Here is a 72089-nt window from a genome sequence, read left to right as displayed (position 1 = left end):
CGGGGGGGGGGTGAACGGGTTGTCTTGGAGTTGGGATTATCCGGCGTAAGGCACTAACACTGGAGTACAAGGTGCCGCCTATCCACAACAATGCCTCTATTATTGTACCCGATATTCCTGCGCTCCTATGGACAGGTCCAGGCGACGGGGTGTGTGCTGGCCAGCAGCGTTCCGGCTGTACGTCAGCGCCGCTGCGTGTCCCCAACTTCAACTTTTAAACTGCAGGAGAGTGGAGAAAGTTTCGTCTTATAGTCCGGGAAATGCAGGAATCCTCATCTTAGGCACGAGGCCAGGTAAATCCCTCCACCTCCCCCCCACCCACCTTTCCATCGCCCCGAACAGTGGAACCAAACCGTGCCACGATTTCCCTATCACCGAATCTGGCACGCATCACCCCCCCCCCACCACCAATTCGATGTGCCTTCACCCATCACCATCACTACCTCCGCCCCGTACTCCGTACTCACCATCACCACCCAATGCATCCCACACCCCACCCCCCCACACTCATCCATCCATCACCAACAACAACAACCACCCATAACCAATCTACCCCCCCCCCATCACCAACCACCCCACAGCCACCACCACCACCCCTATAACTTGTACAGACTGTCGGGGCAAGTGCTGTTAGCGAGCGCCTATAAAGGCCGGCACGGCACACGAGGGGTGGGTGGCCAGCACCACGCCCGGCTGCCTTCGTCTGCTCCCAGTGGCGATGTTTACTACACATCGCACCAGCTGCTCATTTGGCGCTGAGTCGACCTAGGAGAGGCCCAGGATTGGTTCAGACAATCGTCACTGGTGCTGCTGGCCGTGAGCGGGAATCGTCGTGCAGCGCCATAATCGTGACACGACCGCTCCGCACCACAGCAAACACCACCACCATCAACAACAACAACCACCACCATCACCTCCACCGCGTAATCACCACCCGATCCATCCAACAACAACAACAACCACCACCATCCACAACCACTCTACCCCACCATCATCACACCCCCCCTCTCCCCATCACCATCCACCCCACAACCACCACCACCTCCACCCCGTACTCACCATCACCACCCAATCTATCCCACCACCCCCCACACTCATCCATCCAACAACAACAACGACCACCACCATCCACAACCACTCTACCCCCCCCTCCTCTCCCCATCACCATCCACCCCACAGCCACCACCACCACCACTGCCGCCCCCACTCTGGCTGGCAGAGTGCGGAGCACAGAGCGCCTATTCATAGCCCGCTAATGAAATGCTCTTCATCAACACCTCACGGAGGAGACCTCTGCTCCTCCACAGAAGAGTTCCCATAGCGCCGAAAGCGCACACGTTGCTATGCCCGTGCAGGCAAAAAACACCACCATCGGCATAATGAGCAGCAGAAGCATCATAAGCATTGTGATTATCAGCAGCATTAGCGTCATCATCATCATCGCTAGCAGCATAATGATTATCCGAAGCATCATTCGAAGCAGCATCAGGAACAGCATGAGCATCAGCAACATCATGATTATCAGAAGCAGCAGCATCAGCAACATCATGATTATCAGAAGCAGCAGCAACATCAACGCCATCAGCAACATCATGATTATCAGAAGCACCAGCATCAGCAACATCAGCAGCATCATGATTATCAGAAGCAGCAGCATCAGCAGCATCAGCAACATCATGATTATCAGAAGCAGCAGCAACATCAACGCCATCAGCAGCAGCATTCTCCCTTCCCCAAATCATCTCTCGCAAGCTAAGCCTGTCCGAGGCTGGGTTTGTATTTGGATGTAGACTGTCGAGGAATCCGAGGTGTATTTTGTTACATCTCGGGCTTCGAGGTGGCCATGTGGGCGGCAGTAGAGCAAGACGATTCTTAAATCCGTCTGTGTGGAGTTTGGAGTGTTATCCGCTCGCACACGTGCTGAACTAAACCAATTGATGATGATTGCTTGTGTTGCAGTCGAAACGTCGTGAGAATTGTATTATTTTATTGTTTCCCTTCTACGTGACTTTACCGAAAGAACCAAGACTATATAAACCAATTCTGCTTTATTACAGCCCCACTGAGCCGTGTAGCTCTTTTTCAGAAGCGACCTGGCCACACGTGACAAACCCCAACGAAGTGGACTTATCATCATCGCGTGGACATTAATAGCAGCCGAATACTCTATACGCGCGATGTTGATTCTAAATGTGGAGGGGGAAAACCCCCGGAGGGCCCAGAGAAAAATCCACGTGGCCACGGGGACAGAGACACGCAGATTCCAAATATACAGCAGCAGGCGTCAGGGTCGGGATCGAGCCCACGACCTCCTGTATGACAGGCGAAGTAGTTAACATCTCATAGTCGCCATAGTTTTCTCCGGTTTCCTGGCACACAAAGTCAAACTCTCACGAATTTAATTGACGGTCAAATATGTCAATGAGTCCCAAGACCCTCCTGCAGAAGGGTCTTGAGACTCATTGAGGCGTTCCTTGTTAAAGTAAATAAATCACTATCATGCTGAGCATTATTTATACTCTAACGAGTGTTGAGCCGTGCTCGTTGGAAATTCCACATTCCTGTGGCGGAACCGGTTTGTACACAGAACAAGCACCAACTGGTCAAACTTGATTCGCATTGAAGGCCCTCATTGTTACGAATAAAGACGAGTGGCGATGATGATGTCACCGGTGATGCTGCTACTGCTGACGCATCTACTGCCGATGCTGATGATGATCGTGATCTCACTAGCCCTGCCAATGCTGATGCTGATGCCAATGCTGATACTTCTATAGATGATGACCATGAGGATTGTGTGTATGTCACCCCTGCCGATGATAACACTGTGTAACAAACAAAAACATTTTGTTCCTGGTTAGTAAGTGTTATTTCCTCATTGCTTATGCCTCAAAAGTACAGAAAATTGCTATTATTCCCCACAAACTTTGCTTTTGTGACCAGTATAGTGATATTTTGAAAATGACCTATTTTCAATGAGAAAACGTGTGCATGTGTCATTCCTTCACATAGAGCCCTGGTCACAAAAGGAAAGTTTGTGGGGGGAAATAACCATTTTCAATACTTTTGAGGCATACGCGATTAGAAAATAACACTTACTACCCAGGAACAAAAATCGTGTTACATAGTGTAGTCAATACTGCTCTTCCCGCTGATGATAACGCCTTTGAAGACTAACAATAACCCGTGCTTGCTAATGCTCCTGCTGCGTGTATGTTGGACTTCTTTCGCACCGTACGTAGCCAACCACGCTAATCGGAGGTGCGCAAGAAAGGAGACAAAACTAAAGTTCTAGAGAAATGAATTTGTCGGTCGAGAAATGAGCTTTCAATCTAGGGCGACGACATTGATGATGTCAAATACGACGACAACGACGACGATTACACTCAGAGGGATCGTAATTGAAACTGATTGGCGTTGGTCAATGTTTGTTTGAAAATTTTCGCCGCCAGTACGAGTGGTTAGTGCAGACTCGATGCCTCGCCAAAAAGGTTTGAACATCTTGACACAACTTCCCCCCACTCATGTTTTATTGCCAGGAAAAGGATAAACCACCTTATCCTCATTTTATGTTTCCACCGTGATCATGATTACTTTCGAGCGAGACGCGCGCCGCTGAGATTCCCCAGCCGACAACGAGCACAAGGAAAGTTGGGTAATATAAGAAGAGGTTTGAACCCTTTCTAGCAATAAAAAAAAGTTGTGTCAAGATGTTAAAAAGCACCAAGCAGAAACCTTTTGCAAGGAATCACGTCTGCATTAACCACACATTGTACTTGTGGCGAACATGCAAACAAAAACAAGCTCCGGTACTGTATGCGTCATGATGATACTGGCAAGGCAGGCGTCATGATGATGATACTGGTACGGGAGGTCCCATGACGAAAGTTGGGGGGGAATCTGCTGAGCGACATTAAAGGGACACACCTCCCCCTGAAAACAAATCAGCGCCGGGACCACTGCGCCACCTCGCGGCGAGTTGCACCACCGCCGTGAGGCGGCAGAGAAAGTTCCGCCACGTTGACAGCAGCAGCAGCAAAGAGAGGAGAGCTGGCAACCCATCACGGTTTACCCCGCAGACTTGTGCAGGGAAGAATTAAAGCTTTCGTGACTGCATAAATTACCCATTGGTTTTTTTCGGTAAAGTCACGTATGTAGAAATACCATAAAATACCATAAAATTATATTTATTTTAATATAATTTTATGGTATTTGGACAGGGAAATTGAGCTTTCAGGTCCATACGGCGTACAGCCGTTTCAATACAGGCAAAAACAAATTGTCCATTTGTTTGTGTTTCTCCCTTGCGATGGGACTTTGTAGGATGAACGCTGAGATTCATAAGGGGCATGGGGTGATCAACAAGGTCTGAATTGGTCTGTAACAAGGTAGGGCGGCAGTGATAAGGGGTTGACAGCTGTGGGAGTGTGTGGAGGGGCTGACACGTTCCCTCCACCCCACAGCCCCCAGCGTCGCGAACTACCGCTCGCCACCACGAGGGGGCTTCAGAAGACACAGAGAGAGACACACAGATAGAGACACACAGAGAGAGAGACAGAAACACAGAGAGACACAGAGAGAGACACAGAGAGAGACACAGAGAGAGACACACACAGAGACAATGACAGAGACACACAGAGACACACACAGAGACACAGAGAGAGAGAGAGACAGAAACACAGAGAGAGACAGAGACACAGAGAGAGACACAGAGAGAGACACAGAGAGAGACACACACAGAGACAAAGACAGAGACAGAGACACACACACAGAGAGACAGAAACACACAGAGAGACAGAAACACACAGAGAGACAAAGACAGAGAGACAGAGACACAGAGAGAGGAACAGAGACACAGAGAGAGACAGAAACACAGAGAGAGACTTAGACATAGAGAGAGACATACAGGGGAGGCCCAGGACCGGTTCAGATAAATGTAATCGTCACCGGTGTTGGCCGTGAGCGGGAATCGAACCCGGGTGGCCAGGTTCGTAGCGCAGCGTAGCGCTAACCGCTGCGCCACCGCTCCCCGCAAGGCACATACAGACTCACAGCCATCCACGTGCACTGATGCATCTTGCTGCGATGATAGACACATCCACTCCCCACACCCATGTCCCCACCCCCTCGCCCCCCCCCCCCCCCCCATTTCATCGGATCTATTCTCGTGTTGAGAGCCCTTACGCATAGAAACATGCAACCGGCACTTCCAAGAACTCATCTCGTAATAATAATACTGCTGCTGCTACACGTTCCCATAGCCTCCACTCAACCACTCACGTACAAAACCACTCACAGACACAACCACTCAACCACACAACCACTTACATACACAACCACTCAAACAAAACAACCATTCAAATAAAACAACCACTCAAATGAACCAACCACACAATCACTCGCATGCAACAACAACAACCGCCATTCGCCACTAAGTGGCGGTGACGTCACCACGACGCTTGTGCCAGGCCATGTGCACCTTGAGGCCACGTGAAGTGTCGAACGCCCGCTGGCAGGAGGTCACGGGGCAGACCCAGGTGCCACGGGTCGACTGACTGAGATGACTGGCTGATGCACTACCTGTGCCCCCTACTGTGCCAACCTGCTGTGCTTTAGCCACCCGGCGCTCTAATCATTGTTGTGAGCGTCGCTCCTCCGCCCTCCGTTGTTGTTGGAGGATGACTGCCTCCAACTGCCCAGTAGCGTCCTTCACCAGCCTCCTCCACAGAGGCCGATCTTGACACCGCTGGTACCAGTTATCGGCAAGTCCACTCAGCTCCACGTCCTCCTGTACCACATCACTCCATCTCTTCTCTAGCCCGTGCCGCGCCCGTTTAGCCCCCTCGATGCGGCCGAACAAAAGCTGTTTCGGCATGCGGTGGCTGGGCATGCGGGCTACATGACCCAGCCAACGCAGCCTTGCCTGCCTGAGGAGCTCACCGATGGGACCCTGCCCAGATCTTTCAAGGATTTGTGAGCTCCTCACACAATCCAGCCTGGTTCATCCCAGGATGGATCGTAGGCAGGCCAGCCGAAATGTTTCTAACCGGCGAAGATGTTCCATTAGGGGGGTCCACGTTTCGCAAGCGTAGAGAAGGGAGGGAATGACCGTGGCTGAGAAGACCTGAAGCTTAGTGCGGAGCCACAGACCAGGTAGCTTCCACACAGCATTGCGCAACCGATGAAAAGATATTGCCGCTCGACTGATTCGGAGTGAGACCTCTGCTGTTAAACTGGAGCCGGTCATAAGCACACTGCCCAGGTATGGGAAACTCTCCACTCTCTCCACAACTGCTGCATCACCGATTGGGAGTTGTGGGGGTGGAGTGTCCGAAGGTACAAAATACCCAGGCAGGTGCTTAGTTTTGGTGGGGCTGATGGTAAGGCCCCATCTCTTAGTGGCACGCTCCAGTCTCAGCAGCAGCGTCTCCAACTCCTCCTCTGAATGAGCACCTATTACCAAATCATCGGCATACATAACGTGGTTGAGCAATAGGGAGCCATCCCTTGACCGCACCCGGGCATCGATCAGCCTCCCATTATATCTGTACCATATGGAGATTCCCCCGGTGCAGCTATTGAAGCCTTCACGAACTACGTGGTCAAAATAGATGTTAAATAATGTGGGAGCCAGAGGACATCCCTGTCGCACCCCAAGGTGTACAGGGAATGGCTCTGACTCCCGGCCACGTAGTTTTACCCGGGCCCGCTCACCATCATGAAGGTCCTTAATGATTGTGAGCAGAGAGTCAGGTACTTCAAAAGCACGAAGAACAACCCAGAGCCCAGGCCTACTGATGGTATCATAGGCCTTGACTAGGCCAATAGAGCAGAGATGTAGGTCTTGCTGAAATTCCCTACACCTCTGCTGTAGCAGACGGACAGAAAATATGGAATCTGTGCAGGACCGCCCTTTCCTGAAACCGCATTGGGGCTCCGCAAGCCTCTCCTCAGCGTGCCTGGCAAAGCGATGTTGAATAATCCTTGCCAGGATCTTTCCCGGCATACTGAGGAGTGAGATGACCCTGTAGTTGTTACAGTCTGTACGGTCCCCTTTCTTAAAGAGGGGGACCACCAGGGCATCCTTCCAATCCTGCGGAATCCGTCCAGTGGTCCAGACTGTTGTTATGATGTCATATAGGGCAGTCTGTGCACAAACGACACCCTCCCTCAGCATTTCGCTTGGGAGATCATCTCTGCCCGGTGCCTTTCCTGGTCTCAGACTCCAGATCGCCTTCAGTACTTCCTCAACAGATGGCACCTCAGCCAGCCACTCACAGGGGGTGACTTCTTCCAATATTTGAGGCACCGCAGCCTCAGCAGGGTCATCCTCACTCTGTGCCACTATGTTTTCCTGGCTGAGGGATTTTCCCTCCCCCATGACCTCACAGAAATGCTCAGCAAATCTGCAAACCTGTTCCTGGGGGTCGGAGATTGGATCACCGTTTTTTTTCCCTAATGATGGTAATAGATGTGGCGCTGCAGGTTACTTTTTTGATGGAGTTAAGTAGAGATTTGTGATTGCGGGCCACTGAGGCAGACTCCATCTCCTCAGCAACCCGTGACCACCACCCATCCTTGCAGTGCCTCACGGCTCTCCGAACCTCCGAGTGAAGGCTGCGGTAAGCCTCCTCATTCTCTGACGTGGGATTCTGTAGCCGATAACAGTGGGCCTGTCGCTTTTTCTCAACTATCCTGAACACCTCCTCTTTCAGCCAGGGTCTCTGGGGAGGTCTGGACCACGCACCCAAAGCAGCCAATGCAGCTGCATGAGTGACAGTCCTAAACCTCGCCCATTTACCCTCGACATCCGGAGGAGTGGGGGACGATGTCAACCCCAGCCGCAGGCAATGATGAAATTCTCGCTTGCAACTTTCATCAGATAACTGAGACCAGGCCACTTTGGATTTGAATGGGGTCCTGGATGTACACCCACCACCGGAGTGGAAGAATGGCAGGCGGATCTTACAGATGACAAGTCGATGGTCAGTGGGCAGATCAGCTCCATGGTAGGTCCTGGTGTCTAGGACATGGGCCCGCATCCGCTGTTCCATCACTATGTAGTCCAGCAGATGTTCTTGCTTGGACCCGGCATGCATCCATGATGTTGTGTGTATGCACCGATGCCGGAACAGCGTGTTGGTAATAACAAGCCCATGGGCTGCACAAAAATCTAGCAGCCTCCTACCGTTGTTATTGAGCTGATCTGGCCCATGCCCTCCAATCACTCCAGACCAGTTGCCAGCATCATGACCCACTCGGGCATTGAAGTCACCCAACAAGATGACTCTATCCCGAGGGGCCACTTTAGCCAGCACCTGTGACAGGAGGTCATAGAATGCATCTGACTCATCGGATTTGCCTGCATCCCTCCACGGATGTTCGTCTTCGGTGGGGGCATAAGTAAGCACGACCACCACTCCTCGCCTCCGATTGATGGGAAGGCGAGCCCAAAGTAGCCTGGGGCTTACAGCTTCCCACACTTCACCGCCACGCTCCCACGCCCACTTCATTCTTTTGTTCATAAGAAGAGCCACACCCTGTTGTTTTACAGTCTGCTGCCTCGAGTAGAGGACTGTCCACCCCTCATGATGGCAGGAGCCAGAACCGGTCCACCGGACCTCCTGAATGCCAAAGAGATCCAGGCGGTACCGGTCCAGCTCCTGACAGAGGAGTGGCAGCCTCTCCTCTGCAGTGAGCGTTCGAACATTCCAAGTGGCCACACGTAGTGGCTTTTCGTTGTTTCAGGAGGAGCCCCGAGGGTTGACATTCAATCACCTGGCTCTGCCAATTGGGGTTTGGCCAGAAGACGTCATAGACGCCTGTCCCCCCGGGGCCTCCGGCACAAGCGTATTAGCTAAATATTTTATACGTGGTTTAGTGGTAATGTTTTTAAGGTGGAGGGGTTACCAGCCCCTCGCACCCGTCCAGAGCCCCCATTTAGCCACTGTGGTGGTCACAGATGCCATGAGGGGAGGAGCCAATCGGAATTGGACCTCCCCCCACAGCACTGTCCACGACAGAGTTGCCCGTCCGGCACCGCGAGGAGGTAGGGGGTTGTTTTGCCTGACTATGCACAACCACTCACATATACAACCATTCACATACACAACCACTCGCATGCACAACCACTCACATACACAACCACTCAAATACACAACCACTCACATAGACAACCACTTACACACAACCACTCAACCACACACATACACAACCACCCACGTACACAACCACACAACCACTCACATAAACAACCACTCACTCAACCACTGAAACAAACCAATCACACAACCACTCACACAACCACTTACATACACAACCACTCAACCACACAACCACACACATACACAACCACTCACGTACACAACCACACAACCACTCAAATTCACAACCACTCACATAAACAACCACTCACTCAACCACTGAAACAAACCACACAACCACTCACATCCACAACCACTTACATACACAACCACTCAACCACACATCCACACACATACACAACCACCCACGTACACAACCACACATCCACACAACCACTCAAATACACAACCACTCACATAAACAACCACTCACTCAACCACTGAAACAAACCAATCACACAACCACTCACACAACCACTCACATAGATAACCACTCACTCAACCACTGAAACAAACCAACCACACAACCACTCAAATACACAACCACTTACATGCACAAACACTCAACCACTCAAATACACAACCACTCCCATCGACAACCACTCACTGAATCACTGAAACAAACCAACCACACGACTACTCAACAACTACCCAACCACATGACACGGCTGTCGCGCACTACTCTATAAATCTGAGTCTTACAAACCACTCGGGAGGCTTTTATCATTACCGGTAACCACATTAAAAAAAAACAATAAAACACCGCTTACCGGTTTGGAAAACATAGCAGTAATGTGTAACAATGCGGTAAGCGCTCGTTTAACGCGGCAGATGCGTTCCTAGAACCGTGCCACGTCAAGCGAAGACTCAACTACATGCTCGCCTAACTTTTTGTAACGATTGGTAGCATCAGTCAGAATCTGTATTTACACTGGAGGAATCCGATGAGCTGTGAAGCTCTTGGCAATCCAGATTGGGGCTCGCCCGTCCGATCCGATCTCTCGACACAATTGATGCGAGTCTCATTATTGCCCCTTTTTTAATCTATTACATTTACCCACGTGAATGTTAGTGTGCTCTATCTAAAGTGTTGTTTTGCGCGGCCCTGCCTGGCGTGTAGGTTCGCTCCGTGCCCAGATCCCATTGATGCTGCGTTTGAGCTCCGTTGTGGAGACTGTTGATGGGTCAGTTTGCATCTTCGACCCTACAGGGTGGCCGGGACGTCGTGGCGTCGTCAAGTCACCACATTGTCGGTGCGGGGAGGTGCGCCAATCGCTCAGGTAGCGGGGGGCCCGGCCCCCCCCCCCCACCAATATTGTGATTTTTCTCACACGGTCGCACCTGGAGGCATGTCGCGGCTCCTCTTTGCCCTCATCACTTCGCTGCATGCGTCTTGTTGTTCTTTGACGCTGTTGTTGAAAACAAATCTCATGGTGGCTGTCAAGGGACCCCCCACCCCCAACTTGTTGCTTTGGCCACCGGGGCGAGGCGGGAGGGGGGGGGGCAAGGCACCCCCTGCCCCACGCGCTCGTTACGCTCCTGGGTCCAGATGTCTTGTGACCCCCCCCCAATTAATTGACCTCTAACATTTCCCCCCCCCCCCCCCGTGTATATTCGTTTCTATTTTTAAATAAACGTTACCGGCAATCGGTGTGGGGCGCCAAATATTACATTTTAATTTGTCTCTTGCGGTGATTGTCCAGGGGGGCCCCAACTCGTAGCTTCGGCCACCAGGTGGAGGGGGAGGGAGGGAACGGAGGGGGGGGCACCCCCCTCGCTGCTAGCCACACCACTGATGACACCGCATCGATAGCATCATTTGCGATGGGGAATAATTTGTTTTTCCCCACCTCTGTGCCGCCCCATAAGCCGCCCAAGCCCATAGAGGACATTCCACTTGGGGCGGAGGAGAAGGAATTCCCCCCCTACCCCTTCCCCATTCATGCGCCGTGCGGGGTTTGCGGGCAGAGTTGTGGGGTTTTTTTTAGCGCCACGTGGCGGGAGCGTGGCCACGCGGTGGCGATGGAACTCTATCCGTCACAACAACACATTCCTCGGGGGGGGCAGGGGAGGGGGCTTTAAAGTCCCCAACGATACCCCCACTCCCCCCCTAGGCGTTCAACAAGTGCAGCGCACCCCCAACACACAGCTCGCCTAAATGCCATTGTCTGCGATTTAATTTGTCGTATTCTACTCTCTGGTTACAAGAGGCAACCTACCCACCACTCACGACCCCACCACGATTCCCATCCTCTTGTATTGTTTAAAGTAACATTTAGGGTATCTGAGTGGGACCCACTTTTTTCCGATGTCCATTTTTTTAAAACACAATAATAATAATAATAGGATTTACCCTTTCCGACAAGAATATAGGCGGTGTCAAGATGCTCAAACACCAAATAGACACCACACACGCACACCCACCTATATTGCAAGCCATCAAGAGGCTGCATTGAGTACACGTGCTTTGTAGAAAAACGTGCATACATACACGCGGTGCAAATATACACGGAACCGCAATGCACGCAATGCCTTCTTGAAACTGATTCTCAGGGGGGTGCGTCTTACAATCCAGGTAGGTGACCAGATGCGAAAAATTCGACTGACAAAAACGGGCATACATTTGGGGGGCGTCTTATAATCCGGAAAAATGCGGTCATTTCGGCCACATGTTGCCCGTGATTTGATCCAAAAGTCGACGCTTAAATACTCTTTGGTTCTTTCGGTAAAGTCACGTAGAAAAAAAGAAAAATATATCACGACCTTTCGATCGCCACAGAAGGAATCGTCCTTAGGTGGGAATCCCACCTGAGGACGATTGCTTTGAAGCTTTCCTGCAGTCACGAAAGCTTAAAATCAAGATCGACGCTCAACGTTTGTGCGGTTTCTCACCCGTCTCCCTCTGTATCGTTTTCCATTTTCGTCTACATTTTTGTTGTTGTTGTTGTGCGTCTCGTTGGCAACACCACATTTTTTTTGTTCGCTCGGATTAGCCTAGATGCATAATTGATGGCCATCGTTTCAATAGAATTCGCACAGCGCGACAAGTACCGCACGCACGCACCCACCTCCACCACGCGTCAGACCAGGGGGGAGCGGTGGTGCTGCTATTGGCACCCCGCGAGTTCTTTCGATCCCCAGCGGCACGGCTAACATCAGTGGGCGAGCGATATTCTGCACCGACCCCGACCAGCACTGCCCCATCATCGCTACCAATGCAAACACAACGAAAATAATTCGCATCGCAGTGGAGAATTTAAATAACAAAGTACGCCAATCAATCCCATAAGTGTCCCTCCACATAATAGTAGGTTTTTTTTGTACACATCCCATCAGCTCCCACGGCCTTCTGTGAGTCCATCGTTCAACAGCATTTGGTTTGTGCCCTCCCAGAAGGCAAATACGATGTGTAAAACATCGTAAAAATTGTTTTATATACGTGGCAAGACAAACACGTGTGCAGGAGGCGTCGTAGTACAATCTCTCTCATGTGTATTTAATCCCCCGCTGAACAAAGCGCAATCAAAATCACATTCTGGGGCCAACCGCGGCGGTAGGGCTTTTCTTATTTCCCCTTCAATCGGCAAAACTCTCGAATTGTGGGCCAAGTCATTAAACCGCCTTGGTAACTATCAGCGTTGGCGTCAGCCATCAAAGACTCCCCTTCTTCTCTGATGTCGGCGTCCTCTAACCGACAGCATCTCTCTCATGGAGTCTTGAGCCACGGGGCAGGGCGAAGAGGGTGTCTGGAGGGTGAGTTCTCAATCAGGGGGGGGTTCGCTACACCCCCTAAGGGGGTTACGAAGGCAGTGTCCCGGGGGGGTGGGGGGGGCGGTGGGGATACGTGAGGTGATTTATAAATGTGCGTGAAATGATATCGCACATGAGAATCACTCGTATGAATCTGCCAATGTCAAATAACTACGATACCACTGCCAAAAAAACAATCCATATGGTGACCCAGAACGATATGGAAGACTTTCGATTTAAAGCTTTCGTGACTGCAAGGATTCGTCTTCTTTGGTTCTTTCGGTGAAGTCACGTAGAATGAGAATAAAATAATAAAATAAAATAAGACAATAAAATTCTCACGACGTTTCGGCCACAACACAAGTAGCCTTCATCAGGTGAAAGAACAGAACTGTCGGGACGACAGTGCTCCATTAAGCGTTGTTGAGATTCGTAGCGTCTTTTTAAGCTCGGTGAGAGGCGTGAAACCTCTTGACAAAGGAGTTTAAGTATCAAAGCAGGAGAATTTAGCTTTGAAATAGCTGAGGGATTAGCTTGTGACAGAAATAGCTATGTTAAAGTCAGAGTTTACCTATCAACAGAGGCATTTAGTATATGGACGCTAAAGGCCTCCAACTACCCAACTTTCATACAGTAATCCGATGTGAAAAGAACTAAGTCTATATTACATCAGTATAATAAATGTACTTAATATATTCTTCAATAAGCTGGGCTATTAATCACAAAGCAACTGGGTATACAATACACTATATAATGAGTGTCTTTTAAGCTCGGTGAGAGGCATGAAACGTCTTGACAAAGGAGTTTACGTATCAAAGCAGGAGAATTTAGCATTGAAATAGTTGAGGGATTAGCTTGTGACAGAAATAGCTATGTTAGAGTCAAAGTTTACCTATCAACCGAGGCATTTAGTATATGGACGCTAAAGGCCTCCCACTACCCAACTATCATACAGTAAACCGATGTGAAAAAACTGGGTCTGTATTACATCAATATAATAAATGTACTTAATATATTCTTCAATAAGCTGAGCTATTAATCACAAAGCAAAATGGGTAAGGTAATAACAGCGAAAGAGCTGCGGTCTGACGGTCACCGTAAAATACAATTAATTAAGAACCGAAATGGTTTAAAACATCTTTCCAATGGTTACTAAGCCAGAATCCATCTTCTCTGTTGAAATTGTCTCTGTGCTTGTATATGTGGATGGCCTCATGAACGAATCTCTCATGGTAGCTGGTTGGCTTGCAAAGAACCTCCGTCTTGGAGAAGTCGATGTCATGTGAACCCACTGATTCATAACAGTTAACTGCAACAGCAGAAGAGTTCGTCCTACTGTGTTTCAAGTCTGCTTTATGTTCGCGGATGCGGTCCGAGATATGTCGTTTGGTTTCTCCAATGTAGTTGCTACCACAGAGTCACTTTAGTTTGTAAACGCCCGGGTACTGTATGGAACAGCATCTTTTACAGATGGAACCAAATCACGGATTTTATGTACTGTGTTGAATCGGACCTAGATCTTGTGTTTATTCAGGATTTTGGAGATCTTTTTAGTGACTGCTGCAATGTAGGGTAAGGTGATGGTTTTGAGTGGCTCCTCAAGAGGATCCTTCTTCATGACTGCAGTGATGGCTTTGCGGATTGTGTAGTCAGAGTAACCATTAGCCCTGAGAGCCTGGTGTACGTGCTTGAGTTCACTGGCAATGTGTTCCTGGTCGGAAATGCATTGGGCTCTATGGTATAGAGTCTTGATGAGGGAGTTCTTCTGGGATAGATGGTGGTGGGAATCCGGTTTCAAGTAAGCATCTGTATGGGGAGCTTTTCTGTAGACAGAGTGGCTCATTGAACCATCAGGTCTCCTTTTAATTAAGACATCCAAAAAGGGTAGATTGCCATCTTTTTCGACCTCCATGGTAAATCTGATGGCTGGGTGTATGGAATTGATGTGGTTGAGAAATTGGTCTAGAGCAGGCTGGCCATGTGGCCAGATGACAAAAGTGTCATCCACGTACCTCTTCCATAAGGTCGGGCGTAGAGTGACAGTCTGGATGGCGTCAGTTTCAAATTTTTCCATGAATACGTTGGCTACAACCGGGGATAGGGGGAGCCCATTGGGGTGCCCTCAATTTGTTTGTAGAAAGTTCCATTCCAGGTGAAGTATGTGTTGGTTAAGCAATGTCTCACCAGGGGGGTACATCAGTATGTAGTCCTTGATGAACCAAGTCTTCAATGATAGCGATGGTGTCAGGCACCAGAACTTTGTGAAAAAGGAAACCACATCAAAACTGACAAGCAGGTCGTCTGGGGACAAGGAAATGCCTTTGATTGTCGATACCAGGTGAGTAGAATTTAATATCGCAGAGGTGGTTTTTCTAGTGAAAGGTCGCAGTATATCAGCCACCATGAGAGATTCGTTCATGAGGCCATCCACATATACAAGCACAGAGACAATTTCAACCGAGAAGATGGATTCTGGCTTAGTAACCATTGGAAAAATGTTTCAAACCATTTCGGTTCTAAATTAATTGTATTTTACGGTGACCGTCAGACCGCAGCTCTTTCGCTGTTATTACCTTACCCAGTTGCTTTGTGATTAATAGCTCAGCTTATTTAAGAATATATTAAGTACATTTATTATATTGATGTAATACAGACCCAGTTTTTTCACATCGGTTTACTGTATGATAGTTGGGTAGTTGGAGGCGTTTAGCGTCCATATACTAATTGCCTCGGTTGATAGGTAAACTTTGACTCTAACATAGCTATTTCTGTCACAAGCTAATTCCTCAACTATTTCAATGCTCAATTCTCCTGCTTTAATACGTAAACTCCTTTGTCAAGACGTTTCATGCCTCTCACCGAGCTTAAAAGACACTCATTATATAGTGTATTGTATACCCAGTTGCTTTGTGATTAATAGCCCAGCTTATTGAAGAATATATTAAGTACATTTATTATATTGATGTAATATAGACTTAGTTCTTTTCACATCGGTTTACTGTATGATAGCTGGGTAGTTGGAGGCCTTTAGCATCCATATACTAAATGCCTCTGTTGATAGGTAAACATTGACTTTAACATAGCTATTTCTGTCACAAGCTAATCCCCCAGCTATTTCAATGCTAAATTCTCCTACTTTTATACTTAAACTCCTTTGTCAAGACGTTTCATGCCTCTCACCATAAAAAGACACTCATTATATAGTGTAGTGTATACCCAGTTGCTTTGTGATCAATAGCCCAGCTTATTGAAGAATATATTAAGTACATTTATTATATTATGTAATATGGACTTAGTTCTTTTCACATCGGTTTACTGTATGAAAGTTGGGTAGTTGGAGGCCTTTAGCGTCCATATACTAAATGCTTCTGTTGATAGGTAAACTCTGACTTTAACATAGCTATTTCTGTCACAAGCTAATCCCTCAGCTATTTCAAAGCTAAATTCTCCTGCTTTGATACTTAAACTCCTTTATCAAGAGGTTTCACGCCTCTCACCGAGCTTAAAAAGACGCTAAGAATCTTAACAACGCTCATTAGAGCACTGTTGTCCCGACAGTTCTGTTCTTTCACCTGATGAAGGCTACTTGTGTTGTGGCCGAAACGTCGTGAGAATTTTATCGTCTTATTTTATTTTATTATTTTATTCTCATTCTACGTGACTTTACCGAAAGAATAAAGACGATATGGAAGACCTTTCTAAACTCATCGTAGCCAGTGTGGGTTTCCAGGAGTAGTAAACAGAGAGTTGTATCCGCTTGCAGTTCCTGGGAAGCCAGTTAAGGGTTACCTCACAAAAATGGAACAATTGGTTACAATATTGACGTTCATTCTTTCGTATATTTATTTCTCAGGGATAAAGGGGATACTTGGGTTGAAACAACATTCAACGAGGGGGTTTAGACAGTCGGCAAGGACATTTTTTGAGAACCACTGCTCTAGAGTTACTGCCACACCTGCTCCAGGTTGTTTTTCCCCACCAGGTTTCCTCTTGGTTCAGGTGGGGTTCTGGGAAACGTGCCGAGTCTTCCCGTAACCTTAAAAGTACCGGATTTTGTCAGTTGCATAACAATAACAACATTGATGATAATCCACCGCTCAAGACAATGCGTGGCCATTTAGCGTTCCCCATCTTACGGTCATGCGAAATATTCCCACAGCTTCCCATCAACTAACCCGACCAACGGATTTCATTTGTTTTTATATATCAATGTCCCACGTTATGTAGTGTAGTCTCTAACGATTTGTATTTGTATTAAGCTTCTTTACGCAGAAAGGGCCTCGCTGAGTCTCAAGACAATTGTGCAAGAGGGTCCTGCCAAGTTTTTTCTTTGCAGGTGGGGCGATGTTGCTGATGCTACAGCGTGCAATCCCAATCGAGTAATTTGCAAGTATAAATAAACAATTTTATTTTTTATTTTACCAGGTAAGGCCCCACTAAGCTGCTATATACCTCTTTTTCAGAAGCGACCTGGCCACAAATTATAGCTCAACGAAGTGGCTTATCGTCATGTGGAGATTCATAGCAGCCAAATACTCTAAACGCTTGACGTTGATTCTAAATGTGGAGGGAAAAAACGGACGACCGGGAGAAAAATCTACGCGACCACCGGGAGGGAGACACGCAAACTCCAAATATACAGCAGCAGGCATCAAGGGTCGGGATTGAACCCACGACCTCCTGTATACCAAGCGAGGTAGTTAACAGCTTCCAGCCACCGTGAGTAATTTGCAGGTTCAGCATTTGGATGACTTGGCTGAAACCAGTTACGTTGCAGGTAATTTTTTTTAACCTCTGAATTGAAACTTGAAAACCACAGAGGAAATCCAATGGGCAACAGGAGGATAGCATGCAAACTCCACACAGAACGAACCCAAGTCGGGAATCAAATCCAGGGGCCTGAATCAATAATAATTCAAATGTGTAATACGCATTCTATCCTAGGATCACGATGCGCAATGCACGAAAATCAGGAAACAAAAACAGAACCAGGGGGCAACCGACCAAACGAAAGAGAGAAGGCCACTTTAAAGAGTTGGGCTTTCAAAGCAGACTTAAATATATCTGTATGAAAAAACAAGTATTAGGTTTTACCCTTTCTGGCCATAAACTAGGAATTAAGATGTTCAAACACCAAATATAAACCTTTTGCAAGGCATCAAGTTACTGCATTAAGCACACACCACGTGGTACTTGTGGTGAACATGCAAACAAACAGGGCTCTTATAACTCACTGTGTAACTATTTTTTTTGTTCCTGGGTAGTAAGTGTTATTGCCTAATTGCTTATGCCTCAAAAGTACAGAAAATGGCTGTTATTCCCCACAAACTTTCTGTGACCAGGACAGTGATATTTTGAAATTTACCTATTTTCCAGAACATTCCAGATAGATTCAGTGCTGAGTAAACTTCCAGTAACTTTTAAAACATTCTAGAACTTTCCAATATTATAAATAGGAGTATAAATACACAGGCCTTAAGCCCACCAGTTCAGTTTAGTTCCAGCTACCTAAGTGGATACATGTCTGCATTTTTCTGAGATGGCATCAAGAGGCTGCAAGCATCCGGCAGATGCATTTTGCTTTGTCTGCGGCCAATCTATCAAGACAAGAGCGAAAAAGTACTCTGTGGAAGCATCTGCTAAGATGTGTGAGGCCTACAACAAGGCATATTTCGGCACGCCTGTCGGGGATCAAGACAAACCCTGGGCACCTCATTTCACCTGCGAGCAATGCAAAAAAAACTCTCCCCACCCTCCCCTCCCCACCATCCCCTCCCCACCCAGCCCCTCCCCACCCTCCCCTCTCCATCCAGCCCCACCCCTCCCATTTTTGGATGCACGACGGACGGACAGACACATTAATCCCCTGTGGGCTGGTGTAACCAGGAGGTTCCTACCAGTATAAGGAGTCGCCAGCCTTCAAGTACCTTCAAGACTTCTTCTCTAAACTGTCTGAGGCAAAGGTCAAAGCCGGTGTCTTCGTCGGACCACAGATAAAGAAGATCCTGGAGTGCAATGAATTCCCCAAGAAGCTCACTAGTAAGGAGAAAGCGGCTTGGGACAGCTTTGTCGCAGTGATTCGTGGCTTCCTGGGCAACCACAAGGTCGAAAACTATGTGGAGCTGGTTGAGACTCTGGTGAAGAACTACAGCACAATGGGCTGTAGGATGTCCCTCTAAGTCCATATCCTTGATGCTTATCTTGATAAATTCAAGGAGAACATGGGAGCGTACTCGGAGGAGCAAGGAGAGCGCTTCCACCAGGATATACTGGACTTTGAACGCCGCTACCAAGGACAGTATAACGAGAACATGATGGGAGACTACATTTGGGGGCTGATTGGAGAAAGTAATTTTCGGTATAATCGTAAATCTCGAAAAACGACTCACTTCTAAATCTTTTGTAGTAATTTTTGTATAACTTTAGTATAAATACATGTTAATTTTGATACATTTAAAAACATCACTGTCCTGGTCACAAAATCAAAGTTTGTGGGGAATAGCCATTTTCTATACTTTTTCGGCATAAGCAATTAGGAAATAACACTTACTACCCAGGAACAAAAATTGTGTTACATAGTGTAATATATGATCCACTGTCTTTGAAACTGATTGGCCTACACCAGAGACAGCCTCCTTCCGGGCCTAGTCTCACCAGTGTCAGACCAAAGAATGCCAAAAGGTTTCTATTTGGTTTTTGAACATCTTAACACCTGTTTTATTGTCAGAAAAGGGTAAACCCTATTTTTATATATTCATACTTTGATACTGACAAAAAAAGGTGCCATTTAAATATATCTACCGACTCTCTTTGCCTGATTTCAGTTAGCACGGCGTTCCATAGCCTGGGGGTGCCACGCTAACAAAAGCCTGATCACCAAAAAGAGTTCCACCTAGACCTGGGAATGCTGAGCATTTGGAGCTGAGAAGATCTTCAGGACCTTGATGGAATATTTATTGTCATGAGCCAAGAGCGTTGACAGCACCGCCGCTTGACACCCATGCGCCCCATATTGTTTACCTCGTCTCTCTGAAGAAGGGTCATTTCCTCCAAACGTCACCTATTTTGTATATTTTTTTAAGGCCACTATTATTGACGAATGTGTTGCTCAGTTTCTGTGTTGGCTGTGCTTGGACACCACTGCCAACCTAGCAGCAGCATCATCACGAAATCATCTGATACCCCAGTTTAGCACGTAGGCTTGTTGCGGGTTTCACTCTCCAACACGTAACCGGTTAGTGCTGAAGTAGTAACTAATTGGCACGTTTCGTTTACGTGACAAACCTTACGAATTGGCCGTATCGTGTGGTGGCGGGTTTGACGACACATTTATATTTACGCGATCTTACCCAACAAAAAAACCTTCATTATGGATTCCAGGGTGATTCAGATGTTGTGGGGGGGTTTTCACCCCCAGAGCTGACCTAGAAGACGTAACTCAATAACCAGGCCTGTGCCTGGCTTGCGGAAGTAGACTTTAAGGACAATGGAGCTGTCTGAGTGGACGGGAGTCACAAACTCAAGAGACTTTGACTTTTGAAACCACTTTTATTGCTGCCAGCAGCAAAACAACTGCAGCCGATTTCGATACAAGTCACATCGAATGCAGCGCCACGTCACGAACTCAGAGAGAACTCGCCAGGGATTGAATGAAGTCAGCGGGAGATGGAATCGTGCATGGATAGTCGAAGATTATAAATATCCGCACTGGGCCTAGACCGGTGTACGTTTAAGCACAAATTGATACATTTGAACACGATCGTCAACAACATCGTCTTAAAGATGGAGGGAGGGGGGATAAATACGAGGCGACGTTCCGAGCAATTGCCCTTTTTCATGGTAGCATGCGACACGGTTGTGCCTTTAAACGGTGCGTAGTTAGCGGAGCCTCAACTTTTGTAATTCATAATCGCGGCTCTTGAGTCGAATATATAATTTCGATTTAAAGCTTTCGTGACTGCAAGGATTCATCTTCTTTGGTTCTTTCGGTAAAGTCACGTAGAATGAGAATAAAACAATAAATTGATAAAATAAAATAACAATAATATTCTCACGACGTTTCGGCCACAACACAAGCGGCCTTCATCAGGTGAAGGGAATATATAAATAAAGTTCAGCCTCAAAAGTCCATTAGTGAGATTCATATATAATGAGTTTCACAGCGCGGCTGGCTACAACAACATTATATTTCGGTTAAAAGGGTTTGAATAACTGTGGCAAGGTTAAGGTTGAGTGTTAGGTAGGGATGAGGGACAGTATTTGAGGTAGGGATAGGGATAGTGTTATGGGTAGGGATAGTGGTAGGGGTAGGGATAGTGTTAGGGTAGGGATAGTGTTAGGGTAGGGATAGTGTTATGGGTAGGGATAGTGGTAGGGATAGTGTTAGGGTAGGGATAGTGGTAGGGGTAGGGATAGTGTTAGGGTAGGGATAGTGGTAGGGGTAGGGATAGTGTTAGGGTAGGGATAGTGTTATGGGTAGGGATAGTGGTAGGGTAGGGATAGTGGTAGGGGTAGGGATAGTGTAGGGGTAGGGATAGTGTTATAGGTAGGGATAGTGTTATGGTAGGGATAGTGTAGAGGTAGGGATAGTGGTAGGGATAGTGTTAGGGTAGAGATAGTGGTAGGGGTAGGGATAGTGTTAGGGTAGGGATAGTGGTAGGGGTGGGATAGTGTTAGGGTAGGGATAGTGGTAGGGATAGTGTTAGGGTAGGGATAGTGTTATGGGTAGGGATAGTGGTAGGGATAATGTTAGGGTAGGGATAGTGGTAGGGATAGTGTTATGGGTAGGGATAGTGTAGGGGTAGGGATAGTGTTAGGGTAGGGATAGTGGTAGGGATAGTGTAGGGGTAGGGATAGTGTAGGGGTAGGGATAGTGTTATGGGTAGGGATAGTGGTAAGGGTAGAGATAGTGTTAGGGTAGGGATAGTGTTATGGGTAGGGATAGTGGTAGGGGTAGGGATAGTGTTAGGGCAGGGATAGTGGTAGGGGTAGGGATAGTGTTAGGGTAGGGATAGTGTTATGGGTAGGGATAGTGGTAGGGTAGGGATAATGTTAGGGTAGGGATAGTGGTAGGGATAGTGTTATGGGTAGGGATAGTGTAGGGGTAGGGATAGTGTTAGGGTAGGGATAGTGGTAGGGTAGGGGTAGTGGTAGGGATAGTGGTAGGGGTAGTGGTAGGGGTAGTTAGCAACGTGATTAGAGCTTTGTTGGACTGAACCCCAACATTGTTTTTTGTTCATGGTTAAACTCCAAAAGCAACATTTGATAAGAACTTCAAATATTTACAGGAAACTTATTCCGATTTAGATACAGTATAGATACGCCGGACGATCCATTTATAGACATCCCACTTAAATATATGCATACTGGATGATCCATTTATAGACGGCCCACTAAGGAGATACACAGGATGATTAATGTATAGATAACACACAAAACAGAAAGATATATACACACACAGGGTGAGCAATTTACAGATACCCCAATTAAGATATCTAAACATACAGGGCGATCCATTTTTAGATAGCACACTAAAGTGTGATAGGCATTAATGTATCGAAAGATAACAACATCTTCCTTCAAAGCGCTACGCGTCTCCCACCGGTCTCAAAATAGGCGTACAGGCAGTCCCCGATATACGAACACTCCACTTACGATACCCCGCACTTGTGAACGAACCGCCACAAGACGGTCGCTACTCGCGAACCGAGCCGCGGAGCGACTTTGTTCGCTCGATGCGCAACAACAGTGAACCGTTCGACTCAAGGTAAGTGAAAGTGCAACTTTTATTTCCTTCCAAGTCACTTTATTTCATGTTTTATTCGCTATACAGTTAGCAGTACGTGCAAACGCCCAGAATGTCTTGTCCACTTACGAGTTTAACAATGCTTGCCTTTTTTTTTGTTCAACCAGAACACAATTTGTAACGCCGAGCGTATGTCGAAGTCGGCGTTTTGTTTATGTATTTATCGTCGTGGCCAGCTATTTATTTATTACTATTATTACCGTTACATGCACCCAACCCCCGCCGTTCCTGGAACTGGTGGCGATTCCGACAACCGCAGATGATATCAATAGCGGACCGCGATGAAATCCAAGAACTTGGATGGCCCAGCAGCAACAGCAGCAACGAGAACCCTCCCCCCCCCCCTCAACCGGGACGATCGGGAGCCATGGAGCCGGAGATTCCCTCGAAATGTCCAAAAACTCAAACCGGACCTCCTCCATCCTTGCCAAGCGCACTCCGTGAAATCCCACGCACAATCACGACCAACACACACACACAAAAAAAAGAAACACAACAATCTGCAACCTATCAAGACGCGTGGTGCGTGACAATTGAATAAGGGCACAATTCTGGCAATTGCCCGACGATGCCGGTTGTTGTAGTCGCCAGCGAAACGTCGCGCGCGATCTCAAATTGTAAACGTTGTTGTGGGTTTTTTCTCTCCCCAACACACAACCGGTTGGCACGTTTCGTTCAAGGCGTCAGGAACCTTACTAACTGGCCGTGTTGGGTGGAGGTGAGATTTTACGACACATTCAACCGCATCGGAGCATTTCATGGGCCGCCGATGCGCAAATCTCCTTCCTAAATGAAAGCCACCAGAAGCGTTGCGTAGCGAGTGGCGGGCTAGTTTTGTCGTTTTGTTTTGCGTGGGTTTGTTTCATTGGGTATCTTTTAATTCGTATTGCTGGAAAGCGGTCGCAATCAAATTGATGCCACATGACGCAAAGCAGACACTGGCGACCCACAGCATGGCACCGCCACCCGCGTGTCTGTGCACGCACCGGGGGGTGGCGGACGCAGCCCCGTCCAAATTTTCGGAAAGGACCCCCCAGGTTGCTTCCACTGTTTTGAAGCAACAAAAAGAGGTCGCTCGTTTCGGGCGAGGACCCTTGATTGCTTAAACGTCGGTCGGTTGCGGCGATTCCTCCTTTTGACGCGCTCGCAGCAGACGCGTTCCCGAAGAGTGCCGCGTCGAGCGAAGAAAAATTCTCACCCACCGATGACGCCACGGTAAAGTTTGTCGAGATGCGACGCACAACCGCGGCACGCGCGCAGCGAGATGCCGGGGCAAAGAACCGAGTGTACACCGCCGCGTTGCGGAATCATTCCGCGCGCTGTATCGCTACGCGTAGCCGCGCAGCCCAAGAAAGTAGTTAATCGTCGACCGCTCCAAAAAAACCGCGTTATAACGGGCGCGTTCCGCGTTATAACGCGCGCGTTCCCCCCCCCACTACCCCACGTACCCCCTCCCCTCCGCCTCCCGCTCAGTGTCTTAATTAAGATGGGACTGCTTACGTGCAGTGCTCACTCGTCGAGTTTTCGTGCGAGTCTCGAGATAAGAAAGAAAAGGTCAGATTAGGTGCATGTGTCCCAGTTGTATCTGCCAGACACACACCCATCGTTTCGCACGCTGCGTCGGCCACAGGGCGGGTTCCTCTTCCCTCGCACCAGGGACCCGTTTAGGGCTGAGTCGACCTAGGGGACATTGCTCGCCAACTGATGGCAGTTATCCCTGGCCAGGGAATCGAATTCAGGTCGCCGGGTTCGTCACACAGTGTGTTGCAAGCCATTAACACCCCTAAACTCTATCCCTACACACACAGAAAAGTAGATACGCGCACGGGGTTGACAGCGAGCCAATGATTTACAGGGACTGTAGCGGTCACACACACACACTGCACTGCACTGCACATACAGACACACGCGTGTACACACGCACGCACTGCTGTCTGCGCGTGTTGAGCAATGAGCTGCAGCTGCGAATCTCAGAATAGACTCACGAACCACCCCCAACACACAAATATAGACAAACATGCCCCGTGTAGCCTACACGGACTGTCGGGGCAAGTGCTTGTTAACGAGCACCTCTGAAGGCCGGTACGGCACACGAGGGGGTGGGTGGCCAGCGCCCCGTGTCCGGCCGCCTTTGTCTCCCCAGTGGCGATGTTTACACACCGCACCAGGATACTCATTTGAGGCTGAGTCGACCTAGGGGAGGCCCAGGAGCGGGTCAGATAACTGGTGTTGGCCGTGAGCGGGAATCGAACTCGGGTGGCCAGGTTTCGTAGCGCAACGCGCTAAACGCTGCACCACCGCTCCCCCCAACTAACGCTGCACACACGCAGACACACACCACTGATACTTCCCGCAGCACGGTAGGCATACGGAACGGTGCGAAAGAAGTTCAACATACATGCATACACACATAGACTCAAACAGAGACCCGTAGACTCACACAGAGACACAGAGACTCACACAGAGACCCATAGACTCACTACAGAGACCCATCGACTCAAACAGAGACCCAGAGACTCACACAGAGACCCGTAGACTCACACAGAGACACAGAGACTCACACAGCCACCCATATACTCACTACAGAGACCCATCGACTCAAACAGAGACCCGGAGACTCACACAGAGACCCGTAGACTCACTACAGAGACCCATCGACTCAAACAGAGACCCAGAGACTCACAGAGACCCATCGTTTGAGTCCTTCCCCCAACACCTCCGATTACCACAGTTGGCTACGTACGGTGCGAAAGAAGTTCAATTAATGAAGGCTTTAATTGTATCGCACTAGTTCGTGCAAAGGATGCCAAAGTGCTGTACAGATTTAAAAAAATAATTGTTAATAGACGAAATCCCAAGAAGAATAAAAGCAGATTCCTTATTAAACAATTGCATTATAATCAATTACTATCGAAGGCATATAAAAATAACACAATAAAATAATATTGATTAAAAGCAAGTTTGAAAAGGTGAGTTTTCAGATTTAACTTAAGTTCAGCATACATATACACACACACGCACGTCCATCACGACACAACGCCAAGCGCCGACTCGCATCACACGCAACGTCACTCGTCATTACATCACACGAACAACACTCAGCACGATCCCCCACAGAGAAACCTCGTACACACCCCCCCCACACACACAGTCAGCTCGCCGTGTTGTCCTTGCCACCTCTGGGTATCAGATGACACCGCTGTGAGCCCCGACAGAAGGTCCCCTTTATTACGTGGGCGCCACACCAGATCCCGCCGGTGATCAGCGACATCACTCGCCATCGTCACCATGCACGTTCAGAATGTCTTACGTCCTCACAGCTCTTCGTCAGCCGACACGCCGCGTGTATGTACAGTACGCTGAACCTCTTTCGCACCGTACGGAGCCAAACCATGCTCATCGGATGTGCGGGGGAAGGACAACAAACGATGGGTCTCTGTGTGAGTCTATGGGTCACTATGTGAGTCTATGGGTCTCTGTGTGAGTCTATGGGTCACTATGTGAGTCTATGGGTCACTATGTTAGTCTATGGGTCTCTGTGTGAGTCTATGGGTCACTATGTTAGTCTATGGGCCTCTGTGTGAGTCTATGGGTCACTATGTGAGTCTATGGGTCCCTGTGTGAGTCTATGGGTCACTATGTGAGTCTATGGGTCACTATGTTAGTCTATGGGTCTCTGTGTGAGTCTATGGGTCACTATGTTAGTCTATGGGTCTCTGTGTGAGTCTATGGGTCATTATGTGAGTCTATGGGTCTCTGTGTGAGTCTATGGGTCACTATGTGAGTCTATGGGTCTCTGTGTGAGTCTATGGGTCACTGTGAGTCTATGGGTCTCTGTGTGAGTCTATGGGTCACTATGTTAGTCTATGGGTCTCTGTGTAAGTCTATGGGTCACTATGTTAGTCTATGGGTCTCTGTGTGAGTCTATGGGTCACTATGTTAGTCTGTGGGTCTCTGTGTGAGTCTATGGGTCCCTATGTGAGTCTATGGGTCTCTGTGTGAGTCTATGGGTCTCTGTGTGAGTCTATGGGTTTCTGTGTGAGTCTATGGGCCTCTAAGTCTATGGGTCCATATGTGAGTCTATGGGTCTCTGTGTGAGGGGGTGGGGTGGGCAGCACCACGCCCGACTGCCTTTGTCTCCCTAGTGGCGATGTTTACTACACACTGCACCAGGCACTCATTTGATGACCTAGGGGAGGCCCAAGACCGGTTCAGATAATGGTTCCCGGTGTTTTCCGTGAGCGGGAATTGAACTCGGTTCGTCGGACAACTGTGAACAAGAGCTTTATAGCTCATCGGATTCCTCTAGTATACATACATATTCTGATTGATATTCTGTAGCGCAGTGCACGAACCACTGCACGACCGCTCCCCATGCAGGTCACACCACTCACCCACCCACTCACCACACCGCAGGTCACACCACTCACCCACTGCTCACCCACCCACTCACCACATCGCAGGTAACGCCACTCAGCAACCCACTCACCACACCGCAAGGTCACACCACTCACCCACTACTCACCCACCCACTCACCACACCGCAGGTAACGCCACTCACCCACTACTCACCCACCCACTCACCACATCGCAGGTAACGCCACTCAGCCACCCACTCACCACACCGCAAGGTCAAACCACTCACCAACTTCTCACCCACCCACTCACCACACCGCAAGGTCACACCACTCACCCACTACTCACCCACCCACTCACCACATCGCAGGTAACGCCACCCACTCACCCACCCACTCACCACACTGCAAGGTCACATAACTCACCCACTACTCACCCACCCACTCACCACATCGCAGGTAACGCCACTCAGCAACCCACTCACCACACCGCAGGTCACACCACTCACCCACTACTCACCCACCCACTCACCACATCGCAGGTAACGCCACCCACTCACCCACCCACTCACCACACCGCAAGGTCACACCACTCACCCACTACTCACCCACCCACTCACCACATCGCAGGTCACACCAACTTCCCTTTCCACTCTTTCCCCTCGCACTCATCGAATTTTGGAATTCCCTACCAAATAAACAATATTCCTTGTCCCCAAGCTCTTGTGCAATACATATCCTTGCTCAACTCAAGAAACGAAACGTGGAAACCGGTCTTTGTTTTCTTAAATCTCGAAACACACATCTCTGACGGTGCTGTTTGTTGCTGGCAACTTGGCGTTTTTGTGGCCCATGGTTGGCAACGGACTTTTTTTCTTCTAAATATGTATATAAAACAAACTGTATTCCACATCCTCCCTCGCATTATACATCGCAACATCATCACGTTCTGCACGACATTACCTGGGACATCGACAATATCAGGCAACAATGGACTCGTCAGGGGGCTGGCGAGGAGGGATTTTATTTGCAGGATGGGGTGGAGGTTGGCCAGGTCATTGCCGTTCTGGGCTCAGGTATTTAAGACTGGTCTAAAGTTTGGGAATGGACCGCGTCCATGCACGTGCTGTATTCTTCCTTGTCTCTGAGCTTCGAGCCCAGATGCTCCAGTGCCGAAGGAATACAGACATCGACTATGGGAGTTGGGGGGGGGAGGTCCGTGATTATTCCACGTCCTCAATATGGTTTTGCTGGCAACGGTCTTTTTAAATTAAATGAAATTTAAAAAACAATCCCCAAACATTCGTTTTTGCCCTTTGCGTGTGGGATTCATTCTTCAGGCGCCGAGCCCATTTTTCTCCCCCCATGGAAAGACGAGACGCAAAACGACGTTGTGAGTTCGGCGATTGCAAAACATTGCTCGACTGCGCTGGCGTTATAATGGACAACGGTCAAAAAAAAACTCACCACTCCCCCTCTCCTGAACATCAAAACTACTATAACAAAAACAATCACGGACACTTACAACAAAAAGTGAATTTGGCCCAGACAACAAATAGCGCGTTGCTGGAACACAGGGGGGGGGGGGGGTGTACAGGTCATCATTCATCTTTTAAGAATTGCATCGAATGAGCCAAACAAGCTGAGGAACACAGGTGAGAGACCGCTTGGGAGACGCTTCCAGCCAAATATCCCGATGGTGGTGGTTGTAATAAACCAGCGAATCGTCAGCGCACTCCAATTGTAAACGTTGTGGATTTACTCTCCAACACACCGCTGGGCTGAAGTTGAAACTCATTGCCACTTTTTTGTTCACGTGACAAACCTCACCGGTTGGGCTGTGTCCGGTGGTGGCGGGTTAACGACACATTTATACCTACGCTAACTAAAAAACAAACCCGCTATTATGAATAAGATGTTTCCTGTTTAAACAGGGGTGGGGGGGGGGATTTCCCCCCTTTTAAATGCCTGTGTGTGTGGCGAGGTTGTTAATTATTTATTTTAAAACAATGTTCCAGTCAGCTGAGAATTGCTGATGTGGAGAAACATGCCCAGGCATGTCCCCGTGACATCGTCACCATTGCGCTTTTGGGATGCGTGTTTAGTTTCTGTGAAAGTGTCTCCAAAACGAAAGCAACTTTGGAGTTTCCCGTACTATTTTTTTTACCACGGGGAAGACTATAGTACTATGACATTAACTACTAGTTTATTTTACTAGCTAAGGCCCACCCCGAGCTATATGGCTTTTATCAGAAGCGGCCTGGCCACAAATTAATGCTGAGCGATGTGGCTCATGTGACAGAGCATAGCAGCTACATAATCTAATACTTTGTTGTTGAAACGTTCTTACCCGCCCCTACTGGACATCTGAAAAAGATCTTTATAGCTCATCGGATTCCTCCAGTGTAAATATTATAATTCCGACTGGCTCAACCCGAGCTATTAAAGCTTTGATATTTGCATTACCTTTGTGCTGTTCGTGCCCTTTGGCCATCGTTGGTCTAACACTGGAGCAGAGACGAGGACAGATCCGTCTCCGATGTAGGCCAATACGTTTTAAAGGCAATGCATTACATTATCAAAGCACGTTTGTTGGCATGTTTTACCACGAGGATGTGGTTAATGCACACTTGCAATAGGGGTGTCTGGTTTATTACACATCTTGACAGCTGTATTATTGCCGGAAAGGGTATAAAGCCTATTCGTGTTTTTACATATTTTATTTGAAAAGGAATGGGCCAGCCTGAAAAGCATTTCCATGGGTAAATTAAAAACAAATATCAACATTTAATATCTGTTCATGCACCCCAACACATGTTGTACAACGGAAAACTACAGGACAATCACACGAGGCGAGAATGTGTTATTGAACCTAACAGCTTTATTGAAAACACGAACCAGGCTCTTAATAAGCAAAGATGAAATTTCACAGTGTACGTCAAAAAAAAAAATCACACGGTTTTTTTTCCATATTTTTTAAAACTTATTTTCATTTTTCTCTTTAAACATTTAGGTCTACATAATAGGTACAAAATATAAACTTTTCGTTTGAACGATGTTAACACACACAAAGCCGTGATGCCACTACTGCTATAGCAAAAGAGTCAGCGCGCAGCCACAGTAAAACCCACACGGTACCTTTTATTATTATTCTTCTTCTTAACCGACGACGTTGAACTCAAAAAAACAAATCAGTCACGTTTTTTTTCCTCATAAATCGTATTGCAAAATCCTCCCCCCTCAAAGACGTCCGTACTGCTCTCACTTCCCACACATCACCCACCCCCCCCCTCCCCCCCCCAAAAAAAACACTTTCAGAATAGGGTTTACAACGTTTCAGTCGAGTCTTCACCGGCCAGCTGTCACAGTTAACGTGACAAAACGTCTCGAAGCAAACACCCGCGTGTTACGTGTGTCACGTGTGTTACAAACATACAAACAATGTTTGTAACACACAATGTTTGTAACACACAATGTTTGTAACAACACTTGGCTTTGTGCCGCTTCGCAAAAAAAATAAAATGAATGAAACAAAGACTGGCTTGGCTTCGTGTGTTTTTTTTGTGCAATCAGACACAGGGGGTTTGCAAGTTAAGGAAGGGGAAGTCTCCATCCACCTCTCCCTGCCAACTCACCCCGACGCACCAAACCAGGTATTGCGCCGCGCATCAAATATTTAGACGTTCCCAATGTCCATTAAACCGTGGCACCCATGTAAAAAGGGAACAAGAGTGTCCACAATGCTCCGCTTACCCCCGACACACACACAGAAAAAAAAGTGTCGGGTCCTGATGGCTCTGGCAATTGTCCCCGCACGGACGGAATAGGGCTGTGGGAACGTCCTAAAAAAAAAAGAAATATAACCATTGCCGTTAGCCAAAGACATCGCGTCCAGGATGCCGCGCGCAAGACCTGAGGGCGGGAGAGGTTGCACAAAAGGCACGCGCGCGAGCGATTTTATAACTGGGGCACTGGGCGAGGTGCTGCCCGCCGCTGTGCGTGGATTGCCTGGCCAAAAACATAAAGTGGATGTAAAGGGGGGGGGGATAGGAAAAAAAAGACAAATTTTGTCCCCCACCCCGTCCCCCAACTCTGAAACGCTTTTAATGTTTGGGTTCTAGTATGTACAGATTAGGGGAGGGGGGGGTGGAGCGGTGGAAGTTGTCATTTCGAGTGGTGCAGTCCGGATGGGGCAGCTCGAGGTCGTAACGAAAAACGGCACAAACGACGCGCGGTCACCCGGCCACAACCGTTTTGGAGGAGCTCCACAACACACACAAAACAAAAACTAAATAGCACCAAAATCTAAACTCTCCGTCCGGCTGGTTACACCCCGCGCACGCTGTGGGCAAGTGTCCAGCCTCGTCGGCCTGGGGAATCGCGTGCACAGTGTTTGGCTGGGCAAACTGTGGCCGGCACCGAAGAAGAGTTTCTATTGCATCCCCAGAATTGTCTCTTTCCTCCCCCCCCCCCCCCCCCAAGTTTAATGCAAATGTTTTTTTTTAAAAAGGGGGGAAATTGCAACCGAAGCCAGTGTTTGTTTGTAGTGTACAGTACTTAGAGCACCCATCGAAGACAATTGTACTAAGGGTGTACGCAAAAAAAAGTGCGTGTGGAAATGTGACCCCCAAAGTGAAATTCTCAAGGGACAACAAAAATTAATCTGGCCAAGTGAAAATGATTTCACACGTTTAAAAGTAGACAAAGGCGGTGCACGCATTATTTGCGACTGGATGTAGTAGTCGGAATGCAACGCGGCCGTACATATTTGATCTCATCCCTCCACGAGTCAAGACGACGGCAGGCGATTGTCGATTTAAATTAGTACGTGTAATTAATAATCGCGCGATCCCAAAGGACTTTTGGATGGGAAAACCGGCGGCGAATTAAAAAGTCAGCGATGCTCACTCGCACAACTAGAAATCAACAGGCATGCCGACTCCGTGCAACGCAAAGCGCAGCTTGCCTAAAACGACAAATGGTGGGAATTTGGGATCGCTGGATTTTTTTTATATGTCGCGTACGAAAAATGACTCGCCTCGCAGCAGCGATTTTTGTTTTACCCACCATCGCTTTTACCCGTGGCCACCTATTCCCAACCAAACAAGCCACCGTTGGATTTCGGCGACATTTTTGAATTACACGTAGGGAGTTGATGGCGGCTAACTTAATATCTAAAGGCAGAACCCCCACCAGGCTGCAAGCGCAGTGGTGGGGAGGGAGAGGGTTTTGAGGTGACACAGCTAGCCTCTGACCACGGGACTCTCCGAACAGAGTCCACCGCAATGGAAACCAACAGCGCACGGTTAGTCTTTTTTACGTTGCAGAGAGCTAGTGTTTGCTTAATAGGCCATGATCACGATATTTTCAACTTTTGAGGCTGCCTGCCCACCCCCACCACTGCCCCCCTTTTTCTCCCTTTCCCAGCACCGATGATTTAAGCCTACAGCTGTGGGGGTTTAAAGAAAGCTCTGCTCGACAATTTTTTTTGGAACATCCAGGTTTCCCTTCTGCAAGGCCAAGTCAGCTTTTGTGTGCACAGTTCGCGAGCCACAGGGCATCTTAAGCCTGCCACAAGAAAACAAAAAACTCGACGTGAAACCAAAAACCAAGGTTATCAACAATTTGGTCACACATCAGCCAGGTGAGAGTTGGAAAGCCATGGGTCCAGCATCATAATTGTGGGTCTCGGTAAACTTACTCGATGACAAAAAAAAGTCGTTAGTGACACGGAGGAGCGTGTGGTAATTATATAGCGGGCGTGCAAAGCTTCATGAACCCCATATTCTCAGAATGACTTCTCCAAAACTTGGTCTCAGAGATGCACGTATTATATAGGCTGTGCTACTGTGCAAACCGCAATTGCGGTAAGAATTTCGTGGGAATATTTGTACATGTAGTGAGGGAAAAAAGTATTTGATCCCCTGCTGATTTTGTACGTTTGCCCACTGACAAAGAAATGATCAGTCTATAATTTTAATGGTAGGTTTATTTGAACAGTGAGAGACAGAATAACAAAAAAATCCAGAAAAACGCATGTCAAAAATGTTATAAATTGATTTGCATTTTAATGAGGGAAATAAGTATTTGACCCCCTCTCAATCAATCAGATTCCAAACTCTCCACCATGACCAAGACCAAAGAGCTCTCCAAGGATGTCAGGGACAAAATTGTAGACCTACACAAGGCTGGAATGGGCTACAAGACCATTGCCAAGCAGCTTGGTGAGGTGACAAGTTGGTGCGATTATTCGCAAATGGAAGAAACACAAAAGAACTGTCAAACTCCCTCGGCCTGGGGCTCCATGCAAGATCTCACCTCGTGGAGTTGCAATGATCATGAGAACAGTGAGGAATCAGCCCAGAACTACACGGGAGGATCAATGATGTCAAGGCAGCTGGGACCATAGTCACCAAGAAAACAATTGGTAACACACTACGCCGTGAAGGACTGAAATCCTGAGCGCCTGCAAGGTCCCCCTGCTCAAGAAAGCACATATACATGCCTGTCTGAAGTTTGCCAATGAACATCTGAATGATTCAGAAGACAACTGGGTGAAAGTGCTGTGGTCAGATGAGACCAAAATGGAGCTCTTTGGCATTAACTCAACTCGCCGTGTTTGGAGGAGGAATGCTGCCTATGACCCCAAGAACACCATCAAACATGGAGGTGGAAACATTATGCTTTGGGGGTGTTTTTCTAAGGGGACAGGACAACTTCACCGCATCAAAAGGACGATGGACGGGGCCATGTACCGTCAAATCTTGGGTGAGAACCTCCTTCCCTCAGCCAGGGCATTGAAAATGGGTTGTGGATGGGTATTCCAGCATGACAATGACCCAAAACACGCGGCCAAGGCAACAAAGGAGTGGCTCAAGAAGAAGCACATTAAGGTCCTGGAGTGGCCTAGCCAGTCTCCAGACCTTAATCCCATAGAAAATATGTGGAGGAAGCTGAAGGGTCGAGTTGCTAAACGTCAGCCTCGAAACCTTAATGACTTGGAGAAGATCTGCAAAGAGTGGGACAAAATCCCTTCTTTAGATGTGTGCAAACCTGGTGGCCAACTACAAGAAACGTCTGACCTCTGTGATTGCCAACAAGGGTTTTGTCACCAAGTACCAAGTCATGTTTTGCAGAGGCGTCAAATACTAATTCCCTCATTAAAATGCAAATCAATTTATAACATTTTTGACATGCGTTTTTCTGGATTTTGTTGTTATTCTGTCTCTCACTGTTCAAATAAACCTACCATTAAAATTATAGACTGATCATCATTTCTTTGTCAGTGGGCAAACGTACAAAATCAGCAGGGGATCAAATACTTTTTTCCCCTCACTGTATATATTTTTTACGAGAATAACAAAGAAAAACCCCTTGAAAAGCATCTTGTTATCAACGCGCTACGAAACGTCTTTATGCATGTCCTACAGACGCGATACTTATTTTTTTTTACAAGGCAAAGTTATCATCCTACTTTTTAAGAAAAGCACAAAAATGTTTGCCCCAAAGCTGCCAAAATATGTTCCATGATGGTTCTAGTTAAATGTGCTTAAATATACATGTATTACATGTACACAAGCCCGTGTGAATAACAATATATTGTTCATAGTGCAAAGTTAATGCTAAACTTTTACACACATTGATTATTTTTTTGTATGTATTACAGAAGCTAGTTCAGCACACAGAAGCCTTTTTGGGGGGTGAGAAACACGGTGCGCGAGGCAGATGTGGCCCAACGGTTCATGCAAAACATGCCGGGTGGACTGATGACGTTACTACGTTGCTTTGCAACTTTGTCAAATCACATTGCCCTGCATCGTGTCATATAATTGCAAACGCAATTTAAACAAAGCCACCGCCTCCTCTCTCGTTCGCTCTCATAAGCACACCATTACGATGAGAAATCACACTACTACCAGCAATTTGCAGTTCTTTGGAAATTAAATAAACAGGGCGTTTAGACTCTAAACAAATAAAGAGAAACTATTTATACAATAGTGTACCTTTACTGGTAATACATTCGGCTGAAAAAAGTCCAGATGGTTATCATCTGGATGAAACAGTGCAATTTTCTTCATAGTACAGTATCTTAAAGTTGTAATCGTTCGGGCCCCCCCCCCCTGCACTCTTTGCCCCTGGTCTAAACCACTCGACAACTTCCGGCCAAAAATAACCATTCCGCTGCCAAATCACACACGATGGCTCAAACACCCAAATGTAACGACTACAACTACGCCTTACGAGAAGTCGATCTAACCTGTATGGCACTTTCTTAACTCTAACTGTTCCTTAAAGAGTCGAACACATCATATACAGTATTATATAATCGCGCGCGCACACGCGCACACGCACCCACACGCGAAACAAGCTATCAGTTTAAATGACATTTGGTGAGAAAGTCCAGTTTGCTGGCCTTAGGCTTTTGACGAGTAGCCACCACACACACACACAGAAAAAAACATCTGCTACGTTTGTACTACGCACGGCACTAGCCGTTTTAAAAGGCCTGCCCCGCCACAATTACACAGCCCATCAGCCACGACGAGGGCTCCTTCCCCGTTCCATCAACGCTCATCAACAACAGTCACTGGTCGTGTACGTTATGCATCTGGTGGCCAGCATAGCTCGAAAAATCATTGGGGAAAAAAACTAAAATGTGCAACATCACTTTACCAAGAAGCTTACAATATTCCTACCCCCCCCCCGCCCCCATCCATTGAAAATGAAACGTACACATTATTTGCCATGTAATACTTTAAATGTATGTTGCGTGTTGACCTTATATAATTCTAAACATTTCTACTAAAAACTGTCAATTTTGATCACAGCAATAAGCAAAATGTACAGTGTTGGCTTTTTTTGATTTTTGTTGTTGTCGTCAAAATGGAAAAAAAGTGTAAACTAGCACGGTAAACGTAGCGGATCACTACCTGCCTTAATGGCTGTCTCACATCCGGCTATGAGATGCAGGGGGAAAAAAAGCGCAGCAAGAATCATCGCGTAAACTCACGAAGCAACAGCTCGACTTTGGTCACCCACCCGCTTGCCCGCCTGCCCGCCTGCCCGCCCAGCCACCGCCCCCCTTGGGGCTGCTCACATTTTGAAAAAAGGAGGAGAGAGTTCAAGCTCCATCATCATCATCATCTCCGATGACGGTGGCAGCAGGGCTCTCTTGTGCTTAGGGGATAACGGCAAGAGTAAAAAAATGAAATGACAGTCGTGGGACTTTGCGTTAAATGCTCCAATCAACCAGCGCCCCTCCCCCCTCCTCTCTCTGCACTTTGTACCCTTCAATATTTTTTGCTTGCTTATACAAACTAAAAAGCGGAAAATAACATCTTCCCCAGCTTGTTGTCCAGACGTAAAGCTGCCTCACAAGCACCCCCCCCCCCCCAGCTAATCGGAGTCTTCAAAGACCTCCCCCCCCCCCCGCCTCCACCGCCCCCTTTCACCAACTGCAAAGGGCCCTCGGCAACATTTAGGCCAAATTTTATTTGGAAGGCTGTCCCCCAAACAAAAAAGCAACCGCCGAACCATTCGTAGAGATGTTAACGAAAAAAATTATGATGCCACGACGGACGGGCGTACGGTGTTAAGATAGGATGGTTTTGTTTGTTGTTGTTGTTGTCAGAATGACCGTATGAACCCAACTCGACGACGCGACAAGAGCAGCACGCGAGCGCACTGGCGACAAGGAAGCGGTTCTAAATCTGTACGGAATCGACATTCAAGAGATATTATAACACCATGGCCGCTCGAAGATCATAGTTAGTTAGCAGAGGTTGATATTTCTCCAAAGCGCCACCGCGGTACTGGATACGTTCATCGAATGCCCTCCATCCAATCCCGATGGAACTAAATAGATTAATGTGGCCACCGGATTAGGCTGACAGTTTTCACCATCCTGGAAATGTATTGAAGGTCTTCGTACAACGAACTGACGATATACTTACGCGTTTCCCTTGATGAGGGAATAAAGACGCCACGTGTTTCAGCACCTGTCTCATAAATAAACCTTCAATGCAGGCCATCAATGTCCTAGTAGCTTAGGTACTTCAAAACTTCTATATACGTTCCATACGGGACAATCACGTGTACGCGCAAATGCCCGTGGCACACACACACACGCTACACACAATGGGTCAAACCCTCCCTACTCTCTCACCCCCTCTTCAACCCGATCCCGCTCCCCCTGTTGCTGCCCTCAGCCCCTCGACGCGTTCTCTTACGCTTCCCAGTGACGAATAACACGGCACTGAAACCAGCCCTACGGGAGAATTATCGTGCTGGCACATTGGAAAGGAAAACATAATTTCCTACACTTCCTTAAGTGTCTCCATGAAGCCAATATGGCTTGGTTGACCTTTCCATTGCTTTTCTAACAACTCCTCTTTCTCCCCACCCCACACCCCCCACCCCCCACCTCTTTACCCCCCCCACCCACCCACAAGAAACACACATTGTCAGACATCCCACCCAAGGGCCCCCCCTCCCATTAACTAAAAGGGGGGCTGCCCCACACCTCCCAAAATGGATAACGACAGCTGTAACGCTATCTGTTGTCCGCCGGAGTCAGCTGCAGCATGGAAACCACGCTTTGGATATCCTCTTCTGGTACCTACACAGCACACACACAGAAAGGGGACGAGGCATTGCATTAAAGAATTATGACAAAAAAATAATGTATAGAGATTTATAAATCTAATCATTCTGATCGAAGGCCTCCCCTCATGGATGCATCTGTCGTTGGGGTTGTTTGAACCATACTTCACCACGCCGGACAGAGCGGATTGGGGAAAGGGGTCATCGTGCGTGGTTCAGATATCACTCTGCGCTGAAGTAAGCCTTGGCCGGGAATCCATAACTGGTTGCCGGGTTCACAGCGCATTGCACTCTGTACGTACGTTCAACTTCTTTCGCACCGTACGTAGCCAACTGTGCTAATCGGAGGTGCGGTGGGGTTAGGTGTACGAACCACTGCGCCACCGACCTGCACTGACCGCTGTGGTGAAGTATGGCCAAATAACCCTCATCTTTCCATATGGCATAGGGTGGCCCTCATCCAGCAGTGGGATTGACAAAAAATGGCTGTGCATGTACTTTGCCCGACCAAACACGGTTACAACGTCGCGTAAGCTTTACTTCGGCAATGATTTCCAATACGCAGCAACAATTATTTCAGATACCTCTTAAAAGACACGCTAGACAATTTCACGCATTCGTACGAACTTGTATAATTCTAAGGTTATCAAATGTCAACGTGAGCTAAAGTCGCCGTGCTATTGTTCGCTATCCTGAAGAGCTGTGCAAATATGAAAAATGTGGAGAAAGTGATATGCCTCATAAATCATGCACTGTTCGTACTTGAGTTAACACTTCATGCCTACAAATATATATATTACATCTATGGGATAGACCAAGTAGGTATCCATCCACTGTCCTGAAAAAAATATATTGCCTGCATTCTCCATTTATTTTTTTAGTGTACAGGAAAGAAAGCCACTGGATATGGAGAAAAAAATAGATCTCTAACACAGAGTAGAACTACACACCACGAACATTTGGTATGTATTAAATACTCAAATTGTTGGCAATCCATAAGCCTACGTGTTAAACTGTTGGCAATCGCTTATGTAAAACAAACACCGCTCGCAAGCTAGTGACAGGGAGATTATCAAGCTGTAAATGCAAAAGCGAAGACACAAAACTGCTGTTCATTGGAAGACTAAGTTACTTTCAGGTTCAAATTAACAAAACACGGCCGAGATTTGCAAAGCAACTTGGGCTGATCAACCCCCCTCCCGCCTCGTCCCCCCCCCCGCCTCGTTCCCCCCCCCCGCCTCGTTCCCCCCCCCCCGCCTCGTCCCCCCCCCCCCCGCCTCGTCACCCCCACCCCCCGCCTCGTCACCCCCCCCCCCCCCCCCCGCGTCTCCCCCACCCCCACCTCGTCCCCCCCCCCCGCCTCGTCCCCCCCCGCCTCGTCTCCCCCACCCCCCCCCCGCCTCGTCTCCCCCACCCCCCGCCTCGTCTCCCCCACCCCCCGCCTCGTCTCCCCCACCCCCCGCCTCGTCTCCCCCACCCCCCGCCTCGTCTCCCCCACCCCCCGCCTCGTCTCCCCCCCCCCGCCTCGTCTCCCCCCCCCGCCTCGTCTCCCCCCCCCCGCCTCGTCTCCCCCCCCCCGCCTCGTCTCCCCCCCCCCGCCTCGTCTCCCCCCCCCGCCTCGTCTCCCCCCCCCGCCTCGTCTCCCCCCCCCGCCTCGTCTCCCCCCCCCGCCTCGTCTCCCCCCCCCCGCCTCGTCTCCCCCCCCCGCCTCGTCTCCCCCCCCCGTCTCCCCCCCCCCCCCGCCTCCCCACCCCCCCCCCCACCTCGCCCCCCCGCATCGCCCCCCAACCCCACTCCCCCGCCTCGCCCCCCCCCCCTGCTTGTTACAACAACAAAAAAACTTGGTAGGCATCCAACGCCAACACACCACGGGGCCCACGGCTCCTGCTGCTGCTGCTGCTGCGTTAACGCGACCGGACATCTCCTCCGTGATTGGTTCACATGCCCAGGGCCCGGCCACAGTGCGGTACAGTGAGCAGCCGCGTGAAGCTGCACCACCACCACCACCAACAACAACAACGTGCTTTTCTATTTGTATTGAGTTTTTTTAATACTTTTTACACAATTCTGTAAATATTGCCCAATGAAGTTGGATGTTGTAATCACCAGCAAATACGTCGTACTCAAAATTTAGTCTCCAAGACACAACCGGTGTGCTGAAGTTGTAACCAATTGGTACGGTTAGTTTACGTGACAAACCTTACTAACTTAGCTGCGTCGGGTTGGTGGCGACGGGTTTAACGACAGTTATATTTTACGCGATACAAAAAAAAAACCTTTATTATTAATAGTTTTGCTGTCCATTGTAAACGGCGAAACATGGGTTTTAGTTGTGTTGATGACCTGCGATCCAACTAAAAAAATTCTAGTCACTGGAGCTTGTACGTATCCTTAAAAAGCGGAAAATTACAACTTTGTTCAACGTTTAGCTTGAACGCTAACCCAACAGAGCCACGTGCGATCGCAAAATTTTGCTGTCAATTTTTGTAAAAGCACTTTAACACTTTAAATTGTCTAATGATCTCGAAAAGCCAACCGGGAAAACTGGACAATGTCGCTTGCACCTATCCTCGAGATGTGGAAGACGCTTACGGTACTATACACAGTGGATTTCAAAATGAACCCTATACGAGCCATCCACGATAAAGAAGCAACAAATTAACTTTCACACAAGCTCAACAAAAAAAAAAACGTGAAATAAATAACCGAATGTGGATTTTTTTAAGTAAAAAAAAAGCCATTAGCTTTGTTCTAGCTGTTAACGTCATTATAATTTTTTTTTTCTTCAGGAAAAACCGGAGTCACGCGATAGCCGCTGTGAACCGAGGCGGCAGGAACTCCCTAACGGCACGGCCAGGAAGTCCAAGCCCTGAGCGCGAGCAGCACAAGCCACGGACGCACACACAGTGGGTTGGGCTGCTGAAATGGCAAAAATCCCGAGGCACGCACGGGACAAGCCCAGCCGACTTCATTGTCATCATCACCGCGTTGTGTCACCATCACCGCGTTGTGTCACCATCACGGCGTTGTGTCACCATCACGGCGTTGTGTCACCATCACCGCGTTGTCTCACCATCACCGCGTTGTGTCACCATCACGGCGTTGTGTCACCATCACCGCGTTGTGTCACCATCACAGCATTGTGTCACCATCACCGCGTTGTGTCACCATCACCGTGTTGTGTCACCATCACCGCGTTGTCACTATCACCGCGTTGTGTCACTATCACCGCGTTGTGTCACTATCACCGCGTTGTGTCACTATCACCGCGATGTGTCACTATCACCGCGTTGTGTCACTATCACGGCGTTGTGTCACTATCACAAAACAAGCTGGCACCCCGTTTAGGCCCACAAGTTTATGGACCGTAAAGCACTCTTCCGTTGTCTGGAACTTGAAACAAGTGTTGCTTTCATGATTTTCTATCCAAAATGGTAGAATCACTGGAGGTTGCATCATCATAATCATCGATGTGGGATACGAATCTACGTTTAAAGGGTGGGGATTGAGGAGGGGGGCAAAAAAATGATACAGCAGGGAAGTTTTTTTTTTCTCCTTTGAAAAAATGAACTAATTTGTTCTAAAGGTTATCGAAGCGTCCGACTGGAAAAATGAGACAGGCTCTCTCACGCGCACGCGTGTCTACCCATCGTTGGCGAATGCAGTGCACGCCCGACGAACCTGGCTTCAAAGGGCTGTCATGGAACTGCTGCATAGTGCTGACCATGCATAAACCAGGAGCGGTGGGGGAGCTTTAAACCATCAGAACGTAAAATTGACACAGTCAGCTTTCCACCTAATGGATCCTGCTTAATTAACCGCATGATGTACTTTAATTTGTAAAGGTTCAAATGGTAATGTGGCGCGCCCCCCCCCATCCCCCCACTACCCCCTCCCGACCCCCGCAATCGGCTACAGGTCTGGACGCAAGAAATGCAGAAGTCATGGTGTGAGCAACAAGCACCAAAGGCTCTACTTTGCGACGTTATACAACATTGTTGGAGATTAGGTTCGCACTCGCCCCACCCGTTTGCTCACCTCCGATTTACTTTTAAGATGCGCAATTGCGAAAGACTAAAACAACACGAAGTTTGTATTTTGAGGAGAGGCGTAGAGACATAAATGGAAAGGTTTGGAGCCACTGGGCGGCACTACGCACAACATACATCACGCTAAAGCTTCCTTGGGTAGGCGCATACGTTTGCCCACTGACAAAGAAATAATCAGTCTATAATTTTAATGGTAGGTTTCTATGGGATTAAGGTCTGGCGACTGGCTAGGCCACTCCAGGACCTTAATGTGCTTCTTCTTGAGCCACTACTTTGTTGCCTTGGCCGTACAAAATCAGCAGGTGATCAAATATTTTTTTCCCTCACTCTACTTGTTTTTTTTTTAAATGGGTTCCACTATATGAAGGACAGGTCAAGGAAAATAAAAAAAATCAGTTCCTCAACTTAAGTTTAAAAACAAAAACCTAAACCGGCCAAATGGTACATCAAGGTTACATTCTACTTAAAGTTCATTTAGTGTCACGGGTAGGCCACAACACTTGTCCGTTATAATATTTTTGAGAAAACTTGATAAACAAGATTATATTTTTCCTCATTTGCAACTCTTGCGGCAAAGAGTTTTCACTCAAAGGTGGTAACGTTTTGAAAACAACCACTGTGCGCAAAAAGGGCCCCTCTCTGTCCTTCCGAAATGCTCGTTTAAATTTGCACACTTTGAGCTTCGCAAAGCATAAACAGCTAAAACCGGTTGGGTGTTTTTTTTCCTCCCCTACACAAACCTCCGCGTATATTTTTTTGCAAATCGTTCAAAGAAAAAAATTCACTCGTGCAAGCTGCGCCCGTTAACAAGCAAGGCTAGAAAGTAAAGTTTCAGAAATTAAGTAGTTCATTTTTTTTACGACTTTCCTGCCAAAGCCTGCCTTCGTCAGCCAACACCGAGTACTGTGTGGTTCTAGCCAGAAACAAAGACAGCCTTCCAGCAGCATCTGCGCAACTGGGACAGCCCAAGTCAACGCCAGGTCAATTTCCCACACATCAATTGTCCCCCCCACCCCGTCATAATGAAATAAATTAACCACAAAAACCTGCTGCTACGAAACCTGCAAAATTAGGACAAAGGGAAAAAAAAACTCAACCTTTTTGGTGATATCCTGAAGTTTATATTTGTTTTTACCTATAATGAGGAACCTTTGTTGCGTATTCAAACCTGTAATAGCAGCTGAATTGTAATTTACACTCTCGTGCCAAAATCACGAACGCAGCGCCAACATAATTTTTTTGTGGAGTGGATTTCAAACTCACCAGAGCATGATCAAACTTGAATGTGCTGATATAGTAGGCCGAGATGTCTGCGTTGGCGAGCGGTTCCGATATCTGGGCCACGATGCCACACTCGTCTGCAAAAGTAAAAAAAAAACGCACAAACATTCGTTTTTTTTTGCTGCCACGTGTGAATGTATAAAGCGGCAAACGTTCATTTGGCACCATAAAAAAATAGTTGGCGGAGCATCCTGTACGCGCGAGTTTGCCCGCGACAACAAGGCACACACGGTTACGCAGAATACCAACAGAGTTTCAACTCGGTCACATCCTGAAGCAAAAGCTTTTAATTGCCCAAGAGTCATCAAAGCCATTAAAAGAATGATGTAACTTGTTTCAGATTTTTTTTTTAAATGGGGGGGGGGGGGGAATTCAAAGTTCTGTTAAAAAAATAACAAAAAATCTCAATGACTGCTCGAGGATAGAATGTTCAGACGTGACACACGCTGGTATGATTAAAAAAAAAACAGTCATTTTCAACAGGACTAACTGTCCATTTGAACTATGTCCAGTTTTATAATCCGTTTAGACGGCATCATAAAAGCACTGAAAGATTTACTGGCACAACACACGTGTAGAATCGTATAACACAGTTGGGAGACAACGCGGCGTGATTTCCTACAAAGCTTTTACACGCCTACAAAATAAGCATCATCACCGTTAGCATGCAAATATGCCGACTCATCGGCCATTTAGACAGACGGAACAGCACGCGCGGTTAGTTTGCAGAAAACGCTCCAGATACAACATTTCCACTGCCCCCAGATGCAACCGAGGGCAATTGCACCCAATTACATGTGACCGGGTCGGGTGGAAAGCAATTTGTTCACTTGCGAAGGTGGATACATTTACACCCACCCCCCCCCCCCAACAGTCTCGGTGACCTGCCATTAAATGTTCGCAAAATAAAAACTAAAAACATGTTTTTTTGTGTTAGCCGGCGCTTGCAAGCTTGTAAGGAGAGCACAATTACGAGCTTGTTACCCACCCTGTGATGTGCAGAAACCCTTTTGCCTAATTCTAAACCCGTTAATGCAACCTTAATAGCTTGTTGACAAGACCATTTAATGAAGTGTTTTAAGAAGGGGGAGAGAAAAAATATTTGCAGACATTGCGGCAACAATACTTGAATGCCCCCCCCCACCCCCCACCGGCTAGACATTTAACTCTTGCAAACACAGTAAGTTGCAAAATGTGCCCTTTGAGCACAAGCAAACTACAAAGGGAAGGGGGGGGGATAGCAAACTTAATTCCACAAGGGGAACTGGAGAGAAGGTGTCACCTCGTGAGGCAGGCGCACGACAGCCATGGGGGGGGGGGGGTTGAAGCCACGAGAAAATAAAATTTGCCCGTCGAAGTTTTAAAAATTCATCCATCATCTTCCGTTAACTGTACAAGGCTCAAAATAAAATAATAGCAACATTTATCAAGACACTAATATGTTTGTAGCTTACAGTCAATTATGTAACGAGGTGCACGAGTGTCACTTGCTCGGCAAAATTCTTTAATATACGATGGCGCTTCCATAATTAAAAGTACGAGAGGCGGGTGCATGAAAAGTTGGATTACAATTAAGGAGTGGTTCGTTACACGAATTTATGTACGTACGTGTGTGTGTTGAACTTCTTTCGCATCGTACGTAGCCAACCGTGCTAATCGAAGGTGCGGGAAAGTGCACGAAGTTTGGAGTTTGGCAGACGACGCTCAAACTTACCGAAACCCAGAGGCTGCCCGCCTATTCTCACCATCCGCCACACTTCCCCCGAGGCACTTGTGAACAGCAGGTTATTCGGAAACCTACAGATTTTTTCACCAAAACAGGCACGAGTCAAATTAATGCGTCAAAACCGAGCTCGCAGCATAATTTTGTCACTGCACATGGCATCAGGAGAAATTTCCTGGCAATAACAAAGGGCTTGCCATGACTTTTAAAATCAACATTTAAAAAATGCTTCAAACTACGGCAAGACCTTAAAAACACAAGGATTTCCGCGAAATAACTACATCAACATAGCGTGGTCGCTGGTACTACCGTTCGCTACAACCACCGCCTAAATTAGAAAATCTATCACCTTTGGAGCGTGCGGGTATCCATGACCAGGGAGATGTAGCCCTCGATCAAGGAGAATGAGAAAAACTTGATGAGTTCTCGATCTGCGCTGTCAGCCGTGGAGTCCTTGCCGCTGCAAAAAGGAACACGACAACCCTGTAAACAGCTTACTCCGATTGTCGTCAGAGGGAGCCAGGGCGTGGGGGTGTAGAAAAAGTAGGCCTTAAGAAGATGAGTGGGAATTTAAAAAAACAAGTTCTGTAGCACACCCACCCTAGAGTCAACACAGACGCCGGGTTTTACACAGGGAGTACGGGAACAAGTACAGCGCCGGTACAGCAGTCACAGGGGCGCCGCAGTGGCGAGATGTTAACTACCTTGCCTGGTATACAGGAGGTCGTGGTTTCAATCCTATCCCTGACGCCTGCTATATACATTTGGAGTTTGCATGTTCTCCCCGTGGTCGCGTGGATTTTTCTCCAGGTCCTCCGGTTTTTCACTCCACATTTAGAATCAACGTGCGTTTAGAGTATTTGGCTGCTGCTGTAAATTTCCACGTGATAAGCCACTTCGTTGAGAATTAATTTGTGGCCAGGTCGCTTCTGAAAAAGAGCTATATAGCTCGGTGGGCCTTCCTTGGTAAAATAAAAAAAAAGTTTAGTTCCAAAAAATTGCTTAGTTTACAGGAGCTGAACACAATTTAACTAAATTCTTTTGCACATTTTATGTCACTTCGCACTAACGACTCAAGTTCGTAAAAAAATTTTTTTATCGCAGGTGGCGACACCGGGCAACATTACCAGACCAAAAATCAGTTCTTAAAAAAATTCGATTTCAATTGAGAACTACATTTTTTTAGAACCGAATTTTAGTTTGTTGTTCATCCCCCCCGGTACCTCTGATGAGCATAGTTGGCTACGTACAGTGCAAAAACGGGGTTCAATCTGAAGCAAAAACAGCCGGGCCTCATTCGCGTCCTGCAACGTACCTTCCCGAGTAGAACATGATGTCCATGAGAAGAGTTGTGATGAGTGGCAGAGTGGTGGGGTCGAGGCTCGTCACGCAGAACTGGTTAACGGGGCACGTCAGTGGGTGGATGACCGGCCTGCTCACTGCATGTCGGACGCACGGCAGGAGGGGGAAAAAAAAGCGAGAGGCTTGTACGAATGGAAAACGTTGGGCGTACGTAAATGATTCATGAAAAAACGTTACTTGCAAATTATCGAGAAAAATACGTAGACAACCCACCGCTTTTAGGTTTCACGAAGCCGTTGACAATGACGGTGTCATCCAAGGCCACCACCTCGCCGTCAATCTCACGGAAAATGGCGAATTCCGTGGAGAGGGCATGCATCACGACCGGGAGGTCTCGTTCACGCACCTGCGTTCCATACAAAAAAATATACCGATTAACATCCATCGTATACGTGTGCTGTGCATTACAATTATGACTCGGAGGGGGGGGGTGGAAAGAGGAGAAATGGTTTTCAGGACAAGGCCATGCTGCTATTGCAGCCACTCGCACAGATTAAAGTGTTTGCTTAAAATTATTCATTAAGGACTCAACAACATTTTACGGGTCTCCATTTGATACTTCACGCTTATTTCTTTTAGCGTAAACAACCGATCCCTTCAGTCACTTGATTGTGATCGCTTGATTGTGATCGACTGTTAAATCGGGCACATTCCGAATGTCATTCTGATTTGGGAGTGTTGAAGAAAATCGGCAGTCCTTTAAGTTTTCCAAAGAAGATGCCAAAGCCATAGAGCAAATTGGGACACTGCCCTGACATGTGCAAAACTTCAGCGAAAATTGAATTTGGCACAAACACAGCGGTGAAAACTCACACTAACTTACCTTTTGACACAAGCACACTAAACATAAAAGGGAGCGAGCTGTTTTTTTTACTTGTTTTTACAAAAGTCGTGCCTCATACGCAAGACCTTTAAAACATTGCCTATGTATATTTTACAATATTGACATAAATGCAAGGACAGTGAAATGTTTATAAACAAAACATAACAATTCTGAGTCGGCCTTTTTAAGGTTACAACACTTACCATAAAAATAAAGCCAAAACGTATTGATAGCCCTTATGAAAAGGTCACACTAAATCGGTGTCATTCATACTTAAAAACCAAAGCATTTTTCAATTAATCTGCTAAGAATGTCTCAAAAAGATATATTAAAAAAAATGTATATTAGGCAAGACAACATGTAAACCAAGACGAAATTATTTTGTTCAGTTGTCAGGGAGCTGGTCAAAATCCAAGGGCCGTTTCCAGAACGAGAAAATGTGGCCAACACACATTTCCATTTCTTCAATTACACACATTCGGGAATACACCAACGTGTGGAGGAGACAATGACCCAGTTGCGGAGCCAGACGACCGCAAACCTCGACTAATCCACCGACCCGTTTCACTTCGCGCAAGCCCAAGCAGGCGGGTGAGGCGACTCCGCGTGTACGCATGTTGAACTTCTGTCGCAACGTACGTAAGCCAACCCTGCCAAATCGGAGGTGCGGTACAGGGGGAGGACAGCAAACTACGGGACAAAGACTCGGCACTCTTGCTCGCTTGCTCGCACACGCGCGCACGCACGCACGCCCAGCAATCTCACCAAGATGAAGTCAGTCTGGTACGTGGAGTACATGAACACGGAGACGTTGTGGTCGGCAAGCGGAGCGATGACGGACTTTGCGATCTTGGTGACGCCCACGGCCGGCGAGTTGGGGCTGTGTCCTCCGCCCGACACCACGTTGAGCGCAAGCCACGTGGCGTCCTCCACGGTGAGCCGCTCCGACACCGGCAGCTCTGCGCGTTTCCACGAGAAAAAAAAAATGTTAAAAACCTGCGTTAAACAAAAAACGTATTATTATTTCGGATGAAGACGATGACGATGGTTGCTTGGTTGTAACCTTTTTGACGAGTTCTCGTATTACCTCCGATTAGCACGGTTGGCTACGCACGGTGCGAAAGAATTTCAACATACGTGCATACATCAAGACAGCTGGAGTTTATCGCAACAACAAAAATAGTAAACGCTCCAAAGCGCCGATCCGTTGGACTCTTAAAACTGGAAGGCATTCATCATTGGAAAAAACAAATTACAAAATCAAGTCAAAATTGGAATAAACTTGTTGTACAGATTTAGTTTATCACCTGGCTCAAAAATACCATTGAAAAGCTCAGCTGGCTTCACGCAATGTCCAGGTTCAAATATAAACTCCTGAATAAAAAAAGAATCACTCCAGTCCTGGGCCACCAACCCCCCCGCCCATCCCTATATCCAAACGTGAATAAACATGTAAGATTCTTGCCAAGACCAATATATATTCGTTCCCTTCTGAGATTAAATCTGCCATTTACAAGCAACAAAAGACATACAATGAAAACCATTCACCGATTATGCTCTACCAATTAACAAGTAAACATTGGGGTTCTGTTGCACGGGTTCAAGACACCGGGTCAGAATTTTTTTTTTATCCCTACAATCTATTGACAAAAACACATCACAAATACAAAAGGCAGTTGTTTTTGTTCAAACACCAAAAAGGTTTTAAGAAAGAAAAAAATAACAACCCCCTCTCGGCTACCATCTGCAGGGCATATTCTGCAACGACCTCTGAGGTGGCGGTGCCGGTGATGTGCGAGTGAGGAAAAGGCTGTGGGGGGGGGGGGGTGTGTGCAAAATAGCCGAGGAAAGAAAAAAATCATCCCTCCCGCTTTCTTTCTGCGCGGTAAAATGGAGATCCCCTGGGCGCGCAAGTGGCCACCAAAGTCTCTGCCCGGCAACAGCAGCGAGGCCACCAATTGACGAGCACGCAAAAAACCTCCCCCCAGCCCGTCTGAGCCAGCCAGAGTTGCCGCAACCAACAATTTAACAGTTCTTGGTGTCTCCGCCGGGACGTGTTTACTTCATTTTAATTAGCAGTGGCCGCGTTATAGCCATGCCAAGGGTAGAAATGAGCTCGCCTGTTAACCCCCACATGATGTATAGCCGGTGACTATTATAGGGAGCGGGTTCTGGCAAACACGATTGTATGTTTTGCTCGAATGCCGCACAGTGCTTAACGGAATGAAAATATAGAGTTTACAAAATGCAAGAATAAAATTAAAATGTAAGGCAAGCCAGGAGACGAAAGAACACACCATGACAGTGATAGTGATGTATGAAAAATGGGTAAAAATAATACCCAACGATTTCTTAACATTAGGGGAGAATAACAAAAAAAGGACTAATAACTAAAGGTGGAATTAATTACTTCGGCAGAAATTTGTAACGGTGCTTAAATAATAAATGGGCTCGGAGAGTGAATGCAACTGCGGTAATTAATACATTTGCTGAAATTAAAAAAATGTAATAATGCTAAAAGAATAATTGCATTGCCAATCAAAAGCCTTCATTACTTCGCGCAACATCACATTTGAGGTTTTTAAAAACGGCAACCCCCATTAAATATTCAAAACGGTGAAATCGGCTCCACTAATTTCACAAACCTTCCACTGCTTAACAATTCAATGTGGGTGGGGGGGGCACTCCAAGGATCTAAGCCACGATATAACATAACTGCCAGTTCTGCAAACTGCAGAACAAGCTGGTATTTATCCGAGATAAAAAAAAACATACTTATCGAGCTATTGCATAAGCACGCTACCACACAGCTAGCCCAACGTAATGTTGACTGTTCCAAAGCCTGGGCTAGCTTTAATAAACAGGAGCCGCTGGAGGCTACAACATAATGAAGAAAATAAAACAGGGATTTTTATAGTTACGCAAAACAAACAAAACCAACAACAAAAAGCCACTACCATCCAATCGGATCTGAAAGCCTAAGAAAAACTGCTGGCTCTGCAAATCCGAGAGTGGAAAGCCCTTGGAAACAAACCCAGCAGCACTCTCCTTGTCGACGCTCTATTGGTCCACGGCAGCCAATTGCAAGGCCCGCAACAGCGTGCCCCCACAGCGTGCCCCCACAGCCAATCAAATCAACGGGCTCGCATTACACTTTTATCAAGGGCTCATTTGGCTACAGTCAAGAACAAAAATTGCACAAAACAAAAAATATAATCGCATTCTATTAAGCATACGTCCTCCCCCGAGGCAGAGGTGGCAAGCTTCATTGGGAATATTCCACAAGCGTCGTTCGTTCAAATCAAATGGCCGGACCCCATATCACAGATCAGACAATTTACAACACAATCATAAAAAGCACACACTTAGCAAGTGTAATGCATGACAAGAGTGGTTACTTGCAAGGTACGTTTCCGTAGTTATAATTTATAGATCAAGGAAGTACGGAACAGAACGTACTATGACACGAACACAGGGTTGCCCTTTGCAACCCAAAGTCATCAAGGTCAACACAACATTCTTGGCACCGAGATGGCAATGTTAACTACCTCGCCTGGTATACAGGAGGTCGTGGGTTCGATCCCGACCCTGACGCCTGCTGCTGTATATTTGGAGTTCACATGTCTCTCATCATCATCACGGTGGCTAGGAGATGTTAACTACCTCGCCTGGTACACAGGAGGTCGTGGGTTCGATCCCGACCCTGATGCCTGCTGCTGTATATTTGGAGTTCACGTCTCTCATCATCATCACGGTGGCTAGGAGATGTTAACTACCTCGCCTGGTATACAGGAGGTCGTGGGTTCGATCCCGACCCTGACGCCTGTATATTTGGTATACAAGAGGTCGTGGGTTCGATCCTGACCCTGATGCCTGTATATTTGGTATACAGGAGGTCGTGGGTTCGATCCTGTCCCTGACGCCTGTATATTTGGTATACAGGAGGTCGTGGGTTTGATCCTGACCCTGATGCCTGTATATTTGGTATACAGGAGGTCGTGGGTTCGATCCCGACCCTGACGCCTGCTGTGTATTTGGAGTTTGCGGTGTCTCTCCTCGTGGATGCGTTGATTTTTCTCCGGGGCGTTCGGTTTTAACCCTCCACATTTACAATCAACATCACACATTTAGAGTAATTTGGCTGCTATAAATTTACACACGATAAGCCGCCACTTCCTTGAGCGATCATTTGTGGCGGCCAGGTCGCTTCTGAAAAAAGATCTATACAGCTCAGTGGGCCTTACCTGGAAAAATAAAACAATTGTTTAGTTTTAGTTTGGTAAAATTATATTTGTTCGGAAACAATTCACAAACCCAAGATACCATGGAGTCCATCAACAGCACTCTGCAGCGCTTACGTGCGACATTTAGCATTTTTAAAACGTGCCAAACGTTACTCTTTGGTTCTTTCGGTAAAGTCACGTAGGTAGAAATAAAACAAAATAAATCACGACGTTTCAATCGCAACACAAGCGACCGTCACCAGGCAGAACCGATACAGTGATTTATTTTATTTTATTTCTACCTACGTGACTTTACCAAAAGAACCAAAGAGTATGGATTCCTGCAGTCACTAATGCTTCAAATCAAGATTGTGCCAAACGTTATTTATGAGAACAGATATTTATTCTGAAATCACAAGGACTATGAAAGCCATCATCAAGACTCAAACGTTTGTTTTTTCTTTCCCACATGGAGATGAACAACTTCCAATTCCATCTTCCAATTGTTGAAAATAATTAATCAGAGCAAGACTCCTTGAGTGTGGGGGGGGGGGATGAAATGTTTTTCGCGTGTAGAAAGAAAAAAATACATCGTGCGACAACCGCTAACGTTTCGCTCGCAAAAAATAACTTTAAGCAGTTCCGTAACAGAGCAACGCAGCCAAACCTTTACCGATACGAGGGACGGACAGCAATTACCGATTTTTAAGAAAACATTTGTGCTTCCCAAGAAAGATATACACTCCATACATATGAAGACCTAAATAGCTGCCTCGGGTGTCTATCAGTGTTTGGGGAAATGCGAAACGAGCGGTTGGAAAAGCTGTCGAGAAACACTGCAAGCCGTGTATAACAAGGACATAAATAAACAGGTCTCCCTCGCGAAGCCAGCCCCGGGTGATGCAAAACACATCTTGAGGGTGGCGCTGAGCGTTTACCAACACACACAACACATAAATGAACAAGACCAGAACACCCATTGACGTTCAAATAATATTCTAATATAGCAACTGCTTTAACGTGAACCATCTTGAAGCTTGCTAGATGTAACTTTATTTGTAACTCGGTCACAGCCCAACGAGGCCAAGAATTCTTTCTCAAGAGAGACATCAAACTGTACTATAACCACCGCCCCCTTTATAAACACCAAGTAGCTAATCGCAAGGATTCGCACGTGCACTGCAACTTCACTCTATGTTGGTAGTTGTTGGTATGTTCATAGGCAAAAGGGGGTATATATATCAAGATGGGCTAAATATAGACTACATTCAAAAACTGTTAAGACTACAATTCAAATTCTTTAACTTTTTCTTCAGCAGAGCAAGCGTAGCAAACGACGTTGCACACAGCGTTTTAATAAGTTTTTTTTTCGCGTGGAATATTTGCTGGTTTATTCCAGGATGTTTCTGTTGCGCGTCGTCGCTTTGGGATGTTCTGTGTTCATATTTTGTTTGTTGCGGTTGCACCCGACTTCAGAGCCGCATGGCTCACAGGGCTATACCTAATAAATGAAACTTGAAAAACTGTACTAGGCTCCAAAATCTATGCTCCCCCACCTTCACCTCCCCGTGCTGGCGAGCGTGAAGTATGGTGAAGTATGGTCAAACAACATCACCCACGGTGAGGGAGGGGGGGGGCCCTCACCTCCAACAGCGATGTAAATGTGCAACAGATTATATGAAACGATGTGTATTTTATGTATTATTTGCATATACCCACCTACCCCCACCTTGCAGTTTTTTTATCGTAAATAAACAAACTAACGCGACAATTGATAATGAAAAGTGCATAGGATTTAGCCGCCGTCGTGTAAATTAATCAATGGCCTTCGAAAAGTTGCACGTCAATATGGACGTGCGCTTCTTTTGAGCGGGCCAACTGCAAGAGAGGAGCGCGTTGCTCCTTGCCAAGAGGAATGCTGTCGACCGAAGGGGAAAAAAAGAATCCCCTCCCTCCCTCCCTCGCCTGCTCGCTGTGCCACCCGTGTAATAACGTAGCAGTGGCTACGGGAGTGGGCCAGGGTCGGGTTGGGGAGAGAATTGATGGCACAAGCACATTCCGTGTAAAGCCCCGAAAACCCCCTCTCTCTTGCACTCTCCAACCCCAACCCACCCACCCCACCGACCCACCCACCCCAAACCCACCCCAACCCACCCCTCGGTTGCAGAGCAAGAATCTTCTCTCTACCCGGGCGCCGGGTAACAATCCTTAGAAGTGGAGAGGGCGGCTGATGCAACCAGAGCTGTGTATGTCACCCGTGTTAAGATATTATCGTCGTAGTAGTGACATCAGTGGCCGTTCCTTTTTAGGCTTTGATAATCACGGAGGAGGAGGAGTTCCCGTGTTCAACAAATTGTTCACGACACCAGGGGGAAAAAAAAAGACGGGACGCTTACCATTTGGTATCTTACGCTACGGTTATGATGTATACCCGCAGTGGGGGAGCGGGAGTGTGGGTTTAACTTGCCAAAAAAACAATTACATAAAGACGATTCCAAGAATAAAGGTGAAATGCAGACATTGAAAGAAAAGGCAAACATTTAGTTCAAACAAAATTGCGTTACAAGCTTGGCTTTGTAAAAAGAAATGGTTACCTTTAAATCCTTCTTCATCCACAATCAAGGTGAAGTCGTCTGGTGTTTCCGTCAAACTGAAAAACTTACACCTGAAAGACACACACAAACACACAAATGCCAACAACTCATTAACAAAAAACGTGCCACTTCAATTACTTAATGTGACATAAGCACCAACTTGAATTGCCGCGATAAATAAAACAACGACCGTAATTGACGGTCTGGACCTGAACCTACACAATGCATCACCACAAAGAACGCGTTTAAAAATGAGACGGAACAAGGGCCATTTAGGCGCACATCTTTTGTAAAGAACTTATCACAAACAGCTCGCCATGCGAGTTCAAAAACACTCCGATGAGCACAGCAAGCAAAATAACTTTTCCTCAATACCACCTTCAATAAAAGTAGGTTAAAAAAATCTGGATTATTCGAGTATCGAGTGCAAAAGATTTAGTAACCGAATGAAACTATCTAAAAAAATGATTTCTATAAAAGCACCATGCACCTACTTTGTGGAATTTTAGAAAAGAATGCTCCACACACAAAGCCCTTCTTATAGTAAAAAATTGCAGGAATGTATTCTGAACCAAAAAACCAAACACGCACTTTGTAAAACTTGGGAAACACGTACAGGTTATTACATCAGAAGTTGTATACTACCAGAAGGAAAAAAATAGCCTGCATAGCACCCCCCCCCCCCATCTAACTTTACAGCTATATATAGCTGCTCATTAGACTTCCTTATTAAAAACAACACAGCACCCACTCCACGTGTCTACCATTTTAAGCTTCTGTTGAATTTAAACCGCCACCTCTAATTTCTAACCGACCCCGGCATCAAACTTTTATTAAACTGCCAATCAAACGAACGGATCCATAATATTCCCGATGTAATGTTCAACTTCCCTGGGCTCACAGCACACAAAGCCATTGCCGGCGGATTTGACATACATAGAAAACGAAGGCAAAGTGCAAACATTTATTTCCACACTATAAAACTTTCAATGTGTTTATCACGTAACAGCCACACCCGCCGCCCGTCCTTCACATCACTGCAAGAATAAGAAAGGCACGTATCTCTTAAAGCTTCAACAACAACAAAAAACCCCAGGGCTCAACTGCTGAAAGATATCACAGCGACAATAAACCAACCTCTTCCAATTGAAACAATCGGCGTGTTAAAGGTGTTAGAGCAAAAAAAAAGTAAAACGAGGAAACAAAGCAAAGCCCTTCATTACCTGCGTTGGTCATTGTCCCTGTGTTCTCATTAATTGTGTTAAGATTACGTTAACATTTCAAGCATTGTTTTAAACCACCTCTACAAGGCTGCACATTTCATGAACCAACGTGGCAATGGATTTACCAAGTTGACCAACTCAATACTTTAGCATGCGAATGGGGTTTAAAACCGACAAACATTTCCACTCACGTTTGCCCTTGCAAGTCTGAGAACAAGAAACAAAACCTAAATTCGTTGAACGACAATGGAAAATCGAACCTACGATGAGCAGTCTGCAACTGGTCGGGAAATCTGGCTGCCAACTCAAAAACGGAAATCGCCATTTGAAAAGTTGGCAAATGCGTGGAGACTCCACCTTGCCGACTCAGCGGCGACAATAGCCAGCGGGGAGAGTCGTCACACAAGCATGCTTCCAAGATGCAAGTTAATGGGGGCGGGGAATAAAGCAGACCTTTAATTTTTCACTCAATTTGTTGGATTTTGTAAATGTGACGGATTAGCTTTTAACAAAAAAAGCTGAAATTAATCCACATCACATGACACGCTCTTGCTCGAAGGGACAGAAAAATAATATATATTTTAAAGTAAACCACGTACAGGGAAGATGATGAATGTAAGGGAATGTCTCTTAACGTCTTTTAATGTCAGCTGAAAGGTTGACTTTAATTTCCTGTCGTGGAACAATAATTTCTAAACGTATTTACTGCATACTGTATGTAAATTAATCTGCACTTAGCTGTTGGAAGGGAAAAAAAATCATAAAAATCAAACTGTTATCAACTCTTACTCGGTGCAACGAGTATTGGGTACTGTCATTGTCTACGTTGAGTTGCCGGCACGCAGAAATAAGCACTTTTTTACGCAGACATCTAAATTGAGATTAACTCGTAAAATACATATGGGCAGAAGTCACGCTACCCACAAACACGCCCACACTGCGCTCGATGCGGCTATTTATTTTTTTATTACTAAACATTGCTCATCTTGTGTGGGTTGTTGCTGGGGGAACATTTTTTCATGGTTCTATGTGCAATCTCCCTCGTCCGTTGTCTTGCCCTCAATACACACACCGACCTATAACTTGCAAAAATACATTAACCCCCCCCCCCCACGCGGTTAAAAGCCAGGTAAAGACGCTGGGGGCGGGGAAGACAGTGGCTGGATATGGGCCAGGAAGGCAACTAGGAAGAAGATTCGTTGCTTGCTGTCCGGTGGAATTGATGGAGTTGCCACACGTGTGCCCAGTGGACTCATGCCCTCTGACCAGTCACCGTACAGGTCAAAGCTGCACCCCACCGACACCACCACCACCACATTACGTTTTAATGCACCCCTTCTCTGCAAGCAATGCTTGGCACTGCCGCCCACTGGCATGCTGGGTTCAAAAGGCCAAGGCAGTGGGGGATTTAAAGCTGTGCCACTATTTCATGAATACTCTACACAGTACCTAACAACACAACAACCGTAGGCAGGAATAACAGCAGTTCTCATAACATGATTCGCTGGCATGTGAAATCTAAGGACCTGTGTTGGCAGGAGTACACAAGGGCAAATAACAAAAAAAAACATGTAATTAATATTACTCAATAATATGACGCTAGCATGTTATTGACGAATGTGGCATTTTTGTTTTACCAGATCATTCACATAGCATCTTGTTGCAGCAGCAGCAGCTGAGCAAGGGCTTTGGGTGGGTTGCTATTGAAGACCCTGGGGGCCCTGCTTGAGAGGGTGGCCAACACCTTAGCTCACATGATTCCCTCGAGCATAAATACATATTCCGATTCAATGGCGCAAGTCCGGCATGAATCAAATGGCCGCAATTAACACATTATGCTGTATACCATTGTGATGTTTGTCTTAGATAGAAAATTAGCATTTCACGGTGTTCCAAAGTTAATTATAGGACTCAACGCAAATATGGTACAGTACTAAAAGTTGGTTCTATGTCCCGGTGGGGAGGGGGGGGGTTAAGTTGATTCAAGACCATGGCTAACATCCATGGTAAGTGACATTTTAACTGATCCTGGAACCTTCCCTTCAAACCCACATTGACCAGCTAAGTTAAGTATGGTCAGATAACCATCAAGGCTTGTGTGTGTGTGGATTCATCCAGCAGCGGGCTGAAAATCACCTGTAGGGATTATTGCTCTTTATTGTTAAAAGGTATGGGGATTCTACATTACTATGCAACGCTTACAGGGTTACTACAAAACCAAACGTGACGTGGTTAATACGGGACGCAAACGCAGCCACGGAAATCAATTTCACTGGCACTAAACGAACGCGATTGTGACCGCGTAAACCCAATGGGGGTCGGTGTAACATTGTTGGGAAGTTAACCACGCAGACCCAATGCGGTTATAACGCTAGCAGCAGTGCACGTGAATGCAACCGACACCAACCCTACGCGGCTGTGACTAGTAAGAATGCGAATGACCGGGCGCTAAACAATTCGGGGTCGGTGTTGAGAGTCAGCGCGAGGTCAGGGCGGGGTGTGTAGGTGAAGAGTTCAGTAACAGGCCAGACGTTTGCTGGATATTTAAGAGTTCTGGGTGTAGGAAACGGTGGCCAAGCAGAGTGGTCGGAGTCAAGGGACCGGGCATGGCCTGTGGGGTCCATTTTCTGGGACTCTTAAAAGCTGTACCTGAGAAATCAGCCGCTCGAGTTCCATTCCCTGCTACGGCGAACAAAAAAAAATCACGCATTGACGAGCGTGGGGCGAAGTATGGTCAAACAAACCCTCTGGCCGACGACCCTGTGGAAGAAACCTTCAAGCAGCAGGTTATACCGTTAAGGCATTGACAAAAGGTCAGATGCGAATTATTGAGTTTTTTATGTTTTACTCATAAACGGGACAGGGGTTAGGGGGGTACAAAAAATTATTCTGTGCAGAGGTCGAGGCTTTGCCAACAGGGTTAGGTTCCCAGTTAAGCTTCTGGATGGTTCGGCATTAGTTAATGCAGGGGGTTAGGGGGGGTTCTAAGCTCGGATTAGCGCCGCGGTTTGAGATCGACACCGATAAACGTTGTGGGTTTTTATGTTTGAAGTCAATAGCAGTTTGCCCGGCCAGTAACAATGATTCCTGGTGTTTTTTTCGTGTGTGCTTGTTTGTTGGGTGACTCCGGTACTGAGAAACTGTACAACAATAAAAAAAATGGGTATAAAAAAATCATGATTAACATTGGTCGCGGTTTTGAAACACGCGCTAACGATTGCACTACCAGATTACTGGACACCTGTGCAAAAAAAGAGCTTAATAGCTCATCGGATTCCTCCAGTATCTATACACGTAAAATCCTATTCCGAGATTCGAAGGCACGAAATTATGTAGTTCTTATCGGATGCCGCGTGCTAATATGATCGCGAATCGATACAGCAGCAGGCGCAACGTGTAAGTGACTGTACCGCATTGCAAAAGGGGTACATTGCAAGTTCCAGTTAAGGTTCGAAGGCCCGGCACTAAGAAGTTCGCTCCAAGATACTGGGGTCGGAGACGGGTGAACAACGCGTTGCCAACGGGAGTTAAGGGTTTTCATGAGATAAGCACAGTTCCTGTAATTAATATTCACTGGGCATTTAACAAGTTCCGTTAAGGTTTTGGGGCCCGTATCCGGCGTACGTAAGCGTTGCATCACGGTGCAAGTGAAACGTCCAAGTTACTTTTAACGAATTCACGGAGTTTGCGTCACAGGTTGAATACGGTACCAAAAATGCAGACAGTTAAATGCCCGGGACTTGAAAGCAAGTTTTCCGGTATCCCCTTTGTCTCACCGGGGTCCCCATATTTCACCGGGGGCACGTGTACCCCCCCCAACCCCACCATGTCTCCCACCCGTGTCTCACCGGGTGCACGTGTAACGCCACCCCGTGTCCCACCGTGTCCCACCGGGTGCACGTGTAACGCCACCCCTTGTCCCAGTGTCTCACCGTGTCTCACCGGGAACCCGTGTCCCACCGTGTCCCACCGGGTGCACGTGTAACACCACCCCGTGTCCCAGTGTCCCACCGTGTCTCACCGGGAACCCGTGTCCCACCGTGTCTCACCGGGAACCCGTGTGGCCCGCCCACCGTGTCGCCTCCCACGTGTCTCACCGGGTACCCGTCTCAACGCTCCCCTGTGTTCTACCGGGTCCCCGTGTCCCACCGTGTCTCACCGGGTCCCACCGTGTCACCCCCCGTGTCTCACCGCTTTCCCCGTGTCTCACGGTGTCTCACGGTGTCTCACCGGGTGCGATCGGTGAGGAAGGCGAGCTTGACGAGCCCGTGAGTGAAGAGCGGGAGACTCTCCCGGGCGATGCTCGCGATCTTCAGACGATGTTCGAGAATGTGCAGCTCCATAACTAACGACGATGATGATGATGACGAGGAAGACCTAATGCGTGCCGACTGCAACACCCCCCCCCAAAAAAACACAAAAAAAACAACCCAGTGGGCATCACTAAACCGGCACCTACTGCACAAAATCACGATCTGGCATCACAAAAGAAACGCAATTCGTTAACAGCGTAAATCAAAATGTGCAATGTTTAACAAAGTGCAGTCATACCTCGCGGGGGAGAGGGGGGTGTGTAGAGACGGCAGCAGCTCCGCTAACAGCGCGATTCGGAGGCGTGAGGTACTCAAAAACAATGTTTGTATAATTTTATTATTTTAAACAAATTTCGCTTCGCAACGAACTACTACTAGGAAAAAAACAACCCGGCAATGACTTAAATCGCCCTACCACCTTCCCCTCCTCCTCGTCAAGCACTTGCTAGGTCCGTCGTTCGAATAGCTTTAGGAGGGGGGGGGAAGCGCTGTTTCGTCTTTGTTGGTTGTCTCTGCGTTGTTGTTGAGCTGCTGTTGCTGCTGTTGGTGTTGCTGCTGCCGCGACTGCCGATGAGCTCTGCCAAGAGCGCCGCTCCACTCTGCTGGAGGCTGCGAGCGGCGCGCCGAGAAAAACAAGTTGGGGGCGAGGGGCGGGGCCCGCTCAGAGTGAGGGGGGCGGAGCTTGGTGGTGAGGGGGCGGAGCTTGGCGGTGAGGGGCGGGGCGAGGAGGCGGGGCGTCCTTCATCAGGAGGCTTCGCCTAACAGCACTTGCCCCCCCGAGTCTGCTGAGGCTATACCGTGGTTGGTGGGTGGTTGGTGGGTGGGTGTGTGGGGGGGATCCTTTGTCTTTGTCGTGTTTGCGGGTTAGCGGCGCTGTGCCCACTAAAGCGGCCATCCCGAGTTCGATTCCCCAGCCCGACCGCCCGCCCCGGGCCGCTTACGGCCATCCAACACCGGTGACGACGATCTCTGAACCGGGCGTGCGCCCCCAACTAAGTCGACCCAGACTCAAATTAGTTACCTGGTGCGGTGTGTAAACATCACCCACTGTGGGGGGGGGATGGGGGAGGGGGAGACAAAGGCGGCCGGGAGTGGTGTTGGCCACCCACCCCCTCCCTCGTCGTTGTGCCGTTGCGGCCTTCATAGGTGTGCTACTCGCTAACAGCACTTGCCCCAACAGTCTGTCGAGGCTACAAGGGGGATCTTTGTCTTTGGTGGGGTGGGAGGAGGGTGGAGCGAGCCAGCTGCTGCGAGCGTCCGAAGGGGCGGAGCTTCACAAGAGGGGGTGGCGTGGTCTGCGTGGGGGCTAGCGGGGGGGGGCTAGCGGGGGGGGGATGGGGGGGGCGCGCCAACAGCAGCAGCTGCTGCTGTTGCTCTGCCGCTCCTGCCTTTTTGATTGGACCACACGGCGAGCTCGCCCGTACGTCATCATCGCGGTGACGTCACGTCCGCGGGTGTCGGAGGTGCGGTGGCGGTGAGGGGGTTGGGCTGGGGGGTGGGGTGAGGGGGCGGTGTTAAAATTTTGTTTTTTTGGAGGGGAGGGGGGGGAATAGTTTTGGGGGGGGGGAGAACGAGGGGTGGGGCTAGTGGGGTAATACGAGGGAGGACGTGGTCACTGTCGAGGAGGCGTGGTCACCAGCGCTGTGGGCGTGGCCACGCGCGAAGTGGGGAGGGGTGGGGGCTGCAAGGGCGCGCGGTCATTCGAGGTGAGACGCCCACAATGTGTTTTTGCTCTTCAGATTTTGCGCACTGTATTACTACACGGAGGTTGAGAGTTTTAGCAGAAAGTTGATAGAGAGAGAGAGCGTTGAAAAAAATGTACGACTGCAAATGTGGCTTTAAAAAAAACATGCTGCAGGGATTGAGCGAGGATGTTGTTTATTTTGAGGGTGAGTGGTTGGTTGAAGGAGGGGTTTGGAATTCAGCTGGTTTTTTTGGGATGGCAGATTTTTTTGGTTGTTGTCCTTTTAAACCAAAAAGATTCCCCCAACTTAGAATAGTAGCTTTTTTTTGTGTCACTTCACATACCAAGTGATGGCACGCCGCAGTTCGGTTACCTAATGGTGGGTGTAGCAGTTGTTTTGCTGTCAAGGATGTATCCGTCATCCCTATCTGATGCCTTGTTTGTGTGCTTTGCAGAAATAAACTTGTACCTTACCAACACCATACCCAGTGCTGGTATGTTCAGCACGGCCAAAGAATAGACGCTACATCACCCGTATTGCCCGACGCAATTGCACAGCCAACTCAAGCCACCACTGACTTAACCCGAGCAGAGCCTAAGTCTGGCTCTATGAGCCTCTTGAATTAACACTTTATCCTTTAATTGCATTAGTCTGGCTCTGTAAGTCACATATATTAACACAGAATACAGTTGGGGCGCCGTAGTGGCGAGATGTTAACTACCTCGCTGGTACACAGGAGGTCGTGGGTTTTATCCCGACTCTGACGCCTGCTGCTGTATATTTGGAGTTTGCGTGTCTCTCTCTCTCCCCGTGCACATCTAGAAACGTACATTTAGAGTATAGAATTTGGCTGCTCGATATTTACACGCGACGATAAGCCACTTCATTGGGCTATCATTTGTGGCCAGAAAAAAAAGCTATCATAGCTCAGTGGGTCTTACCTGGCCAAAAAAAGTATAGTTTTAGTATCGTAGTGTGGTTGGCATGGGCCCTGGTGCAAAGAATTCAATGCCCCCCCCACGCTAACCACCGACCCCACTCCCACCACCAATCCATCACCCCCCCGCCCTCCCTCTTTGTAGCTCAGCGCTTTCTCTCAGCGCTGACCCTATGAACTATATTCTGATTCTGACCACAAGTGGCAATCAACAAATAAACAAGCGGAGGCCCGACGCGATGGCACCGCCTGCACACTCGACAGCTGTGTCCGCTCAATGACGAGACAGCAGGTCCGGTGTCTTGCCGTTCCAAATGCAGTGTACGCGACTCTTATCTTCCCACGAGCTCTCATCTGCTCCCAATATAAATGACAGGCAGCGGTACGATCGTTCATACCGAGGAGGCTGCAAAAACAACGTGAGAAAAAAAACCTGGACGCAGTTTAAACCAACTTTACTTCTTCCATGACGTGCGCTTTTGTCACTTATAATTGGACGCACAAATAAGTCAACCTTGTACATTGTTGCATTGCTTTTGGTTTAACTTAAAAGTGCAACAGCTAGCATAATCTGCTGCGTGTTTACGGACGTTAACAGAGTACACGTAAGATAAAAAAACACAGCCAGCTTGTTTTTGAATGCTGTTTTTGAACCCACTTCAAACCGTAAATAAATATTTTCTATTTGCCAAGAAAAACAAGACATTTTCAAGGTTAAGGGCATTGGTACCCCCTCAAGCAATCGTGCCTTGCCCCCTACACAAACAGAAATGCCCTTTGACGACCCACCATTGCTTTCTAATAAATTAATCACTGCCCCCTTTCCCAGTCTAATCAATAATAACCCGGGCCTGCCGTCCTCCCGCACACCCTACCTTCACCAACCCGCACTGACAACCGTGGTGAAGTATGGTCAAAGTTGACCAAACATAGCGTGGGGCAGGACCTCGTCCATCGGTCGATCGAGAATGATTGCGTTGGTTACGACGAAATATTCCGACGTGAGTAATGCAACCACCAAATTAAGCAGTGTACTATTAAATCCGTCAAGGCCCTACACCGATCCTGCAGTGGCGTCTGTCAGCCCCGCATTCATCCCCACCCCACCGAATCCAAATACGAGCCGAGCTCTGCCCATGCCAAGTAATCATTAATGCCGCACCACCACCAATCTAAACCGGTACTTTACCTTTCACCGGTAATAGACTGCCCTTTGTCAATCCTGCAATCATCATCCTCATCATCAGCCATGGTCAATCCACTGCTGGATGAAGCCCCCCCCCTCTCCAAGCCGTCACCATCTCTCATGATCCTGCCCCTGTTGAAGCAGTAATAATAATATACACTGTCTGCAAATGTGCTGATTACATCCTGAAACGCCCGATAACAAGAATAATATTCAAGGCGATGAACCTTAACAATCCCCCCCTCCCCCCAATGACCCACTTATCCATACCCATTGCCGAACTTATCCAAACCAGCTAAAAACACCCTCCACGTCTTCTACATTGCCCCCGAATAATAAAGCAAGTGCCAATCCACCCCTCTACCCGCTATGACGGGCACACAGCAGCCAGCCAACTGTGCCCCCCAAACACACGGCGACACATCCACCCCAATGCACTAACCTCGCTCTCTCCAACCAACACAACAACACTGCACCACCACACACCACACAACAACACTGCACCTCCACACACCACACAACAACACTTCACCCCGACTCACCACACAACAACACTGCACCCGACTCACCACACAACAACACTACACCACCACACACCGACACTGCACCACCACACACCAACACTGCACCCCGACTCACCACACAACAACACTGCACCACCACACAACAACACTGCACCACCACACACTACACAACAACACTGCACCACCACACACCAACACTGCACCACCACACACTACACAACAACACTGCACCACCACACACCAACACTGCACCACCACACAACAACACTGCACCAACCACACACCACACAACAACACTGCACCACCACACACCAACACTGCACCACCACATACCACACAACAACACTGCACCACCACACAACAACACTGCACCACCACACACCACAACAACACTGCACCACCACACACCACACAACAACACTGCACCTCCACACACCACACAACAACACTGCACCAACCACACACCACACAACAACACTACACCACCACACACCGACACTGCACCACCACACACCAACACTGCACCCCGAATCACCACACAACAACACTGCACCACCACACAACAACACTGCACCATCACACACCAACACTGCATCACCACACACCACACAACAACACTGCACCACCACACACCACACAACAACACTGCACCACCACACACCACAACAACACTGCACCACCACACACCAACACTGCACCACCACACAACAACACTGCACCACCACACACCAACACTGCACCACCACACACCACACAACAACACTGCACCACCACACACCACACAACAACACTGCACCACCAACAAACCACACAACAACACTGCACTCCCACACACCACACAACAACACTGCACCACGACACACCACACAACAACACTACACCACCACACAACAACACTGCACCACCACACAACAACACTGCACCACCACACACTACACAACAACACTGCACCACCACACACCACACAACAACACTGCACCACCACACAACAACACTGCACCACCACACACCAACACTGCACCACCAACAAACCACACAACACTGCACCACCACACAACAACACTGCACCACCACACACCACACAACAACACTGCACCACCACACACCACACAACAACACTGCACCCCCACACACCACACAACAACACTGCACCACCACACAACAACACTGCACCCCCACACACCACACAACAACACTGCACCACCACACACCACACAACAACACTGCCCCCCACACACCACAACAACACTGCACCACCACACAACACTGCACCACCACACACCACACAACAACACTGCACCACCACACACCACAACACTGCACACCCACACACCACACAACAACACTGCACAACCACACACCACACAACAACACTGCACCCCCACACAACACTGCACCACCACACAACAACACTGCACCACCACACACCACACAACAACACTGCACCCCCAACAAACCACACAACAAACCCTGCTTCCAGATATGGGGGGTAAGATGCGCACCAAGAGGATTAATATCCCAACCCCCCCCCCCCCCCCCCATATGTGGAGGTAGCAAACCCTACCTCCATCTCCCTCTTCTACCCCCCCCCCATCACCTCTCATCACCCGCTGCCCCCCCCCCTCTTCTCCCTGCGCGCCCCCAACCTCGGCGCTGCGGGAAAGCGAAGGGGAGGAGTTGGTGGTGGTGGAGGTGGTGGAGGAGGAGGAGGAGTTGGTGGAGTTGGTGGTGAAGGTGGTGGAGGAGGAGTTGGTGGAGGTGGTGGTGGAGGTGACGTAATTGCTCAGAGACGATTGGGCGAGTTGCCGAGGCGAGGGCTCTGCAATGGAATCTTCCAAGAGAGGCAGCGGCTGCGGCTGCTGCTGCCGCTGCCGCTCGTAAACAACGGGGCCCTGGGTGCGCGTAGGGGAGGGGGGAAGGGAGAGGAGGGGGGAAGGGGGGGATGGAGAGATGAGAGATGAGCGGAGAGAGAGGGAGAGCGGAGAATGTGAAAGGGAGAATGAGGTTGAAGCGGAAGCAGAGGAGGAGATGAGAGGGTGGGCGGTGGAACAGATGAGGGAGGAGAGGGAGGTTGGAGACGACGAGGAGGTGAGAGAAAGGAGGAGGTGAGGAGGAGGAGACAGTGGGGAAGAGAGTTAAGGGGTGGGGGGGGGAGTGGAAAAGCGGGTGGGTAGAGCGGACGGACAAATGAGGTGGGGAGGAAGATGTGGGGAAAGAGGTGGTGAGATGAGAGGAGGAGGAGGTCGGGGTTGGAGGAGGTAGCGGGATCTGTGAGCGGAGACGACTTGCGGCAGGAACGAGGTATTCGCGGCGATTAGAAGAGGTGTAAAGGGGTGGGGGGGGAAGAGGAGGCGTGGTGGTGAAGAGGAGAGGTTAGGTCATGGGTAGTCGGGGGGAGATGAGGGGGGGGGGGTGATGGAGATTGGACGAGTTGGGAGGGATGAAGAGGAGAGGGGGAAAGGGGAGGGGGGAAGGGGGGCAGAGGAGAGGGAGAAGGGGGGGATAGATGGGAGGGGGGCAGAGGAGAGGGAGAAGGGGGGGACAGAGGGGAGGGGGGACAGAGGGGAGGGGGGACAGAGGGGAGGGGGAAGTGGGGGACGGAGGGGGAGGGGGGCAGAGGGGAGGGGGGACAGAGGGGAGGGGGAAGAGGGGGACAGAGGGGAGGGGGAAGGGGGGACAGAGGGGAGGGGGAGGGGGGCAGAGGGGAGGGGGGACAGAGGGGAGGAGGATGGAGAGGGGGGCAGAGGGGAGGGGGAAGGGGGGGCAGAGGGAAGGGGTGGAAGTGGCGACAACAACAACAGCAGCAGAATCTGAAACAAAGAGAGAACGGAGAGCGTGGCTTCTCTTTATCGGAATATTTATTTCTATTGGAGGAATCCGACGATCTGTGAAGCTCTTCTCCACGGGTGTGCAGTCGCGACGGACGCAGCGAGCGACACGAACCCGCGGCGCCTACAAGAACGGTGGCCTCGGATTATTAACAACAACAACATCAATTTTGTGAACAATTCTGTGCAGCCACACGTGCAACCGACGTTTCGGATAATCATCCTTATTTTGAGTGATTAAAAAATGCAAAATATATATTTGTTTATTTAAATATGCGAAAAAAATCGTTTAGAATTGGTTAAATAAGCATTTTGTATTCGTAGATTTATTTACATCTATTTATTTTAATATAAAAATTGGTTAAATAGCTCTGACCAGCAGTGGATTGACAATTATAGGGGCTGTACGTGTCCATTATTCACCACGCACTTACTATGCAATCAATCTACAGCCCTTTGTCAATCCACTGCTAGATGAGATTCCTCTCCGCGCCGTGTCGGTTGTTTGACCATACTTCACCAGTGCGGGCTCGGGCTGGTAAGGAGTGGGGACAATCCCAGGATCGGTTCAGTCACCACTGAAGTTAGCCGTGGCACAGATACAAAGACAAAAGATCCACCCGTGTAGCCTTAACACACTGTTGGGGCAAGTGCTGTTAGCGAGCACCTACGAAGGCCAGCGCGGCACACGAGGGGGGTGGGTGGCCAACACCACGCCCGGCCGCCTTTTTCTTCCCAGCGGCAATATTTACACACCGCACCAGGCACTCATTTGAGGCTGAGTCGACCTAGGGGAGGCCCAGGAGCGGTTCAGATAATCGCCACCGGTGTTGGCCGTGAGCGGGAATCGAACCCGGGTCGCCAGGTTCGTAGCACAGCGCGCTGACCACTACACTACCGCTCCCCACAAGCACAGATGCACACACAGTCGTACAGCGTGTGTAGGGCACATTCCTGTATGGTATATGCGTTGTTAATCCCCCCTCGCATTGTGAATTGAAGCACACAATGTTCTCAACGCATATTTGGAGAGAGAGAAAGAGCAAAAAATTCAAAAAAGTTGAAGGTGCCGTTGTTAATTGCTCGCGACAACAGCGGCGCCTTCGCCGACCAGTCGGCACGCACTGACCGGCGTGGTGAAGTATGGCCAAACAACACCCAGCGCAAGGCTCGTGGGGTGGAGGCCATCGATAATCTAGCAGTGGATTGACAAAGGCACGCATGTCCATGATATAATCCTATATATTTGTTCGCCCGGTGTGGTGGCGACATGGTAACTGCCTCGCCTGGTATGCAAGGAGGTCGTGGGTTCGATCCCGACCCTGACGCCTGCTGCTGCTGCTGTATATTTGGAGTCTGCGTCTCTCTCCCCGTAATCGCGTGGAATTTTATTCCGGTTTTTCCCACCACATTTCGAATCAACTTCACGCGTTTAGAGTATGCGGCTGTTTCCATGTCCACATGATGATAAGCCACTTCGTTGATCTATCATTTGTGGCCAGGTTGCTTCTAAAAAAAAGAGCTTATAGCTTAGTGAGTCAAACCTGGTAAAATAAAATCTATATATACTCTTTGGTTCTTTCGGTAAAGTCACGTAGGTAGAAAAAAAAATATGTTTTATTATAATTATTCTTTTTATTTTGTTAAATTTTTCTACCTACGTGACTTTACTGAAAGAACCAAAGAGTATGGATTCCTCCAGTCACGAAAGCTTCAAATCAAGATTAAAAAATATATATAGCTTACTAACACAATCATATGGACAGCTTTATACAATATCATTCGGTGGGATTGGGATGTAGCAAGCCAAACATTATTCCCGGATAATTCCGGCTGCAACTCAGCACAGGGATGAAACAATGGCTTTATGATGATGATAATGATGTTTATGACTATTGTTGTTGCTGGCTTTTGCAAAGCAGTAGGCTTCCACGCTGTGCGTTTAAAGCTTAACAATGAAGAGCCGTGACTTACCCCCTCCCCCCGCAACCTCCCACCAACCTCCCTTATCCAAATGCAAGTTTTTAATTAACGCCCAAAGTCTGTGAATGGCCTTTGTGGCTTAAGAAGTTGATGCTGTTTTTCAATACGCAAATTTCAGGCGGAAACGCTGCCCCCAGAGAATCAGCACAGCGTTCTTGCCTTGTTTTCTACTAAACCTACAGCTCAGTGGGTCAAACCTGCTCACCATACTTCACCACGCCGGTAGATAGGCCACGACGATACGGGGATTATTACGGATAGGCGGTACCTTTGCATCTCTCGTGGTTGTAGCGACTTACGTCGATAACTCTTTACTCCACACAGGGCCCTAAGAGAGTTTCCGGAAAATATCGAGTGACAAAATTAAACTCCTGGAGGGCGGGGAGGGGCGACGGGGGATGGGATGGGGGGGGCCGTGTGGGGAGGGGGGGGGGCCGTGTGTTATTTGACAATACTTCACCACGCCGGTCAGCGCGTGCTTATAATCCGGTAAGTGTGCGCGATTAGATTTGTAACCTTTTTGTTTTGACACCGGCTAAGAAGATGTATGGATTGCGTCTTATTTTTCCAGGTACGTCTTATAATCCGAAGAAAAGCGTCGAGCTACCTTCTACCCCCCCTTTGTTTCAACAGGATATGGGTCCGTCTGCAAACGTCTGTGGGCTTATGCGTGAATCACAGCGCATTGTTTACAGATAAACATCTGCCGTCGCGTAACGGATCAGACACGCGGATTGGGAACAAAGACAACGAAAACAACACCAACAACAAAACCTCTCTCACTTTGCACAGAGAGAGAGAGGGGCACGCTGAGCTTTTCAGAAGCGACCTGGCCACAAATGATAGCTCACGGAAGTGGCTCATCATGTTGACATGGCAAGCAGCCGAATACTCGAAAAGCACCTTGATTTTAAATGTGGCGGTGGGCGATGGTGTGGGGGGGGGGGGCACTGGGAGAGAGACACGCAAAATCCAAATATACAGTTGGCGTCAGGGTCTGGATCGAATCCACATCCTCCTGAATATCAATTGAGGGAGTTGACATCTCGTCTCCGCGTCATTAGAGGACATACTGAGGGTACGGGAGAGACGACAAACTCCTACGGCATGGAATATGCGCTCGGGCATAACGGCGTCGCTTGAAGGCATGATGATGAAGATGATGGACGGTGGTCAATACCAACGACGGAAGAAAGAATAAGAAAAACGCGGCCGAGATCACGGCCACCACGGAGATGGAGCGATTAATTGGACCCGCTTGCAAGCCAGCGACGCCGTTTTTTTTAAAATCTAGATTGAAAACTAACTTCTTTAGAACCGATCGCTGTCGTGTTGAGTTCGCTGCCCTTCCCCCCCGGAAACCTCCGATGAGCGCGGTTGGCTACTTACGGAAGTGCGAAAGAATTCAACGCTGTATTCGTACAACACCCGAGGCACCCGGGCATCGCGGCATGCAAAGTGATGGACAGATTCCAGCTTGCATAGTCCGACGAGATCTGGCCCATTGAGGGTGTTCGTTTAGTTGCTCAAAAGGGAGTCCTCCGTGCAAATGCCCTCTCCCAATTAGCCCGAGGAACCGCACGTGAATCAGGCAGTGAGCCGGCACCAACGGCAATTGCCCAAGACTCTGCAGTCCTCCGTATGTATTTGTATATGTTGTAAGCCCCGTTAATGAGAGTGTATTTTCACGTGAGAGAAAACCGGGGCTCTCGCAGAAAACGCACGTGTGCGACGAGAGGGCGCAACGCTCTATCCCATCCAGAAGGGACAAGGTGATGTTAATCCGCACTTTGCAGTATCGCATTCCAGCGGCAAGCCAAAGGGTTATGGCTCCTTCTCGACACCGAAGGGGAAGGAAGTTTGCCAACATTTGCGCGATCCACCAGACCTCGCTGCCTCCACGGTGCTGGATTATTGGCCACGTGCGTAAGCCACCACCACCACAGCGCAGTTTGGTCAAAAGCAAAGGTTTCGGTTACGCAACAATAAAATGTGAACCCAGAGGAAAAACACGATGACGTCACCGCATCATACTGTGCACTCCTGTCGTTGTTTTCGCAATGTTGTTGTAGCGTTCTGACCTGCCCTTCGCTGGACCTTTGTGAAAAAGAGCTTTATAGCTCATAGGATTCCTCCAGTGCCAAGAAATATTCGGATGATCCCGATACTCATTTCTTTCAAAGATACAGTTACTTAACCCGAATTGGGACAAGGCGCTCGGTTGTCCGTGTCCGTATGCGGCGTGCGTAGCCACGTGGCTTTAAAATACGGAGCGCGGCACACGGACATCTAATTCTCGCTCTGGCTCACGTCCGCGTGAGCCCATCTTTATATGAGTCCATAACTTACATCGACCAGCCCAGTAAAATAAAACCGCCACGGGTACAAAGCCAAAAAGTAATTACGAAGGGAAACATTATTCGGTTATTGAGAAAGCATATATATGGGCGGATATTTTTCACGGTTCAAATTCCAGTGGCCACCCTGATTAATACTACAGCGTGTGTTGATAGCAACCAAAAAATACAACTATTGTACGCGCCATCTGGCTTCACAGTGGACGTGACGATCTCCTGGCTTCATGTGCCCGGGTCAGGGTTCCAATTTGACGCATTTGAAATCATGAGACTGCAAATGATTAAATTAGGATTGTGCACAGCAATGGTCGCTTACCAACTGCAAAAGCCTGGCAGGACCCTCCTGATACAGTAAAAATAAGACAAAATAAAAAAAAGAATACTCGAAACAAATAGAAAAATATATAATAGTTTGACGGTTCAGGCAATTGCCCTACTTCACAACCAGCACATTTTCCGAAGCATCACCTTTTCCAAATTTTTTGGGTTTAGGGCCGCAGAGTGTTGTTATTTACCACACGTGTTGAGTTTTGTTGATGTTGTTGTATTGAATTTCCTCCTGAAAAAAAAATGCACGATACTCAGTGAGGATTTCCTGGTTTAACAAGTCTTATATATAAGGCCACTACGCAGTGCTGCTTCCACAGACCGGCTTTGGCGAGTGGAAAACGTGCTGATACTCAGCCGTAAATATACATTTATATATACGTATCTATTTTATGTTATGAATAATAAGAGATTATTCCGTCGCAGGGTTGTGAGTAGCGGCTGCGGTTTGGGGGTGGGCTATATCCAGCAGTGGATTGACCATGGCTGATGATGATGATAATGCTGCACCTGCTGCAGAATGACTTTTGTTGTTTAAGGAAGCCATTGGCCAACTGGCATCCAGCTGCTCCCAATAATTTTGGAAAAGGTCTCGCAGGACAGGTGCTAAAGTAGAGGAGGGTGGATGATGTGAGCTGTGGGGTTGCCTTCATTCAGCAGCGGATTGACAAAGGGGCTTGGGGCAGGGGGCTGTAAATGACGAATCGTATTCATTCGTTCGTGAAACGAAGCCGTGGCATAAATTTTGATTTTAAAAAACCCCACTAGTGTTGTTTCTGGTTTTTTAAAATGTTTTTATCTACGTGACTTTACCGAAAGAACCAAAGACTATGAAGCCGTGGCATCTTCACAAAATCCACGCACGCAGCTGTGCTGGTGTTCAGTGGAGTGGCCCTGAGCGTCGCGGTGGTTTATTCCCTGCAAACCGCCATGCCACACGTCAGATGCACTTCGAGCGAGCAGCGGCGGCGGGCAGATAGCCTGCCGTGAACCGCAGTCTGCCACCCAATCCCTCT

The 72089-nt window shown here is 48.0% G+C and overlaps 1 protein-coding gene across 1 annotated transcript; it reads right to left on the bottom strand.

Annotated features, from left to right (window-relative positions):
- Positions 1–37496: 37496 nt before the first annotated feature.
- On the bottom strand, positions 37497–59874 carry LOC116939187 (cytosolic arginine sensor for mTORC1 subunit 2-like). Its single transcript, XM_032947290.2, has 10 exons — positions 59485–59874; positions 59164–59324; positions 53711–53781; positions 47659–47852; positions 46284–46416; positions 46024–46147; positions 45058–45168; positions 44700–44782; positions 42968–43062; positions 37497–37671 (listed from the first exon to the last, which is right to left on the bottom strand). Exons 2-10 carry the CDS (start codon positions 59274–59276, stop codon positions 37606–37608), a joined length of 990 nt encoding a protein of 329 aa, XP_032803181.1. The 5' UTR covers positions 59277–59324; positions 59485–59874; the 3' UTR covers positions 37497–37605.
- Between the last annotated feature and the right edge of the window lie 12215 nt (positions 59875–72089).

The sequence above is a fragment of the Petromyzon marinus genome, chromosome 5 (assembly GCF_048934315.1).
Source record: "Petromyzon marinus isolate PM22_M1 ecotype Great Lakes invasive population chromosome 5, UKy_Petmar_22M1.pri1.0, whole genome shotgun sequence".
NCBI lineage: Eukaryota > Metazoa > Chordata > Hyperoartia > Petromyzontiformes > Petromyzontidae > Petromyzon > Petromyzon marinus.
Note: the sequence above shows the minus strand (reverse complement) of the source record. Positions and strands in the feature narration are given on the sequence as shown.

Excerpts from the sequence above, each read along its gene's own strand:
- LOC116939187 (XM_032947290.2), bottom strand. The coding sequence starts at position 59,276 with ATGGAGCTGCACATTCTCGAACATCGTCTGAAGATCGCGAGCATCGCC. Across the intron at positions 53,782-59,163 it reads TTCCTCACCGATCGCACCCG|GTGTAAGTTTTTCAGTTTGA; the intron begins GTGAGACACCGT and ends TGTGTCTTTCAG. Across the intron at positions 44,783-45,057 it reads GATACCCGCACGCTCCAAAG|GTTTCCGAATAACCTGCTGT; the intron begins GTGATAGATTTT and ends AAAAATCTGTAG.